The sequence below is a fragment of the Hyaena hyaena genome, unplaced genomic scaffold (genome assembly GCF_003009895.1).
Source record: "Hyaena hyaena isolate Hyena2069 unplaced genomic scaffold, ASM300989v1 scaffold_10, whole genome shotgun sequence".
Lineage (NCBI taxonomy): Eukaryota > Metazoa > Chordata > Mammalia > Carnivora > Hyaenidae > Hyaena > Hyaena hyaena.
In genome coordinates, this window is record NW_024080642.1 from 5,952,415 (window position 1) to 6,021,157 (window position 68,743).

At 46.8% G+C, this 68,743-nt stretch overlaps 6 protein-coding genes, 1 long non-coding RNA gene and 1 other non-coding gene across 11 annotated transcripts in view; 4 read left to right on the forward strand and 4 right to left on the reverse strand.

The window, feature by feature from the left end:
- The window catches only part of NXN (nucleoredoxin), a 166,942-nt gene extending 166,533 nt beyond the window's left edge, over positions 1-409 (forward strand). Inside the window, exon 8 of the mRNA XM_039253288.1 lies at positions 1-409. This exon is cut by the window's left edge and continues 1,238 nt beyond it. The gene's annotated coding sequence lies outside the window, so the exon portion shown is untranslated.
- A 4,623-nt stretch (positions 410-5,032) lies between these two features.
- On the reverse strand, positions 5,033-12,213 carry MRM3 (mitochondrial rRNA methyltransferase 3). 3 transcript variants are annotated; one of them, XM_039254269.1, is made up of 4 exons: positions 11,879-12,213; positions 11,376-11,620; positions 8,628-8,795; positions 5,033-6,314 (listed from the first exon to the last, which is right to left on the reverse strand). In XM_039254269.1, exons 1-4 carry the CDS (start codon positions 12,190-12,192, stop codon positions 5,782-5,784), a joined length of 1,260 nt encoding a protein of 419 aa, XP_039110200.1. In that variant the 5' UTR covers positions 12,193-12,213; the 3' UTR covers positions 5,033-5,781. The 3 variants fall into 3 exon arrangements, with proteins under 3 accessions (XP_039110200.1, XP_039110191.1, XP_039110204.1); XM_039254260.1 differs by having other exon boundaries at positions 11,962-12,048; XM_039254273.1 differs by lacking the exon at positions 11,879-12,213 and having other exon boundaries at positions 11,434-11,519.
- A 47-nt stretch (positions 12,214-12,260) lies between these two features.
- On the forward strand, positions 12,261-33,914 carry GLOD4 (glyoxalase domain containing 4). The gene is made up of 9 exons (XM_039253717.1): positions 12,261-12,411; positions 14,343-14,392; positions 15,116-15,236; positions 19,567-19,711; positions 23,840-23,976; positions 24,750-24,836; positions 25,093-25,206; positions 25,296-25,382; positions 33,652-33,914. Exons 1-9 carry the CDS (start codon positions 12,301-12,303, stop codon positions 33,715-33,717), a joined length of 918 nt encoding a protein of 305 aa, XP_039109648.1. The 5' UTR covers positions 12,261-12,300; the 3' UTR covers positions 33,718-33,914.
- TRNAK-CUU lies at positions 25,568-25,640 on the reverse strand. Its single transcript has one exon. It is a non-coding gene; the product is annotated as a tRNA-Lys (tRNA).
- A 4,209-nt stretch (positions 33,915-38,123) lies between the features above and the next one.
- On the reverse strand, positions 38,124-39,377 carry LOC120245141 (diazepam-binding inhibitor-like 5). Its single transcript, XM_039252061.1, has 2 exons — positions 39,259-39,377; positions 38,124-38,576 (listed from the first exon to the last, which is right to left on the reverse strand). The coding sequence occupies exon 2, from the start codon at positions 38,524-38,526 to the stop codon at positions 38,263-38,265; it is 264 nt and encodes an 87-aa protein (XP_039107992.1). The 5' UTR covers positions 38,527-38,576; positions 39,259-39,377; the 3' UTR covers positions 38,124-38,262.
- A 79-nt stretch (positions 39,378-39,456) lies between these two features.
- On the forward strand, positions 39,457-45,736 carry GEMIN4 (gem nuclear organelle associated protein 4). The gene is made up of 2 exons (XM_039252032.1): positions 39,457-39,541; positions 42,380-45,736. Exons 1-2 carry the CDS (start codon positions 39,532-39,534, stop codon positions 45,544-45,546), a joined length of 3,177 nt encoding a protein of 1,058 aa, XP_039107963.1. The 5' UTR covers positions 39,457-39,531; the 3' UTR covers positions 45,547-45,736.
- Positions 45,737-46,775: 1,039 nt separating this feature from the next.
- TLCD3A (TLC domain containing 3A) lies at positions 46,776-53,989 on the reverse strand. Of its 2 annotated transcripts, XM_039252044.1 has the most exons (5): positions 53,786-53,989; positions 53,312-53,395; positions 50,158-50,362; positions 48,888-48,983; positions 46,776-48,452 (listed from the first exon to the last, which is right to left on the reverse strand). In XM_039252044.1, the coding sequence occupies exons 1-5, from the start codon at positions 53,905-53,907 to the stop codon at positions 48,183-48,185; spliced, it is 777 nt and encodes a 258-aa protein (XP_039107975.1). In that variant the 5' UTR covers positions 53,908-53,989; the 3' UTR covers positions 46,776-48,182. The 2 variants fall into 2 exon arrangements, with proteins under 2 accessions (XP_039107975.1, XP_039107981.1); XM_039252050.1 differs by lacking the exon at positions 50,158-50,362 and having other exon boundaries at positions 48,368-48,452.
- A 136-nt stretch (positions 53,990-54,125) lies between these two features.
- Positions 54,126-58,727, forward strand: LOC120245151. The gene is made up of 2 exons (XR_005531713.1): positions 54,126-54,467; positions 57,978-58,727. It is a non-coding gene; the product is annotated as an uncharacterized LOC120245151 (long non-coding RNA).
- Positions 58,728-68,743: the final 10,016 nt, after the last annotated feature.

Genomic DNA, 68,743 nt, shown 5'->3' on the forward strand with positions numbered 1-68,743 from the left:
GCAGAGGTCAGACACGTCAACTACGAGTAGGCTTTGGATCCACTTTGCTCGGGTCAGGTTGCTCGGATCCCACAAACCGAAAATAACACCTGCTGTGTCCTTGGGACTTGGGATGGAGGGCTTCACCTCGGGATTCACACGATTTGGGCCGATCTCAGCCAGGCCTTAGGGTCTTTCACGTGATCGCAGGCCTTACCCCTGGCTCCGCTCACAGCACTGTCAGCCAAGACCACTGATTTAGAAAACGCAGCCCCCCCCATCAGCTGCTGACACCGTTGCCCCTTGCTGAATTGGACTGTTGATTTGTAGTTCAGAGGTACAAACTTAGCTGTAATTAGACCGTGACTTGATGTCACAGCCTGAAATGCAGTCACCTAGTAAGAAATAAAGCAGGCATCTCTGGACATGATCAATGACTTGGCCTTTCCTGTGGTTAATAACAGAAACCTTTTCACTTGTGGTGCTGGGCCCCAGGGGGTGGGGGGATGGAGGGAGACCTACAAGATCCTCTTGACTTTCATCTGGACGCAGTAGCTACGTATGAGAATTTTCGAGAGCCGAAACTAAGTAACGTGGTCATCTGTGGGACCCTGAGGCCAGGGAGCTCTTTCGGGTCGGTGCCCCCGAGGCAGATCTCTGCTGCAGCTCTGGCTGGCATCTCTCCTGGTTCCACCTGCCTTTGTAGAGGGCGGATTCTCCAATCACAGGCACTCTCGGGGACACGGGTGCTCATCCCCCCCCACCCCGGGCCCCTGCACACACAGGGGAGCAAGTGCCCTGAAGCCTGAGGACGCCGGCTGCGGAAACAAGGACTCCCACACGGCTCTCCCGGTGAAGAACGGGCAACAGTTGGAGACCCTCCACCCTAGCTCTTTCCTGGCCGAGGGGCTTCTCTGCGAACGTTGCCAGTGTCTCCCCCGGGAGTGTGGTGGCGTGGGGACAAGGTGGGGTCGACCTCACTTGGAAGATGGATTTCTGCCTGTGTCCTAGATCATGACAGCCTGGGAGGAAAAGTGGCCTCACGGCAACTACTCTTCTGGCACAGAAGGAACAGAGTCCAGGGAGGGGTCCCTGTAAGTCACCACAGCAGAAACTTCGGTTATCTGGGATTCTTCTGTGGCCTGTAGAAGGCTGACAGAACTACTTGCCACTAAGATCAGCTGATCCTTGGCACCAGAATCCCCCTTTAACAGTGGCTGTGCAGGTTAAGGTCACTGGGAAGGGTTACTGCTGGCTTCAGGTTTACACAGTGGCAGCTTTGAGGAGAAATGCTGGGGGAGGACCACTTCACAGCGCCAGTAAAAACCCATCTCAGGGGCACCTGGGTGGCTCAGTCGGTTAAGCATCCAACTTCGGCTCAGGTCATGATCTCACGGTTCTTGGGTTCGAGCCCCACGTCGGGCTCTGTGCTGACAGCTGGCTCAAGCCTGGAGCCTGTTTCAGATTCTGTGCCTCCCTCTCTCTCTGACCCTCCCCTGCTCACAGTGTCTCTCTCTCTCTCTATCTCAGAAATAAATAAAACGTTTAAAAAAACCCCATCTCAACGCTGTGCAATCTTAAAGGTTCTTGATGCAAAGTGGGTGGCTTCTTAATTCCCACTAAGTAGCTCCAAATTACCTTAATTCTTGTCACTAATTGGAAGCAGGTTAAAACCCCAGCTGTGATATCGTCACCGGCTTCCATCAGCAGCGAGGGAAACCAGGCCCCAGCAGGTTGAGGCAGGAAGGTGGCTGTAAAAACGCCACCCTAGGCTTCCAGGTTCTGTGCTCACCACAATGACTTCCAGATCCGACTCTACCCATGTTCACAACAGATGAGATTTTGTACCTGGCCCCAGAAGTGAAGATCCAGTTAAGAAAAGGGTGTGTGTTTGGAATTGGTATGGACGGTGGGCAGCGGTAAATGCCAGAGGGCAACTGAAGTTCCTTTCCAGAAGCTTTCCCTCCTCCCCCACCGCCCCACCCCGCCCCATCTCCAAGTACATCCTCAAATTCAATGGCTCTCACTTATCCAAGCACAGGGAGCCAGAACTGTTTTGGCATCAGCCAAACTTCAAATGGTAATTTTCAGCCAGACTTTGTTTTTGCCTCTTGCCTAATTAAAGACACTAAAAGGCTGTTCTCTCCGCCTGCTGCCTTGTTCCAGGGTGGCAAACGGAGTTCTGCGATGATCTAGACGTAGAACATGGTCCAAGAATAGATCAGCGGGACCTAAGGGGGGGGGGGGAGGTGTCCGCCTGGGGAGAATACACATGTGTGCACGCGCACGTAGACTAGGAATCGTAGCTCCGGGAGGGACGTGAGCAGGCGGCTGGCCCAGCCCCCTCCAGTCACACGGGCCCAGGCGTGGGCACATCCTGTCCGTAAGTCACTTCCCTGGGCCAGGCGGAGCAGGCCCCAGCTTGCCCGATGGGACAGGGACATGGCCGTGTGGCCGCAGGGGAGCTTCAGCAGTGCCCTCTGGCCTCTCTGGGTGACGCCGTGCGAACAGGACCGACCCAGAAACCCGGAGCTCAGGTCTGTCAAGTTCCCCGAAGCGGCGGTGTTGAACCTACAGCCCTCTCTGTGGACACCAACGGGGGCAAGAGACCCCACGGCCTTCTTCCAAGCAGGCTGCCCGAGGGAAAGTCCTCTGTTGACAAAAGGCTGTGGTCTACTAGCTTCTTTCCTGATTATTCAGTGTTAGTAAATAGTGAAAGTGACGTGGTTTCCAGGAACCAAGGCTGTTTGTAGGAAACTGTTACACTGGGTCCACTTTATGGCTGGGATTTCTCCTTCCGATGGGTGGAATGGGACGTCAGGATGTCCTAGGCAGGCCTCAAAGGGGAAAGCACGAAGAAAAGCCGCTTCCTTTAAGGCATGCTCTGGCTCCGCGGCCCCTGGGCCTTTGGGAATACTTCCCAAGCCAGGAGATGTGTTACTGGGTTTGGGCAGGACTTGGTTCTGAAGGACTGCTGGGTTTCTATTAAATAACGTGCTAACTCAAGAGTCTGTCCCCAAGCCCGTAGGCTACTGTGCAGCCCAAAGGATGCAGGCAGCCTCAAGTGTAGGTGCTCATGCTTCACACAGGTCAGTCACCCAGAGGGGCTGGCCTAGGATACAGGAGAAGGCATGATCTTAGGACCCAGGGCTAACGAACTCTCCTTCAGACATCACGGGATGTGGAAGGAAGTCTCCTTGCCACTGCAGTCAGTCTGCACCAACCCTTCCCATCACAGAGGTAAGAGGGAGGCTGGGAGGCCAGACCCTGTCGCAGCCATGTCTCGTCCCCCACCTTTGTTCCCTTCTTGCATTGTGAAGCAGCAGCAGCTTTGGGGATGGCCCTCAGACTGGGAGGCTTCGGCTGAAGAAGGTGGCTCCCCTACAAAACAGATGCAGTTAAGAGAACCGATGCCATTTGCAGCGTATTCAGACCTTCAGTCACACGTGGGCTCTGAGCGTTGGCCACGGCTTCCAGAGCCACCGAGCAAGGGCCCGGCTTGCGGGCTATCTGGGCTGCACTGACACAGCCAGCTAGTTCAGACTAAGCTGCCCACAGCAATAAATAGCTCATCCATTCATTTGGCTTCTGGCTTGTTGTCCATTCACTGATGAAGAGAGAAAGTCATTGGAGTTTAAAGGTATCTAAGTGAGTGCTTCCTAAAAAAGAATTTTTTTTTGAGTGGCCAGGTGGGAGGAGGGGGAGCATGGCCCAGGGGACACCAGGCCCTGAGGCACAGCTGGTGGTGTTCAGCCCTCGCCCCAGGACCCTTGGTTTGGTGCTGTTTCTGGGGCCTTGGTGTGGCAAAATGGCAAAAGTGTAGTGAAAAGCAGCTCACTTGGGGCACCCGGGTGGCTCAGTCGTTTAAGCCTCCAACTTCAACTCAGGTCATGGTCTCACAGATCGTGGGTTCGAGCCCCACATCGGGCTCTGTGCTGACAGCTCAGAGCCTGGAGCCTGCTTCAGAGTCTGTGTCTCCCTCTCTCTCTGCCCCTCCCCCGGTCACACTCTCTCTCTCTCAAAAATAAAAACATTAAATAAATAAAAGCAGCTCGGCTTGGAAGGGGACATCTGGTGTTTCAAGATCCACGAGGCAAGTGGTAGGAGGTCAGAGGTGAAACTGGTAGAAAGCAGTCCCCCGAGGTCTGCTCACCCTCTGGGCCTTAGTGACCGGATTTTCACGAGCTGGCAGAAGGGAAGAGGACGCTGCAGCTCTCCCTGCTTCAAAGCTCCAAACCAGGGTGAAGCCTCCTAGTGTGAGTTCCAGGCATACAGGGACATCAGCATTTGTCCAGAGCCACTTTCCCAGAGGTCCCATCGGAAGGAAGTTTTCCCCACGGCAACCACGTCCCACTTGTGTCCACTTCCCCAAGTCTTTGGTCCAGTGTCCATCGTGCTTCAGATTCTGCTGAGGAGATGCGAATCTGGACGGGTCTCCGGCTTCAGCACTCCTGAGCACAAATGTCCTGTAGAATGCCCTCTGTGGAGACTCCAGCCTTTTTCAACACCTTAAACCCAGGAAAACCCCCAGCCCCTCCTTTCAGGCCTGGGAGTGGTTTTGAAGCACGGCCACGGGCGCCACCTTGTGGCAGAAACCACCGCTAGCCCTCCGCTCCACACCAAGGCAAGGGGCCGTTCGGCCAGCCATCTGGGTGCTTCTCTTTCAGCCAGTGTAGTGTGCTGTCATGTCAGACCTGCTCCTTCTATATTTCCTATTTTCTGGGGAAATGGCGAAAACCCAAATGTTGGCCTTAAAATTGCAAAAAATTCAAGAAAGCGATTTTCCATTATCATTCAACAAACCAAAGCCTCACTATGGCCCCGGTGGTCCTTTTAAAGAAAGGACAATTTGCCCTCGTCTCATCTAAATTATATCCACAAATGTGCAAAAAAGACTCACAAGTCCTGGTATATAAGCCATTGACTGTAAAGTGAATGGGACGTAAATTTTTCTTCCTTCTTTCACCCGCCATGATAAAGTAGGCTTAGAATTATGTGCTGGGTATACTGTTGTGCGGTGTTTTGTTTTCCCTAACAGTAACAAGGCATAGGGTTTGTCGTTCGGTCACTGATCTTTATTTTGTAACGGCACCCAGCAGGAACAATAACCCAGGGACAAAGCTGCAGGACACTGGCTTCATCCTTCCCATGACCTCGTTTTCTTAGCACTTTTCCAAGGTGTGGAGAGAACAAATGTCAGCAGACTCCAGGGGTACTGAGCGGTCTCCCGGATCGAGCCTGCTGGTGTGACAGGCACCGTGGCCCCCGTGAAGCTGGAGGACCAAGGCTTTGTGGGCTCAGCACCGTCGGAAGGCTGTGGGCTCTTCTGCCTTCTAAAAGCTGACGAGGCACCAAGGGTCTCATGAACAATCCATGGGCCACTCACATCAAACATCTGTGTGAGGCCATGGGCAGGCCCAGACCAGAGCGGGGCACCAGCCTGGGAGAGCACAGCCAGCCAGATTGTTCCTGTAAAAACCCCTCCCATCAAACATACCGAAGCACCCCCACTCTGCCACAAGTGGGGCACGAGTCACGCATGCTCTCTGGGCTCTCTCGAGATGAAGTTTGGTTCGGGAGCTGGAGGAGATCTCAGGAAGAATTCTCACCCTTGTTACTTTCGAGGAGAAGCAGAAATTCATGGAAATCCTTATTTTTCCAATAATCATCTAACAGCATCTTGCCCACATCTTACCTCCTGAATAGGCCCTGGGAAACCCGTTACCGACCCTGCCTATCTCCTAACACTGCAGCGGGAGTTGGGCACCACCTCCGACCGAGGACTGGCTTCCACGCTCCCTCTCAGGGGTGACTCCGGACCCTGCCCACGTGTTCCGCCCTTACCCGCAGCTGCCTTTTGCCTTCGAAAAGCAGGATGCTTGCAGCCATAGCCGAGTTCAGGCTGTCCACACCGGGCACGACAGGGATCAGCAGCCTCTTGCCCCCCGTGCTCTCGGCCAACTGCAGGGACTCCAGGCTCACGCCATGCGTCTCCCCCCCTATCACCACAGCTGCTGGCGCCTCTGTCCAGTCCAAGTCATAACTCTGCACCTCAACTTCAGGGAGCCAGGCTTTACTGGCCCCAGCTTCTAGATCCTCCTCCTCATACTTGTGTAACTTCGAGAGTTGTTGGTCACATACCCAGCCGTGATCAATGGCTTTACTAGACATGTTGGCCTGGGCATAAAGGCCACAGTTGTCAGCCACGTAGACCCGGGTGTCGGTGGGCAGGTGGTCGGGCACTGTCTCCCAGTCCAGATTATTGATGATGGGCACCTGGAAATGGGCACCCATTGCTGCCCGTAGCACTTTGGGCTCCCAGGCATCCACACAGCCTAGAAAATAGAGATAGGATCCATTTAAGATTATAAACCTTCCCAGACAGGAGGTCTCTGCAGCAAATCAGATTAATTCCGGATCAGGAGAGAAAGCAAAAATGTCCTATTGTAGCCTTCTTGACAGCTGGGACCTCCATGTCCCCAGTTACGGCAGCGTCCAGCAAAGGGAATATGAGATGACTGCTGGCTGGCGCTAAGTGAGACTTTCTCCGTCCCTTCAACATTTACCACACGCCTGGGCCAGACATCGTACAGGAGATGCTAACAGCTTTCAAGTCCCCAACATCAAGGCGCTTGTGGTACCGTGGGCGATGGTGTTCGGACACTATCTGAACACATGACTACAATATCAGTAACTGATGTAAAAGAAGTATGAACGGGGTCACAGAAAACCCTTGTACTAAGCAGAGCCAGGAGGGAAAACATCCTAGAGAACATGACACTGAGCTGGAACTTGAAGGATAGGAGGAAGCTGTCAAAGAAAGGCTGGGGCAGAGGACAAAATGATAAAAGGGGGAAGAACGCCATAGTCCAAAACTGTAAGGAAGGTGATCGGGGGATGTGGTGGGGGACGAGATGGGAGGCAGGCAAGGACCAATGTAAAGGAGGGTGGGTATGCCACACTGAGGAGTTGGGGATTTCAGCCACTGGACAATATAATGCTATCAAAGGATTTTAAGTAAAGTCGTGACAGAATCTCGTTTATGCTTTAGAAAGACCCACTTGGTTTCAATGTTGAATCTGCACCAGAGCAGGAAGATCCTAGAGAGGGGAAATTAGATGGGGGGCAATTACAGGGACCCATGGAGAGCCAAGGCGACAGCTTTCTCTTTCACACACACGCACGCACGTACCTTCTGCCACCAGACAGAGGCTAAAAGGCTAAAAGAACTACTTTCTGTGTTTAGACACATACGAAGCCCAGCCACTTGCGCGTGGTCACTCTCAGGGCCAGGAGAGACAGCAGGGCCGGGGCACCACGTGTCTGCCACCACCCCCTAACTTGTTAACACAACTCTCTGCATTATAAGTTACTGTAAAAAGTAACCCAACTTCAGAACAGAGTAAGCAGGCAAGCCAAATTTTCAAAGGAAAATAATACACACAATGTAACACTGCCCACACCTACTGCCAACCACAGACTTTCCCAGTCACTGCAGGGAACTAGAAAGGAGAGTTGGGCTGTTATGTCAAGAGGCTGCAGGCGACGGTGGAAGATAAAAGAGGGGCCGAGACTCGTGAGGGGAGCCATCCAGTGTGAGCCGTCTCCCTGGTGGGGAGTAAGGGACACGAGAGGATGTCCCCTCGCATCCTCACGTCCTCCATACTGGGCACCACCCCAAGTGTTCCCTACTCCTTCCCCTCATCCTATACACCAGCCACCACCATGAATGAGGCAAACGCACCACTTGGAGCATATAGGTACCTCTCCAAAACCACACCAGCTCTCAGAGATCTCAACAATGGGGTGTATAAATGGGGCACCATTTATGATGATGGCACCCCAGCACTTGGCTCTCACAACGGCCTCTCTACATCTACTCCATCTATTCCAACAACATGTGACCGGGACGAAGGGGTGTAAGGAGCATTGAGGCAAGTCTCAGCAGGTGTGGTTATTAGCTTACAGTGAATGAGGGAGCTGGAGTGTTTTCGATGAATGACCCCCCTCCCTCCCACTCTCCCGGCAAGGTGTAACAGGCATTCTAGGTGTGTCCCAGCTGTTAGGCAAGTCTGTTTAGAATCAAGCCTACTCATCCCAAGTTCTGAGGACAGGACAGAGAAATGTCAAGAGGCCAACATGTGAGGGGGTGTCGGACCCATCCCAAGGCTAAGGCTAAGGCCAATGCATCTCAATTTCATAACCACACGCCTTTCACAGGATTCAGAATGTCTAGAGTTAGGAAGGCTTCATATGCCCAACAATTGGAGAACTCAAGATCATTAAATAAAGGACTTTTAGTGTTAAGACTGGCATCTATTTCCTTCCCCGACTGATTTTAAGTTCTTTAGTAACCTAGCCGGTGTCAAACTAATCTTAAAAGAGAACTGACATTTCCTAAAGCACTTAACGTGTGCCAAGCAGAGTGCTAAGTACTTCATGTGCACCATCTCCATTCTCGGAACAAACCTACCAGAGAGATTCTGTTATGCCCACTTTACAGATGAGGAAAATGACACTCAGAATACTGCTCCCAGCCAAACGGCTTATCAGAGGCAGACCCAAGATTCAAATCCACGGATGTCTGCCCACAGAGCCAGCGCACTTACAAATGGCCGACCAATCCACCCAGGAACAAGGGCTCTGACCTTTGGTGAGTAATACTTTGCTGCAGCCTGCGCCAGCAGCAGATCTCAGGATCGTCCCCAGGTTCCCAGGGTCACGGAGATTGTCACAAATCACCAATAAGGGCAGCAAGTGGTGAAGCTGAGTCTCCGGGTAGGTCATCTTAACGTGGTCAGGTTTGGCAAAAATCCCTGAAGTAAACAAAACAGGTGGTTCACTCATCTGATTTGAACATGGGGGATAATTTTGCTTTTCACGTATGTATCAATCTTTCAGTGTTCATTATGCAAGTAGTACATGAATACATTCTGACTGAAAACAATTCATACATCAAGTCCTAGCATGGCACCTCCTCCCCATAACTGTTTTCAATCTTGGAGTTGTATGTATCCCTTCAGAACTAGCTCCATGCATCTACCTACATCTATAAACGTCTACCCACATACCGGTGCTTTTTACATACAGAAGGCATACTCTATGTGCTATCCTGTAATTTACTTATTCAGTTCTGTAACAGGAAATGTCTTAGAGAACTTACCATGTCCATACATTTGGAGCTACCTGATTTTACTGTTGTATGTTACTTTGTAACATGAACATGCCACCCTTGTTTAGTTCTTCCTCAACTGACAACTTGATTGTTTCCCACTTTCCCTATTATAAACAACCTTGCAGTGAACATCCCTGTATACTTCTCTCTGCATATGTCCCAACATTTCCCTATGAAAAACACTTGCAAGTAAAATCAATATATGGTGTGTGTGCACTTTTTCTTTCCTTCTTTCTTTTCTTCCTTTTTCTTTCTTCCTTCCTTCCTTTAATATTTACTGAAGTAATCTCTACCCCGACGTGGGGCTCAGACTCATGGCCCCGAGATCAAGAGTCACATGGTCTCTCGACTAAGCCAGCCAAGTGCCCAAAGCACTCTTAATAGATACCGCTAAACTGTCCTCCCCAAAGGCTATTCCAATTTATTCACACCAAGAATACATACTTATACCTAACCCATCTGTGAAGGGAAGGGAACGGAATTAGGCATCTGTATATGGTAAAAAGATCCTGCACTTAAGAGTCACAACAGCAGGGAACCTTGGAAGTCCTTTAACTTCTTTTTTTTTTTTTCTTTTTGGAAGAGAGAGACAGTGTGCCAGCAGAGAGGGGCAGAGACAGGGATATATAGAATCTGAAGCAGGTTCCAGGCTCTCAGCATAGAGCCCAACATGGGACTCAAACCCATAAACCACAAGATCATGACCTGAGCTTAAAGCTGGATGTCTAACCGACTGAGCCACCCAGGTGCCCTGTTGATCCTTTAATTTCTACCTGAAGGGCTGCAGCGACGAGAACACTGCTAGAGGCCCGACTTGTGTTATTGGATTCAGAGATGTGCCAGGAGCCTGACAGGCAGTCATCTCTTTCTCCTTTTACTCCACTTCTCAAATATGAAATAAAAGGGTAAGCTAAATAATATATATTTTTAAAATCACACAATGATGCAAGCAGTCATAATGATGAGGAGGGCCACGGAAGTCCAGGATGGGCTAGCCGCTATCAACACAAAGTGGTCCAAAGTGGCCAGCATGATAAAAATGAGTGCTACTTGCACTGTAGTGTAGAGAAGGCAATTACAGGTAGAGATAACAAGAGCACAGAAACTTAGGGGAGGACTTTAGCAGTCCAAATCCCCACCCTAGGGGAGCGTTCTGAGTGTAAGGTCACAGGTCGCTAGGACTTGCTGGGTCACAGAACAAGAGATGGTCCCCAAATTTCCTCTCCCAACTAACAGCTGCACTTTACCCGCTACAGGAAAATACATGCACAACTGGTAGGAAACCCTGGCCTAAACCTAAGAATCTTGAAGATAACTTCCCCTACCCTAAATGTCCCTTACTATCCAAGAGAAACTTCTACATTTATTGCCATTCAATTCTCAGATCTAAAATATAATTCCGATGTCAAAAAAATATAAAGAATCTAGACTTCCCGTAATTAGAAAAAAGACTCTCTTTTTCCTTTTTTAAAAAGTTTTTATCTTTAGAAAAAAGACTTTCTAAGTGCTAATAGACACCACAGTCTATTAGAATCTTAAATTAGGAGAGCCTGGGTTGCTCAGTCAGTTAAGTGTCCAACCTCGGCTCAGATCATGATCTCACAGTTCGTGGGTTTGAGCCCCGCGTCGGGCTTTGCGCTGACAGGTCAGAGCCTGGAGCCTGCTTTGGATTCTGCATCTCCCTCTCTCTTTGCCTCTCCCCCAGTCACACTCTGTCTCTCTCCAAAATAAGTAAACATTAAAAAAAACTTTTAAAAAAGACACAGTTTCCCATTGAATGGGCTAAACAGGGTAACAGCTTGACAGCTTGCAGCTTACTGCTCAGACCTGCTTCTAGAATAAGGGGGTCAATGACAGAAAGGTTATCACCATACTGGCAGTGGTCTTGTGCAAATGGAAGGCTAAATCTTTTAGTAAGCATTTTCTTAAATTTTAGTTGGACATTATAGGTTGAAGTGACCTAAAAAAAGAATGTTCGAGGAAGAGTGATTATTCCTAGAGACTATAAAGAACCATAATACAAATGATGACAAAAAAAAAAAAAACTGGCTTCAGCTTCCATTGAAAATACTGAAAGATGCACAGATTTGAAAACTGTATTTTTCTGGATGTCTCAAGAAAAGGTTAGGCAATAACATTTGGAATTTGGTTTAAATAAAATTTGCTGCCCTAAGATAATCCTAGGTCTCTGCTTCTGGTGACACACTGTATAACCACTGACCCATTATTCCTTGTGGTGTTACGAGGTCTGACCATTCCTTGATTTCCTCAAATTTCACCTTAATGAGGCTGACACCCTTCAGCTTATCAATGGGTAGCTCCTTTATGTATTCCAGGCGGCTAAAGAAGAAAACCTTTGGTACAGCACCAGCCTTGAGAGCATCTGCAATCAGCCTGCGCCCTTCCAGCAGGATCTTCCCGTGCTTTTCCCGAAATGGCCTCGACTTAACAATTGTCATTACACTGCTGTGAGAGGAAACAAAAAGACGGGTTAATTACCAACATCTTTGTTACGGAGACACACCTAGTTTTAACAGATAGAAAGAACTTCACAGACATTAACAAAGGAATTCCAAGGAAAACACTTATTCTGCACTCCATGCACTATAAAAACCAATGGGCTGCAAGTGGAAGAACTCCTCCCACAGGAGGAAAGAGGTTAAGGTCCCGTTAGCAGGCGGGAAGAGAAACGCGAATGCATGACAAGTCTCAGGAACACATCACCTCAGCCTTCTGTCCCCGGGTAAGGCCTTATCATAGCGAAGCCCCGAATCTTCCCAGGTGCAAGGCGTCTGGGATGGAGGCACCTGAAGCGACGGCTTCCGTCGCGGCTCGTGGGGACCGGTCTCAGCCGCCGCCCTGCCGGGCTGCTTCCCAGAACCGGGCTTCCGTTCCACCACCTGACCAGATGGAAACACCACCCTCACGGGGCTCCGCCGCAGCGCCCGGACCCAGCGCTGCGCGTGGAAGTCCCAAGTGTGGACCACCGGCAGCAGCGGTCGGGCGGCCCAACCCAAACCTCTCAACCGCGCTGCCATCTTCCCTCGCGCCTTGGGTTGCGTCACGGAAGCGCGCCGGCGCCGACCAGTGACGTCACCGGCCCGTGCGCAGTTGCGCAGCTGCTGGCGGGCTACACTGTACGCGGGATGGGAGTGGAAGCTGTGGGTATGGCTGCTCGTCGAGCTTTGCACTTCGTGTTCAAAGTGGGAAACCGCTTCCAGACCACGCATTTCTTTCGCGATGTCCTGGGGATGAAGGTGCAGACGGGGCCCGGAGGGACTGGCGCACCATGGTGGGGACAGATGGGTGTGTCGTGAATCTCAGCCAGGGCCCGGGTGTCCGACCTTAGCCCTGGACTCCTTTTAGCCTTGTGTTTTCGAGAAGAGTTGCATGTCACTGGTTGGGTTAGACGACCTTTGGAAGGGGCCTTTATTAGTCGCCGACTGTGTGCCCACACACCTTTCTTTCATAGAAGTTCATTTACAGATACTGAGCCTCGGCCCTTGTGGCGCTTCCAGCCCTGGTGGGGGAAAGACCGTAAACAAAAAGTGATATAATACTCTTCCAGTAAACAACAACTGAGTCACTTCCGGTTTGGAGCCTTTTGGTTTAGAGAGTCAGCCTAGACCTTTGCTTCTGTAGGGCTGCTTTGAATGGTCCCTTTTGTATATTCAAAAGCTCCGGCCCTAAGTCAGGACCAGTTATTTCCAACACCCGGAAGCGGCCTCCAGCCCTGAGCAGCTGCGATCTACAGGGATCAGGTGGCAGATGCTGGTGGAAGCTCTTGGGGAGTTTGAGCAAGGGATTTAAAGGTGCACGACTGCAGTTTAATGCAGAGACAGTGCAGAAGTCGTGGAGTGCAAAGGAGTTACCTGAATTCATTTAAAATACATCCTCCGTGTTTCATGGTCCGGTGTTGAGCTTTGGTGACAAAAATGAAAATGACCCTAGTATCTGTCTTCAGCTAGAGCTCCTGGCCTAGGATGAGGGTGGAGGTGAGAGTTGGATTTGTACATGGTATATTGTACATAGTACATTAATGGAAGTCAAAACTTGATAAATGATGGAAAACCACAAAACTCTCCCTTAACATGTCTCTTCCACTAAAGGGTTGTTGTGAAAATTAATACTGTTACGTGTGTAGTATTGGATACATCATATGTGCTAGGTAAGTGTTTGCTGCTACTATTATTACAGAAATACAACAGGGAAGATTTAATCTGGGGCTGGGTCATCAGGAAATAATTCATGCAGACCTGGTATTTGAGGTGATCTCTAAAGATAGCCAGGATTTCTACAAACCAAGATTAGAGAGAGAAGTATACTAGAAAATACTAGTATATGCTGTACTATATAAAGTATATACCATACTAGGAAAAGAGCCAATGCAGACATAAGGTATGTTTGGGAAACACCACTAGTGTTCTGGGCCTTTAGCTTAGATTACTTAGATAGAGTTCAGATGGGATATCAGGGCACATAGGCTGGGACTACTTCTGATTGTCTTGAATACTAAGGGTTTGGAATTTTATGGACAGTAAGTAAGGGGTTGTCTTACATTTTAGAAGAGGGTAAGGATGTGATCAGAGCTGTGCATTAGGCACATAATTTTATGACGGTATTAAGGAAAAAGATCAGTGAGGGTGAATTTTAATAGTCTAGGAGAAAACTGATGGGAACTTGTACTGGAGCGTAGCAGTGGGAACCAAAAAGGAAAGTAGAAGCCAAGACATTGAGAGCCTGCTCTGTGTGGGGTTCTGTGTCAAATAGTCTAGTAAGTTATCTGTTTCCACAATGCATTGGGATACTCGGACCGTCAGCAACATGCTCAGAGTTACATGACTATTGAGTGACAGCCAGGATTCCAAATCAGAATTCTCTAATGCCGAAGGCCATACTTTGGCTTGAGGGGAGAGGGGTGTTGTTATTTTAACTGACAGCACTGCTTCCCAGTGTAAGTAGATTTCACAGCTTTGGTTGTTTGACCCTTGGTGTCAGACTGCTCTTCCTTACCTCTACTGCTTCGAGTCTGGGCAAAAGATAAAGCTCATTATCTTTGTCTTACCAATAAAGCTTATATATTATTATATATAAGTTGTAAATGTCTGTGTTTAACATTTTAGCCTGTGCTATGTATGCTGTGTATAGTACTGGTAACACTGGACAATTTATTCTCTTTCCTTACTAGATTCTGCGGCATGAGGAATTTGAAGAGGGCTGCAAAGCTGCCTGTAATGGGTATGACACCTTGTTTCTAATGTTTATTTATTTTTGAGAGAGACTGAGTACTAGTGGGGGAGGGACAGAGAGAGAGGGAGACACAGAATCCGAAACAGGCTCCAGGCTCTGAGCTGTCAGCACAGAGCACGACGTGGGGCTCAAACCATGAGATCATGACCTGAGCTGAAGTCGGACACTTAACTGACTGAGCCACCCAGGTGCCCTGATACCTTGTTTCTTAAAATCTCATTTGGTCTCTAAGAACTCCTGGAGAAGTTTCTCAAAGTGAATATAAGTCAGGGGAATAAATTCAGGAGACAATAAATTAGGGTGGCAACTTCAAGAACACAAATAAGTGTATGTTCTAAAGGAAGCGAAGTTTTATCGAGGGTCTCTTGAGCTTCATAGCCATAGCAAGCTGGAAAATTCGAAGCCTAATGAGAATCACATGTTTGTTGGTGGATATATAAAAAAATAAAGGTCAGTAAAGCCTCTTTACAGGAGCCTGTCCCCTACTTTAAAGAGAAGTAAATGAATCTTTCCCTCAAATAAGTGCCAGACAGGTGGTCTTTGGAGCTGTCCATAACTGTGTTTAGCACCAGCTAAGAGGTCATCTCACCCTTACGGGGACCGAGAGGACCAGAGGTGACTGCCCTCTGCTCTGTCCCACGAGGTCCTTTGGGGGGGTCTGAGGCAGATTTTGTCTGTGGTCACGGGGTTCACTTACTTTCATTTCTCTAGGCCCTATGATGGGAAATGGAGTAAAACAATGGTGGGATTTGGACCAGAGGATGATCATTTTGTCGCAGAACTGACTTACAATTATGGCATCGGACACTACAAGCTTGGCAACGACTTCATGGTAAATGTCATTTCATTCTAGCAGATATTTGGCAGTGCCTTTTATTGAGATCCCTGATACAGCTTTGGGTATGATGACTGCTGAAATTGATTGCCTTTGGGTGCAGGTCAGTGATTACCTTTATGGGGTTTTTTTTGTTTTGTTTTTTTTTGGGGGGGGTTAGTTTATATTTTTGAAAAGGTAAGCATGCAAACGGGAGGGACAGAGAATGGGGAGAAAGAATTCCAAGAATCCTTAACAATGCAGAGCCTGCTGCAGGGCTTGATTCCACAAAAGGTGAGACCATGACCTGAGCCAGACAAAATCAAGAGTCGGTTGAGCATCCAGCTCTTGATTTCAGCTCAGGTCATGATCCCGGGATCATGGGTTTAAGCTCCTGTGTTGGGCTTTGTGCTGACAGCTCCTAGCCTGGAGCCTGCTTCAGATTCTGTGTCTCCCTCTCTCTCTGCCCCTCCCCTGCTAATGATCTGTCTCTCTCTCTTTCAAAAAAAATAAATAAACAGGGGTGCCTGGGTGGCCCAGTCGGTTAAGCGTCCGACTTCATCTCAGGTCATAATCTTGCGGTTCGTGGGTTCGAGCCCCACGTTGGGCTCTGTGCTGACAGCTAGCTCAGAGCTGGAGCCTGCTTCAGATATTGTATCTCCCTCTCTCTCTCTAACCCTCCCCTGCTCACACTTTTTCTCTCTGTCTCTCTCAGAAATATATAAAAAATAAATAAATAAATAAATAAACAAACGTTAAAAACAAAAAAAAAAAATTAAGACTTAGCGACAGCTTTGACAGAGATAAGACTCCTCTGGGGGAATGATTGAACCTTAAGAGGCAGAAGGGCCAGAGTCATTGGTCTGGTCAGTCCTGATCACCAACCAGAGAACTCTCTTCTAATGAACTTTAGGATTGGGATGCGCTATTACAGCCAGTGCTAGTGAGAGGAAAACATGAGAAGGTTTAAGGAGAAAGAGAAGAAGGCATTGCATGCACTACATTCATTCTTTCATGCAAGAATTCAAGTTACTGTGCTTCTAATAGTTATAGTATCTTTCTCTTATTGAGCAGTTACTACATGATAGAGATAATGTCTCTGAGCCCAAATACACAACCAGATAGCAGGCACTAGTTTTACTCTCTACTAAGCAGACCTATCTCATACAAGATGTTTATTTTGGTCATTTGATCAAATGGTTGGTTAACGCCTGTTAAAATAATAATGATATCAAGGTGGAATTTTTACGAGGATCAAATTATCTATAAAAGTGGTTTGTAAATGAAAAGGACTGTTCAGATTTATCATAGTTAGTATCTTCGTTTTTGTTTTTCTCACTCTGCATGTCTCTCACTAATTTGTTCATTTAATAGATACTTTTTGCCACTTGCTATATGCCGTGTACCTTGTTAGGTCCCGGGGGTGCAGTAGAATGAAGCACGTGTACCGGCCCGAGGAGCTTCCTGCCTGGCGGAGAGGCAAGTTAAGAGACAGAGGAACACAGTATGATAAGTGCCAGGATTGGCATGAGAACAGGTGGATGTGGGAACACCTGGGAAGAATTCCCAACTTATTCCCAGATTGGTGAGAGTGCAGGGAAGTCTCTCCGGAAGTGACACCCGAGCTGCCCTGCTGAGTGGCATCAGGCGGGACAGTGGGAGGAGAGGCCTGCAGGGGGGGCGGAGCGTGGCAGTCAGGGACCCGTGAGTAGCACATCTGGCCAGAGCGAGGGACCCGTGAGTAGCACGGGCACCTGTGAGTAGCACGTCTGGCCGGAGCGAGGTGCATGGACACCAAGGGGGCAGATGTGAGGCTGGAGAAGTAAGCTGGGACCGCGTCCCAGGCAGGTGTTTAGACTTCATTCTAAAAATAGACTGGAGTCTTCTGAAGCGGGGGGTGACACCGCGTCTGTGGTGTACAAGAGCCGGCCTGGCAGGGGCGTGGGGGTTGTGAGGACACGGCGCCGGGGTGGGACGGGAAGCGACGGGCCGCCAGTTCTTTAACACGGTAGTTGCAGCGGATGGAGAGAAGTGGGTGGGCTCGAGAGCCGATTGGGAGGTAGAGTTCGGAGGATTTGGTGATTGAGTGCATATGAACATTTCTTCATGTTTGTTTCTCCTTGTCTCTACTCGCCAAATTTAAATCCGGGAGGGAAGAAAGAGCAAGACTACTTTGGCGCTGCGAACGTGGCCCCGGCTCCACTCAGATGTTGATTGATGGAGCAGCAGGGGCCGGAGATGGTGAGGGTGGGGGAGAGCAGCGGGGCTGGGCCTGGGCCTCCCGGAGACCCTCTGGCAGGCAGGGTTCCCTGATGACAGGGCCCTTCTGTGCGCCTCAGTTCGTGGAGCAGAAAGACAGGTTACACGGAACCCCCATTTCTGTAAAGATCTGCTATAGGTGAAACAGAAAAGGATTGACAATGTGGTTTTTTGAAAAAAGGGCAAAAGCTATGAAGAGACAGCCACAGAAAATAAATTAGAAATGTCTCTTAAACATTGAAAAAAAAAAACAACGTTCAACTGCCAAGCTACCATTGGTCACCTGGCAGCTTGGCAAAAATCAAACAGTGTGACAGCACACCGGGTCAGACAGGGCGTTAGGAGAGCGCCACTCTCTCACAGCACTGATGAGGGCGTGTGACATCACCGCATCCTCGCTTCCGCAGCGTCGAAATGACTAATGCTTTATCCTCTGACCTTGCGGTCTCACACCTAGGAACTTAGTTTACATGTGTGTTAATAAATTTGTGACGTGAACTACGTATTAAATTATTGTGGTATTTATTCCTGCCACAGATATGTGCCTAGTGCCTGCTGTGTCCCAGGCACGGTTCTAGGAACTACGGATAACTGGGGAGCTAAACAGACAAAAACCTATGCCTGGCAGGGGAGTAAAGAAATAAGTCACATAATATGTTGTTTTAAAGGTGATCGTTGTTATTGGAAAAGAATAGAGCAGAGTAAGGGAGGAGGAGGACTATGGGACACATGACTGGTTTTAGTTTTAAGGAAGGTGTCCAGGGCAGGGGTCAGCGAGGAGGTGACATGAGAGGAAAGTCTTGCAGGAGAGAAGAGAGTTGCATGGGTATCATGGGAAAGAGCAATCCAGGTAGAGAACAGCCTGTGCAGAAGCCCTCAGACGGCAGCCGGCATGTTCGAGAAAATGCACGGAGGCCGGTGTGGCTGGAAGAGACAGAGCAAGGGGAAAGTGGGAGGAGCTGGGTCAGAAGTGACTTGGGCTCAGATTGTGTGGGGCCTTTCAGGCCACTAGAAGCCATCCCTAGTGAAATGATGAGCTCTCGGGGGTTGCAAGCAGGGGAAGCGGGGGAGAAACAACATCCAGTTGCTGTCTGAGAGTAGGGTGTGTTTCAGGAAATTTACTCTGGCTGCCGAGCGGATGTTGGATTGACGAGACTCACGGAAAGCGAGGCTGGGTGTTTTTTTGCCTTTTTTTTTTTTTTTTAAATGTTTGTTTGAGAGAGAGCGGGACAAAGAGAGAGAGAGGAAAGAGTGAGAATCCCAAGCCGACTCCACACTATCAGCACAGAGCCTAACGCAGGGCTCAGTTTTACGCTGCGAGACCCCGTGACTTGAGCCGAAATCAAGAACCGGACACTTAACTGACTGAGCCACCCAGGCGCCCCAAGAGAGGCTGTTATTGATAATCCAAGTTAGAAGTGCAGCTGGTCTTATCAGAAGACAGTGTACATTTTTAGGTATTTTGATTAAATTTAAATGATACCTTGATAGTTGGTTTAAACTTTTTTGTTTAGAAAGCAAAAATAAAAACAAAACATCTTAAATAGGTAGCTAGCAAACTAAGGTAAGATCAAGATTTCGAGGCGCCTGGGTGGCTCAGTCGATTAAACGTCCAGCTTCGGCCCAGGTCATGATCTCACGGTTTGTGGGTTCAAGCCCTGCATCGGCTCTGTGCTGTCAGCTCAGAGTCCGCTTCAGATCTCTCCTACCCTCTCTGCCTCTTCCCCACTCACATGCTTTCTCTCTCTCTCTCAAAAATAATAAAAACAAAAAAGATTTCTCTGACTAGATCTTTAAAATTAGAAGAGATTATCTTCGTTAAATAAAAAACAAAAATGAAAGAGACCATCTTTGGTATTAAGTCGATCAAACCTCTCTAGCCTTTGAGTTTCTGTCCTACGATTCACAACATTTGGAATCTTTGTAGGAGAAATATGTCCAAAACCTACTTTAACATCACTAGACGAAACATTTGAATGCCTGTTAAATCATCGGTGGCACGCTGTGAAAGCAGTGGGGTTTTGCCTCATTACCTCGTTCTGGAAAAGACCTGTGGTTACACACTTGATGACACTGGTATTTGTCACAGGGCATCACACTCGCCTCTAGCCAGGCCGTCAGCAGTGCCCGGAGGCTGGGGTGGCCACTCAGCGAAGTTACAGAAGGTGTTTTTGAAACTGAAGCCCCTGGAGGATATAAGTTCTTTTTGCAGAACCGAAGTCCACCTCAGGCAGGTAATTATACCAGGCTTGTAAAAGCCCTCCGTCCGACGGCATCCTTGATGAAAGGAGAGAGGAGGCAGATTTCTCTCTCCTGTGAAGTCTCTGTTGGCATGACATGTCTTTCCCGAGCCAGCATTGTCTGTTTTTTCAGAAATCATGGTTTCATATTAGAATGTCAGTACATAATCCCAGGAGATCTAAACCGGTTTTGGTTCTGTTCTACAGGGAATGTATCCAGTTAGGACACTTTCAGCCGAGAGTAACAAAATCGATCTCAAACGAGCCGGAACACGAAGAAAATGTTCTAGCTCACGGGGCGGGGGTCCACATCTCCTAGAGCTGGTTCCCTCATGGTTGCTGGGTGGCTATGTGGTCCCACATTCTCATCTAGCAGGGGAGGGAGAGACTGACTTCCTGTTGCTTTTTGTTTAAAAAAAATTTTTTTTAATGTTTATTTTTGAGAGAGAGAGAGTGCACATGTGCACAAGAGAGAGGCAGAGAGAGAAGGAGACGGGGATTCGAAGTGGGCTCTCTGCTGGCAGAGGTGGGGGATCAAACTCCCGAACTGTGAGATCATGACCTGAGCCGAAGTCAGACCCTCAACCGACTGAGCCACCCAGGCACCCCTAATGTTTATTTTTGAGAGAGAATGCGAGAGTGCACACGTGCAAGCAGGGACAAGGCAGAGAGAGGGGTAGAGAGGATCTGAGGCTGATTCTGTGCTAACAGCAGCAAGCCCGATGTGGGGCTTCACCTCACAAACCGTGAGATCATGACCTGAACCGAAGTCACACGCTCAACGGACTGAGCCACTCAGGCAACTCAACCTGTTGGTTTTTATTAAAAGCAGAGCCTGGCACCTAGGTGGCTCTCGGTTAAGCGTCCGTTCGTGGGTTCCAGCCCTGTGTCGAGCTCTGTGCTGATAGCTAGCTCAGAGCCAGGAACCCGCTTCAGATTCTGTGTCTCCCTCTCTCTGACCCTCCCCGGCTTGCAGTGCCTCTCTCTCTCTCAGAAATAAATTAAAAAATAAAATAAAATAAAATAAAAAGAAGAAAACATAATAAAAGCAGAGCAAAACTCTCCTAGAGTCTTCCTGCAAAGTTGCTGGTCAGATTTATTCACAGCCCTGCTCCTGAATGAGCCACTGCTAAGGGAAATAGGATCAACCTTAGACGAGTTGGTCTCCAGCTGAGGTCAGTTTCCCAAACTGTCGAGCTGGTACTGAGGGAGTGAGGGTGGAATGGGAGTGAGGAGTCCACCACGGTGACTGCCATGAGGGGAGAAACGTTGCACGGCTGTTTCATTTACTAAAAGCGTGCTCGTCATATATGTGATTCCTACAAATTCTGCCGTCTGCTCTGCTGAAAGAAACAATGGCAGAAAAAAAGATTTTTAAAACCTGGTGAACAGCAAAGGCGGTCCTGCCTGTCCCTTCGGTCCGTGAACACACTCCTCTAAGCGGACCTGAGATGGGGGATGCAGGCCCTTCCGTTCACTAGTCCGCCTCAGTGCCCAGGCGCCCCCATATGGAGTCTGGTGCTGTGTGTCATGCTACTTGCTTTTCCTCTGGAGCTGAGTGAAGGAGAGAATGATCTGTTCCAGGGTGGGAGGTTAGACCGGCACCATAGCACTCCGTGCCAGATGGAGTTTCCGTATACTACTGGGATTTTTATGATTATTTTTGACAGGTGATTGTTGCTTTATATACTTTTTAAAAATCTTATTCTGAGAGAAAGACCATGCATGTGAGCAGGGGTGAGGAGCAGAGAGAGAGGAGAGAGAGAATCCCAAGCAGAATCTGTATTGACAGCACATAGCGCGACCCGGGACTCAATCTCATGACCCATGAGATCATGGCCTGAGCCGAAACCAAGAGTTGGACACTCAACTGACTGACCTACCCAGGTGCCCCTCTGTACTAACTTTAAAGCTTAACTCCTACTATTAATTCCCCTGTGGTGTTTTTCCCCTAATTTTAATAGTATTTCCTTTATTTTATTATTAGTTTTGTCTTTTTAGAGAGCAAGTGGAGGTTCAAGGGGCAGAGGGAGAGAGAGTGAATCTTAATTAAGCAGGCTCCATGACGCTCAGTGTGGAGCCCAAACCAGAGCTCAATCTCACAACTGTGAGATCGTGACCTGAGCCTAAATCAAGGGTTGGACGCTTAAGTGACTGAGCCACCCAGGCGCCCCAGTGATTTTCAATAAATAAAATAATGGAGAGCCCCCCAGTTCTGAGATGTTTTAGTCCTTTGGAACGATAATACTTCGGGACGTTAATTTCTGATTGGCAATAGAGTCACCTCTATCAGTCTAGCTGGTGTCCAGCCCTCCTTTGAGTCACTGGGTCATGTCAGTACTGTTACCATTCCTATTCTGTGTCCCTCGGGGTCCCTGTTGTCTGGAATGTGTTTATTTCTCAGTGAGTGGAGAAAACGAACAGCCGCCAGGCGGAGGCCCCTGTGAGAAACACTTCACTCCTGCTGCTGCTGTTTTAGCAAATGGGGCAGAGGCAGTGAAAACTGAAGAAAAATGTCCTGAATTTCTCATAGTCAGAACAGCTCCTCAGGGATCACTTTACAATATAAAAATTTCCAATAATGTTAAATATTTTAATAAAACTTTTGTTCTTTTTGAAAAAAATAGATTGTTTTCCTAGACAAATAAACAAAGAAGAAAGAAAACAGTACCCACATAGCCAGAGATAATCACTGTTAACATTTTAGAGTGCACCTTTCCAATCAGTGATCAAAAGAAACGTGTATATAAATGTATATATGTGTGTATCTTGGACTTCATTGTAGTGATGCCATTGTGTTTATTACATCTGGGAATTAAACAGTTGCCTGTTGTAGGATGTTTCCGTCCTTAGTGTTTCATTGTTACAGGCAACACTGTAAAGAATGTCTTTGTGTCGAAAGCCCTCCATACATCTACAATTACTTCTTCATTTGATGAATATAGGATTGCTCTTTCAAAAGCAGTTTACATTTTTTTTAGGCTTTAGGTACATTCTGTTAAATTGCTGCCCAGAAATGAGCTAATTAACACTCTGCCAGTACTCTATGATTGTGATTTCCTCCCCCACCCTATCACTGTTAATACTGTGAACTTTTACAATCCTTTGCCAATGGGATAGCAAAATGTTGTGGTTTAATTCCAATTTCTTTGATTATTTGTGAGGTTGGATGCTTTCCCATGTGTTCACCGACCATCCCAGTTCTGTCTGTGGGTTACCAATTTGCGCTTGGTACCCATTTTTCTAGGATATTTGTCTTTTTTCCTACTAATGTTTAGAGGTGACTTAAATATTAAGGACTGGGGTACCTGGGTGGCTCAGTCAGTTGAGTGTCTGAGTCTTGACTTCAGCTCAGGTCATGATCTCACAGTTCATGGATTTGAGCCCCGCGTCAGTCTCTGTGCTGACAGTGCCGAACCTGCTTGGGATTCTCTCTTCCTCTCTATCTGCCCCTGCACTGCTTGTTTGCTGTTCTTTCTCTCTCTTTCTCAAAAATTAATAAACTAAACAAAGAGAAAAAAATATTAAGGACTTTTTGTCATGTATGTTGCAAAAATGTTTCCTACTTTGTCATTTACTCTTTGATTATAATTTTTTTTCTTTTTGGGGGGAGGTGGTTGTTGCCTAGGTTGTTACATTTCATGTAATTAACCTAATTTTTTGTTTCCTGGCTTTTCTACCTTTGGTGTCAGGTTTTAAAAAAATCTTTTGGGGCACCTGGGTGGCTCAGTCGGTAAGCGTTCGACTTCAGCTCAGGTCATGATCTCAAGGTTCTTGGGTTCCAGACCTGTGTCAGGCTCTGTGCTGACAGCTAGCTCAGAGCCTGGAGCCTGTTTCAGATTCTGTATCTCCCTCTCTTTCTCTGACCCTCTCCTGCTCATGCTGTCTCTCTCTCTCAGAAATAAATAAAACATTAAAAAAAAAAAAGTGTACATTTTTCCCCACCAAATGACAAGCCAGTTTTCTTCATGCCATTTATTGAATAATGTGCCCTTTCATACTGACATAAAACCCCATTCTTATCATAAGCTAAATTCTTATATATACACAAGCCTGATTTAGTCTTTCTGTTCTAGTCTATTGCACTGACCTGTTCATTCCTACTGCTTTATTACTCTCCAGACCCTGTATTAAAAGTCACTCTAGCAGTGTCTGATCTTCAGAAATCCTTAAACTACTGGTCTAATCTATTGGGAATGAAAATTTATGAAAAAGATGAAGAGAAGCAAAGGGCATTGCTGGGCTATGCTGATAACCAGGTGAGTGATCTTGGAGAGAAGTAATCTGTTACCTTGTATTTGGCTTATAAATGAGGATACCATGAAGGTTATTGTCAGCGTTTTTTCACAGTGACTCAATATTTACACAGGTCAGCAGAAAGAAGCAAATAAAAATTGCTGCTAACCTCATCATCCAAATATTACCTTTGTTTATTTTGGGGGATATAGCCTTTCAGAAGTGGAATTGCGGAGTCAGAAGTCATTGTTGAATTTCATCTTTTTTTTTTTTTTGATAACCTAACATTTGAACATGATTGAGTCCTTGCACTCTGACCCAGCAAGTCCACTCCCAAGAATTTATTTTACAGACCTGATCGCCATACATGTGCACAAAGACATGTGTACAAGGTTATCTGTCACAGCACTGTTAGTAGCAGCAGGAGATAAGAAATAACCTCAGTGTCCTGTGCATTAGAGGAATAGTTCAGTAATTTATAGGTCACCCATAGAGTGGATTACTGTGCAGCTGTCAGAAAGAATGGGGTGAATCCTTATGTGCTGACATAGTAACATTGGATAAAAACAAGGGACAGAATAATGTGTAAATTATGCTGCCGTTTGTGTAAAAAAAAAAAAAAGATCTGTTTATGCCATATGTCTTCCAGGAAACTATGGACTAGTTGCCTTTGGGGAAAGTTGAAGGGAGCATTCATTTTTACTTTATTCCTTTAGTGCTGTTTAAATTTTTTTTCTTTTCTTTTTTTAGCCATATAACCTGTTCCGAAAAATAGACCTCTCTCATTTCTTTTCAGTGTAAGCTGGAACTACAGGGTATCAAGGGTCCCGTTGATCATGCTTCAGCTTTTGGAAGAATTGCCTTTTCTTGCCCCCAAAAAGAGGTAATGTTTGGTCCTAGATCTTTGGTTTAAGCTCTGTGACTAGCTAGTTGAACCCGCTAAGAACGTCAGGTTTATTCTGATTGTGCTTTGGTATCAAGTTCAACAGTTGTCTCAAGAGCGGCTGAGATAACAGAATGAAACACATGGTGCCTGAGTTCTCTCTGGTGGATCTGATCCTCCCGTAGGGTGGCTTAGGACCACGGCGTGAGAGTGGTACGTAATCCCTTGCTCACTGTGCCTCTTTGTCTTCCTCAAGTTACCAGACTTAGAAGACTTAATGAAAAGGGAGAACCAGAAGATCCTGACTCCCCTGGTGAGTCTGGATACCCCAGGAAAAGCAACAGTGCAAGTGGTCATTCTGGCTGACCCTGTAAGTATTATTCACGGAGGGGATGGGCTGCACCAGGGGTTTCTGCGAGGTGTCTTTCCGCCAAATTTCTTTTCTCTTTATTGGGGTAGGACGGACATGAAATTTGCTTTGTGGGGGATGAAGCATTTCGAGAACTTTCTGAGATGGATCCAGAAGGAAGCAAGTTGTTGGATGATGTGAGTCTCACTTCTGACTTTATATCCCCATAGGCCCACTGGGGATGGTATTGTGGGGACGGGGGAAGCAACAGGCTCCACGCTGTGTCCTTTTTCTGTCGGGGTGACTTTTGAGCCAGGAATATGTGTTTTCATTGCCACCCGTAGGACTCTTGTTGTAAGATTTTATTTTTAAGTAATCACTACACCAAGCGTGGGGCTCAAACCCACATCCCTGAAATCAAGAGTCTCATGCTCTACCGATTGAGCCAGCCAGGCACCCCCAAACTTTTTTTTAAGTGATCTACACCCAATGTGGGGCTTAAACCCACTGCCCCAAGATCAGGAGTCGCATGCTCCACCAGCTGGGCCAGCTAGGCGCCCCTCCCCCCCAACTTAGGACTCTTGGCCCAGTGCGGCATCGGTCCCTTGCCACGTGCTCAGGCTGCTCTGCTGCACGCACCGTGACCCTGCGCGGTGAGGGAGACACCCCGTGCACCCCTCACTCCCTTAGCTCTTTTGGTCCCCTCATCTGCGACCTACAGCGCCACCCCTGTCCTTTCCAGTGAACGGTTCTCCTCCGCACACAAACGAGCTTTCGAGTCTCCCATCTTTTAAAAATCTTTTACCCCCATCCCCTTCTCCATATTTCTTTTAAAAAATCTGCCCCCACGCCGTTTCTACTTCTTACCACATTCACACTTCAGTCTGTCATATACTGGCTACTGTGACTCTGTGAAACGCCAGTGTTGGTGTCACCCATGACCTCCGTCTTGCCAGGTCCTGCAACTACTTTCCTACCTTCCTCAAACTCAGCCTTCCAGCAGCATCCAAAGCAATTGTTCGCCAGCCCCTCATGCAGCTGCTGTGGGATAGGAACTCTGCAAGTGCTCTGTTGATGATTAAAGGAACGAATCGATCTGTCCTGGTTCTGTCACTTACTATCTGTGTGACTGACCTGAAGTGATTCACTTAAGTTCTCTGAACTTCAGTGTTGTTTCCTTTTAAGAAATCTCTGAGTCCAGTGTGGGGCCCGAACCCACAACCCCAAGGTCAAGAGTTGCATGCTCTACCAGCTAAGCCAGCCACGCACACTTAGACTTCAGTTTTCTTACCTAAAATTTTGAGACAATCAGATCAGCTACCTCCGGATTGTCATATGGTTTATAGAAGGTGACAAACTGCTGACATAATAACAGACATTCAATTAATGTCAACGAAAGCAAGAAACAGAAAATGTACGATTTATACATTTTATCATGAAGGAAAATAGAATGTCAGGCAGCCTCTCAGGGAGCACGTTTGTTAGACTCTTTTCCTTCTTGCTTTTTTCATGTCACTGACCAACTTTGTCCTCTTCTGAGCTCTCTTCTGCTTTGGTCTTACAGATCTCGCCACCTTCATATCTGACCGCTTCTCAGACACAGGCACGGCTTTCTGTCTCGTTCCAAAATGACTTGCGTGGGCTCCCACGTTGCTGTCTTTTATTCTCATGTGCCATTCTTCCTCTTCTCTGGGCACTCTGGTTACCTCTGCGCTGAGCTGTAACCGTCATCCGTTCTCTGACCCCTTTTTCTACTTTTATGTATTTTGAGAGACAGAGCAAGGGAGGGACAGAGAGAGGATAGAGAGAGTCCCAAGCAGGCCCCGCACAGTCAGCGCAGAGCTCACTATGGGGCTGAACCCATGACCTGAGCTGAAACCAGGAGTGGATACTTAACAGACTAAGCCACCCAGGTGTCCCCATTCTCTGACTTCTAATTTCTAGTCCCTACTCCTCCCAAAGCTCCAAACGTGTCGGAGGCCGGCTCCGGCAGGTCCAGGGGTCCCTGAAGGATGGACGGTGTCGGCAAGAGAGAGAGTGAGAGAGCCCTGAGATCCTTTCTGATCACCAGGCAGCCATCTCTGTCCTGTCGATTTTGGTGTCTTTATAGGTCAAATGTTAACATGGCATCAGGAAATGGAATTTTTACAATGGATAGCTCTCTGTGATAAGACGTTTTTGGAAAATGAACAGAAACAGGTTTTACAGAAGTCTTCTTGCAGAACTGCCCCAATTATAGTGAGGTTGAGTAACTAAGAAAATAACAAGGTGTTCACATTTTGATAACGCTAAGATTAAGTCATAGGTTTATAGATACTCTTATCCATCCTTATCACAGCTGTCAGGGTAAGGGAAGGTGTTTGTGCAATGTAGGCCTTAGGGAAGGGGCTGCTATACACCATCAGTTAGCAAAGGTGTATGTACTAACTTATCTTCTGCCCTGATCTGTTCCTTCTTTCTAAGTTAGGCTCTTTGTCTCCAGGCAAGACTTGATTTTCCAGTTATATTCTTTACAGCACCGGAGAGCCAACCATACCTTTAAAGAGTTTAGCTCATTTCCAATACATAGAATAGCCTCTTCGAGGGCATTTACCTTTGTGTCTAGTTTTATGATTTCTTGAATAGCTAGGGCATGAGAGACATTTTTGGTTAGTTGATTTACATGTTGAGCTGTATGAACATCTTGGACTAACGCAACGGTAGAAACAGAATTGTACATGTAAAGGTCAATTTTTTATGCGTAAGGGTCATTAGCCTGTTCATAGTTCAAGGGAAAGTATGGAGGGAAACAGGACCTTCTGGAGACACGATGTCTGTTCCCGTAATCAAAAGAAGTTCCCACAATAAGTTCCTTCACAAGTTGCAGTCATCATACCAGGGCCAGAATAAGGGGACAAGTCACTCCCGATATTGATCAACAAGGTACCCTAGGGGTCAGTGCTCAAGCAGAAATAATTGAGTGGGGGTGGGTATCGGTCATCATCTGATTGGCAGGAGACCGTGCAAACTTGCTTTAACCTCACCAGGAGGTTTCTCGGCTAGTGGGCTCAGAATGGCTCCCAATACAAACAGGTATTTTTTGTTGTTGTTACTGAGGTAAAGTACACATGGATTTTTTTTTTTTTTTTTTTTTAAGAGAGCGAGCTTGAGCAGGAGAGAGGGGCAGAGGGAGAGAGAAAGAATCTGAGCTACCCAGGTGCTCCTATATAGAATTTAAATGAACAGAAATGTAATGTTCAATTTGATAATAAGTTTTGACAGCTAAATATTCTCATTCAGCTGCTACTTAAAATATAGAGCATTTTCATCCTTATAGAAAGTCCTCTCATGCCCATTTCCAGCTGGTTCCCACCCCCGCCTCCTAGAGCCAACTACTGTACTGACTTCTGTCACATTATTTTTGTTTGTCCTTAGACTTCATATAAATGGAATCATTCAGTAGATACTCTTTTGTGCCTGGCTTCTGTCACCCAACATAACATTTTTGAGATTCCTCCATGTAACTGTATATATCAGAGTTCTTCTTTTTTTTAAGGTTTATTTATTTATTTGAGAGAGAGAGAGAAAGAACATGAGCAGGGAGGAGGGGGAGAGAGAGAGACAGAAAGACAGAATCCAAAGCAGCCCTATTCGGGGCTCAAACTCAAACTGATGAGATCATGACCTGAGCCAAAGTTGGACGCTTACGTGATTGAGCCACCCAGGTACTCCTGTTCTTTTTTTAATTGTTGAATGGTATTCAATTTTATGAACATAATGATTTGCTTATCCATTCTTCCGGTGGTGGATAGTTGAGTTGTTTCCAGTTTTTTATCTATTTATAGGACTACTATGAACATTTTTTTTTAAGTTTCTTTATTTTTAGAGAGACAGAGACAGAGAGTGAGAGTAGGGGAGGGGCAGAGAGAGGGGGAGAGAATCCCAAGTAGGCTCCATGACATTAGCACGGAGCCCACCGCAGGGCTCAGTCCCACAAGCCGTGAAATCTTGAGCTGAAATCAAGAGCCAGACACTCAACCAGCTGAGCCATCCAGGCGCCCCTGCTGTGAGCACTCTTGTGTGAATCTTATAGACGTGAATCGTTTTTCTTGGATAAATACCTAAGAGTGGAATTGTTTTTGCTTTATAAGAAACTGCCAAATAGTTGTCTAAAGCGATTGAGCCACTCTACACCCCTACCAGCCGTGTGTGTTTCTGCGAGTTCCGGCTTTTCCACATCCTTGTCAGCATTGGTGCTTTTCGAGATTTTGTGTTAGCTCTCCTAGAGCTTGTAAGGTGGTTTCTCAGCGTGCTGGGATTTCCACTTCCCTGCTAACTATTGAGGTTGCGCATCTTTGCAGATGCTTATTGGCTGTTTGCATACCCTCCTTTGTGAATCATATGTTCAAGTCTTTTATCCATTTCTTTTCTTAGTAGATTTTATTATTACTTGGTGACTAAAAATTCCAAAAACACACAGGAGAGTACAGCAGACCCCTATGTGATTGTCACCAGTCAACTCTGCCATATCATTCGTCATTCCTTCCCACCCCACTTGTGTGTGTGTGTGTATGTGTGTGTGTGTGTGTGTCCTGGGGAATTGTAAGGCAAATCTTAGGTGCTGTATTATTTCAACCCTAAATACTTAAGTATTTTAAACATTTTAAGATAATTTAAAGGAAGTAAAAATCAAGGAATTTTCTTATGTACCATATTGATATTACACACACACACACACACACACAAATCAATGGTATATCCTTCATGTCACGTAAAATCCAGTTTTTGTTACAATTTCCCTGATCATTCTGATGAGGGCCTCCATCCCACAACCCTGGGATCACATGACCTGAGCCAAAAATCAAGAGTTGGATGCTCAACCAACTGAGCCACCCAGGAGCCCTCCCTATGTATTTTTTAATTAGCTTTAATGTAATTGCACTATATCAATACAGAACAATGTATATGATCCACTGAGTTTCATGGCAAGAAGACACACCTCTGATCTCTTTTACGTTTTAGCTATTTAGTCTATTCATAATCTCTAACTAGGAGTGTATTTGCACACTGTGTGTCTGCTCACATGATTCTATTCTCCTGGAATGGCCCTTCTGCCATTTGAATTTTTGCTTATTTTTCAAGGCTTGCTCAAATCCATGTTTTAAAAAAATCTCATTGATTGGTTGGAGTTTTGGAAGCGAGTCATTTGTTAAATATCTACCAATGCAAGAACTATTCCCAGTCTATGGCTTGCCGATTTATTTTAACACAGTCTTACAAGAACAAAAAAAATTTTAGTCGTCAAGTATTTGTTGTATTTCCACATTTTTTTCTTGTGGTTGATTTCAAGTTTCATAGTGTTGTGGTCTGAAAATATGCAGGGTATGATCTTGATCTTTTTGTACTTGTTGAGGGCTGATTTGTGTCCCAGCATGCAGGCTATTCTGGAGGACGTTCCACGTGCATTCAAGAAGAATGTGTATTTTGCTGCTTTAGGACGAAATGTTCTGAATGTATTTGTTAAGTCCATCCAGTCCAGTGTGTCATTCAAAGCTATTGTTTCCTTGTTGATTTTCTGTGTCAAGGATGGATCTGTCCATTGCTATAAGCGGGGAAGAGCAGAAAAATTTGAAGTCCAGTTTATCAACTTTTTTTTATGTTTAGTGCTATCTCTGTCCAGACTAGTGTTAACAGCCAATGAAACTTCTTCACCCAAATAAACCATGGGCATTTCAAAAAGTAGAACAATTTAGGGGCACCTGGCTGGCTCAGTTGGAAAGGCATGCAACTCTTGATCTCAGGGCTGTGAGTTGGAGCCCCATATTGGGTGTAGAGGTTACTAAAAAATAAATAAGACTTTTTTTTTTTTTTTTTAAGTAGAGCAATTTAGGGGTTCCTGGGTGGCTCAGTCAGTTAAGCATCTGACTTCAACTCAGGTCATGATCTCATGGTTCATGAGTTCGAGCCCCGCATCAGGCTCCGTGCTGACCACTCAGCCCTTGGAGCCTGCTTTGGATTCTGTATCTCCCTTTCTCTCTGCCTCTCCCCTGCTAATGCTCTGTCTGTCTGTCTCTCTCTCTCTCTCTCTCTCAAAAATATAAACATTAAAAAAATTTTTTTAGGGGCGCCTGGGTGGCTTAGTCGGTTAAGCGTCCGACTTTCGCTTAGGTCATGATCTCGCGGTTCGTGGGTTTGAGCCCCGCATCGGGCTCTGTGCTGACTGCCAGCTCAGAGCCTGGAGCCTATTTCGAAGTCTGTATCTCCCTCTCTCTCTGACTCTCCCCTGCTCACGCTGTCTCTCTCTCTCTCTCCTAAAAATAAATAAAAATATTTAAAAAAAAATTTTTTTTTAAAGGTAGACCAATTTAACATAACATTTTTATCTATTAGGAGGAGGAAGACTGTTACGAACATCCTGGTATAAATCTTATAGACGTGTTTCATTTCTCTTGGGTAAATACCTAGCAGTGGAACTGCTTTTACTTCAGCGTTTAAGAGGCTTTTTATCTTAGAATAGTTCTCGACTTAAGAAGCAATTTTTGAACATTGTTTCTCCTCACCCCTAACTTCATTAGCTATTTAGTCACCAAGAGGTGTGGTTCTACTCTGAAATCTCCTGTTTATCCACTTCCCTTTGCAAAGGGCCCTCATTCTCACCTGTAATAGTGCAGAAGCCGCCTCTCACCTTCCAGCCATCCCTGCTGCCAGCACCAGCTTTCTACCGCGTAGATCCAGTAATTTCAAAAACTGTCTAGTCTTCTCATGGCTCCTGTTGTCTCCAAGTGACATTCCAAAGTCTTTGACAGCGCGTGGAAGCTGTCGGCACTTCCCTACTCTTCCCTGCTCTCCAGTCTTCTGTGCTGCCCCCTCCCTCCCTCCCACCCCAGGCCGAGGAGCGGTGCATATTCCCTGAGATGTGTCTTCTGGCCTCCTCCCGAAGGTTTGTTTCCTTCCTTCCTTCTTCAACTCCTCCCTCAGAACCCACAAGCTGTCTTGGATTCTCCACACCAGAGTTTGTCGTTTCCCCCATTTATTATGTCTCTGACGAGACAGAAACGTCTGCACCTTTGTCAGTTTTCTCTTATTTTGCACATCTTGATTTTCGAAAACCTTTCTGTGTTCATCAAGACAGTCGCAGCACTAAGATACCCTCTAAGTCAGTGCGACCGTGTCTTGTCCCATCTCGGAGTCCCACCGCCCAGGACAGCCACTTTCACCTTTGAGGTTTCTAAAAAAATTTGCGTACTTCTGTTTCTTCATTTTCAGTGGCAGACACCATCTTTGCACTTCCTGCTGAGGTAGACGAGTCTTTTTATACCATTTTTCCAACCACTTAGTTGTTTTCTTTTGGTCTCCTAGCACCTTGTTCGTGCTTCTGTCATAGCAAATGCCCTAGGAGACACCCATGCGTGCGCCCTCATGCAAAAGAGTTGTCTCCATCTGAGCCCTCCGCTATTCTCTGTGCTCCTCAAAGCCTCAGACCAGGTCTCTGCCACCACACCTGAACCCAACATCATACCTAGCTCAGAATGAAAACTAGCATTTTTAAAGGTATTTCTATACTTGATTTTGACTGGATAAATTAATGTGTATCCTTACCAAACACCCATTTAGCATATGCATGTTTGTATTACAGGAAGGGTTTTTTGTGTTTTTTCTTTTTAATTTTTTTAGTTTTTGAGAGACACAGCAAGCAGGGGACGAGGAGACAGAGAGGGAGACACAGAATCTGAAGCAGGCTCCAGGCTCTAGGCTCTGAGCTGTCAGCCCAGAGCCCGACGCGGGGCTCAACCTCATGAACTGTGAGATCATGACCTGAGCTGAAGTTGGACACTTAACAGACTGAGCCACCCACGCACCACTGGACAGGAAGTTTTAACAGACTTAGGTTCTAAGTGTAGACCACTCTGTAAGCCCTTCTCCATGGTCTCAACCTCGTGGAATAGTAAGATAAAAACACTCTAGTGGCACCAAAATATATTCACAAGGCTTTCTTTTTAATTAAGAGGCCCCAAATTAACCAAACAGTATCAACATCAGTGGAATGGTATTGGAGGAGGCATAGTAAAAGCAAACCATTCCAGGCTTAATAGCTAAAACATGAAAATTGCTTTTCATATCGGGTCTCATAACACCGAGTCTCATTAGCACTAACAGATTCTTGAGAACCTACCCAGATGCGAAGAGTGACAGCCCCTTCTGTTCTTCCAAGGACCCTGCAGCCTAGTGTGCTTGCTCCTTGCTCTCTGATGAATCGGCTGGCCAGCCACGCTCCCCCGCTGCACGGTTCACCCTTGACTCTGCCACGTGAGACTCTGTTGCTCGATACTCATCCGCATCCGGTGAAATGAAACATAATACTCTATACCGAACAAACACATTGTGTCTTAATTGTTCATGACTGTGGGCAGTGCAGTGAGAGGTACAAAGTGGACTGTATGTTTTGTTTTATAGACTTAACCATATGTTCCAATTCTCTTTCTATAGGCAATGGCGGCAGATAAAAGTGAGGAATGGTTTGCTAAGCAAAATAAACCAAAGGCTTCCGGTTAACAGAAAACATCTGTGGAACGGGCATTTGTGATTCCTGTCCAGCACCTGCGAGGCCTGGTGTGTCCATGCCTGATAAATGCTCTCACGACTCGGTTGTTTCCCATACAGGGAAGGAGGCTAGAGTGGTAGAGATCTGTGTGTTCTAATCTTTGAAAGCCCCCAAGATATATTGTAGAAATAAAATCTTACTGTAATCAGTCCCATTAGAGGAGAACTCGTGCTGTAAGCTGCACTGGCATTGGAATGGCACATTCTACCTGGAGCTCTAGTAGATCGGTAATTATTTTTCAGCCTGGGCAGCTATGTGGGCCATCACCTTTGGTTGGAAATGGAGGGAATTTTTGATAAGCTTATGGCAGGAATACTTCCAGCCCCATGATTACATGCTCTTCTAACGCCCTCCCCTGGCAGGCCTTGACAGTGAAACATTTTAAAGACATTTGGTTCGGGGCACCTGGGTGGCTTAGTCGGTTAAGCGTCCGACTTTCGCTTAGGTCATGATCTCGCGGTTCGTGGGTTCGGGCCCCGCATTGGGCTCTGTGCTGACTGCCAGCTCAGAGCCTGGAGCCTGTTTCAGTCTGTGACTCCCTCTCTCTCTGACCCTCCCCTGCTCACACTATCTCTCTCTCTCCTAGAAATAAATAAAACATTAAAAAATAAATTAAAAAAAAAAAAAGACATTTGGTTCATTGAATCAACAGATTTGATTACCGCCCACACATTCCTTGCTTTAAAATTTTGAATATCCAGAGAAAACAGATGGAAGAATCTCATGTGTTGTGCTGCTACATGCCTGGCTTTAGTCCACTTTCTTTATATAATTTTCTTAAATCCTCACGAGAATTTTAATTTCTGAAATATGGATTCGAATATTTCTTCAGCCTGAAAAAAAATTTTTTTAACACTTTCTTATGGTTTTCTATTTGGTTCTACAGAACAAATAAATTCTAATCATTGGAAACGGAATTTTACTGGCCATATTTATTATTAAATGGGTTTTGGAACTATACTCCTGAACTCAAGTTTTTACACCAGACTGTAAGACTCATTATTTAAAATAGTTGTGGCCAGGTTCTAATTATAGGGAAGACACTGAGGAGATTGAAAAGACTGACTCAGAGGTCACCAGTTCCAGAATAATATATATGAAATTCCCTCAGTTATTCTTCCTGGCTGGCAGATTTCAGGGTTTCAGGTCATCTTACAGGGTGGGCTTACCTTCACTGACAGAAAGCAGCGCTTTTCCCTCTCCACGGCATTTTTCATTCAACTTAAATTCCCCATCTGAGGGAACCAATCAAGGGTTTCAAAGCAAACCAGGTTATAGATGTTCCTTCCCTAGACAGTTGGTTCACCTATTTCATGTACATGGGGAGATTACTGTGTAGATTTTGAATAACTAGACTACTCTGTGTCTCTTTAGACTAAGATTTGTTCATTCTCAGATTTCTGGTTAGCATAGTAATTCTTGATGTCTATCTCTGGTAATAACTGTTATTGTACCAAAAAACTATGCTTTTCCCAGTGTATCAGGCTACCGACGTAGGCCTTCTGAGTTTGTCATAGTAAAATAAATGGATTTATGTAAGAACTGAATGACTAAACACATACTAGATTTCTTTTTTATCTACTTCAATTTTATTCAATTTTAACATACCAGAATTTTTCCTCTCTTAAATTACCACTATGCATGAGAGAAGTTAATGCTGTTTATCTACCTGGGACATTTTGACTTTACAATATAAGCCCCTTTTATCTCACTGCCAGTCATTTTTCTTTCGCCGAAGTCTTTACTACTGCGTTCATTGTAAAACCATTTAGTGTACAACTTTGGCCTTTTATCAAGGAATCCATAAGTTTTACCTCTGCCCGGTGTAGCTAGTGATTTTAAACCCCAGGTAGGATCACTTTCCCGCTTCTGATGATGGTATGCTCCATGAGAAAACAAAGTTATAAGAAAGATGGCTCTGGGGGCGCCTGGGTGGCTTAGTCGGTTAAGCGTCCGACTTTCGCTTAGGTCATGATCTCGCGGCTCGTGGGTTCGAGCCCCGCATCAGGCTCTGTGCTGACTGCCAGCTCAGAGCCTGGAGCCTGTTTCAGAGTCTGTGTCTCCCTCTCTCTCTGACCCTCCCCTGCTCACGCTGTCTCTCTCTCTCTCTCTCATAGAAATAAATAAAAAAAATATTTTAAAAAAAGTTTAAAAAAAAAATTAAAAAAAAATAAGAAAGATGGCTCTGGGGGCACCTGGGTGGCTCAGTTGGTTGAGTGTCCGACTGTTGGTTTTGGCTCAGGTCATGATCTCATGGTTCATTTGTTTGAACCTCATGTCTGGCTCTGCAGTGGTAGTGCAGAGTCTGCTTGGGATTCTCTCTCCCTCTCTCTCTGCCCCTCCTCTGCTTGTGCTCTCTCTCTCAAAATAAATGAAACTTTAAAAAATTTTTTTCTTAAAAAAAATAAGAAAGATGGTTTTGCCCAAGCTGGTGTTTTAAAACAGATGAAGTTGGAAAGTTCTTGAACTTCTTCACGGTTGTGTTTTCAGAGCAGTCATTTTGTTTTCTTGGCTTTGAGGGATTGTGGACTTCTGTCATATTAAGTTTAAAATTTGTTTTGGGGCGCCTGGTGGCTCAGTCAGTTGAGCATCTGACTTCGGCTCAGGTCATGATCGCACGGTTCATGGGTTCGAGCCCCGCGTCGGGCTCTGTGCTGACAGCTGGCTCAGAGCCTGAAGCCTGTTTTGGACTCTATCTTCCTCTCTCTCTGACCCTCCCCTGCTCGTGCTGTCTCTCTCTCTCAGAAATAAATAAAACATAAAAAAAATTTTTTTTTAAATAAAATTTGTTTTAATGTTCACTGAGATAATATTTATTTTTTAGAGAGAGAGAAAGAGTGAGTTAGGAAAGAGCAGAGAGGGAGACACAGAATCCAAAGCAGGCTCCAGGCTCTGAGCTGTCAGCACAGAACCTGATGCAGTACTTGAACCCACGAGCCCTGAGATCATGACCTGAGCCAAAGTTGAATGGCTGACTGAGCCACCCAGGTGCCCTTCCACTATTATTTTTACTAGTAATTCACATTTAATGTGAATCAGGGTCCGAAATGCATCAAAATGTGCTTATAATATCCTCCAAAGAAGAGAGGATGGTACAACTCCATTGTACAGCGTGGCTCTTGCTCAGTTTATAGTTACAATAGTTCTTTAGTCACAGACACCACTGGTGTTCTGGGGACACTCTCTCCTCAAGTAATATGTCTACTTAGTCTACAGCAACTTACTGCACATACGTGAACAGAAGATCCTGAAACTGTCTGGTGAGATTTGGTTCCCTTTGTCCTCTGATGTTTTTATGATCGTTGCTTCTATTGTTTAAGGGTCCTTCATGAACTGGAGCTGACCTGATGCCCTGGCCTGTGAAATAATTTTTGAGGAAAAGTTTTGGGAAGTTCCATGCCACAGCAGAGCTTTTTCTCTGAAATGTGATACCATTTAGCACTCCATATCCCTCTACACTTTTTGTGCATCAATGTCGCCGCGATCATCAACACTTGCATGGGGCACGGGGTGGGTGGTCCTTCTAAAACAAAGTCGGGGGTGCCTGGGCAGCTTAGTCAGTTGAGTGTCCAATTTCGGCTCAGGTCATGATCTACCCAGTTCTTGAGTTTGAGCCCCCCACCGGGCTGTCAGCCCAGAGCCCGCTTGGGATCCTCTGTCTCCCTCCCTTTGCCCCTCCCCCGCTCATGCTTACACGCACTTTCTCTCAAAAATAAGCAAATAACTACACAAACTCATTTACATGTACATATCTTGTCCTACAGACATCCCCAAGCAGAAACCAGGGTTAACTGCAGACTAACCCCAAGGAAATTTTGGTTGCATTCAGACGCTGGGATTTTGAAACCATCTGCTCCAGTGTCTCGCATCTGCTGTGTTGTCATGCATCAGTTACTTCGCTAAAAGTTTGACTCCCCTCAAAGTATTAACTTCATCAGGTCTATGTTCAGTGGGGCTTTGGGTAGTAGGACTTGACTTCAGCTTTTTCGAAGGCAAAGACCCTTTCCCCTCAGTAGTGTTGGGTTAACAATGAATCTCCCCTGAAGAGATAGGGGCCTCAGCCTCCTTCCTTCTTTCTCCTGAGAGGCCGAGCCTCTGGAGAATGGTCTTATTGACTAACCTCAAATCTTGGGCAATTTTCATAGCATGATTCTTCCCCCAACCCCACTACTCCTGCCAAATATCTACATATACTCTGGGAATAGAAGGCTGGGTGCTCTCCAAATCCTACACAAAGCCAGTTTTGATGGAACTTATCCTAGTGGAGAGCTGGTTTTTATATACTTTGGACACCTCCCCAGGACTCTCCCAGTCACTCTGAGTGTAATCAGCTTTCCGCAAACAGCAGTCACTCTCGTGCAGTTTAAGTGATTTATTGAGGTCTCTTGGCTACAGCTGTTATGGCGTCATGACATTTCAGCCATCAGACTTTTAAGAAGCCCTTTTCCCTATCCGAGGAGCCTTGCTACTTCATTCTGTTTGACACTCTGCCCTCCTTAACCAGTATCCTTTTTCTTCAGTTCTTCCACTTTGGCAACATAGATCCTCATGGCATCAATCTTGGACATCCCTTTGTTGTCATTCCATGCCTCCCACTTGGCCTTGGCTTTCACATCTGTGGCAGGTGGGACAGGGATGTTGCAGTCGCCCTGGGTGGCCTGCTTGTAGAAGCTGTACACCAGCAGTTTCTCCTTATCACTCACAGGTCCCTTCAACTGCTTGATAGCAGCACAGGCCATCTCAAATTCCACTTGGGACATTGGGGGAACGGAGGCCGGGCCGCCGTGTCTTTTCTAGGTGAAAATTGGCACTGAAGGATGGAGGATGGAGAGTTAGAAACACTGGAGGCTAGTGATTAGGTCTCCTAAGAGTGAAAGGGAGCAAAGGAGCCCGGGTAATGTTTCAGAACGTAGGATATCCACGTGTGTGTCTTCTCAGAAGTCAAATGTGTTTTTCTAAAGTACACATTGCAAACTGAGGCCCATTGGATTGGATCTCCCCCACCATTGCTCTGGCTGGCAAAGTGCATTTTCTGGGGAGGGCAACCAGTAGCATTTCAAAGGCGTCTATGATGCTAGGAAATTAAGGATGCTGTGCTGCTATGATGAGGAGGAGCTGCGGGGGGGCGGGGGGGACGGACGGATTGTGCGTCTGGGGGGCAGATGGTCTTGAGTGAGACCCGCAGACCCCCTGGAGGGGGAAACGCCTCTCAGAGTGGCACACCTGTGCTGGTTACTGGGCAGCCGGGGGAGGGCGTTCAGTGTGGGTATTCCTGGGGGTTACTGGATGGGAGCGAAAGCCGACCCCGGGATGGAACTAGTGGGTAGGAGCCCCTGGGACTCAGAAGGCTGGGCTGTGAAGGGGCGGGGCACACGCGCTGCAGAGCGGCGCCGCCAAAGAAGGCTGTACATAGAGCCCAAGGGCCAGTGACGTGGCGGACGTTTGGGGGCGGGGCGGGGCACACTCGGCGGAAACGAAGTGCGAGTACTTGCCTGTTGGCTGGTTGGAGGCCTCGGGCCGGTAGGGGGCGATGTGGGCCGGGCTGCCAGGGCGCCGCGGACCTGTTGGTGAGTACCGCGCGTGCGCGTGGAGCGGCGGGAGGCCTGCGACCGACCGCGCGGAGCCGGGGCTGAGATTGTGGGCGGGGGCTGGGGCGCGCGGCCCATTGTCCCGCCCTCCGGAACTGCCCATTGTGCCGTGGCGCCTGCGCTGCACTCGCAGCCTCGCGGGAGAGGGGCGGCCTCACGGCCGCTCGCGTCGCCGCCATGGACCTAGGTGGGTGTCTCGACTGCCTGTCCTCGGCCTTCCTGGTCTGCGTCCCGAAACAGGCGATCAGGGCGGTGCTGAGTGGGCCCGGGCTAAGGGAGACCTCCGGGTAGGGGAGGGTTTTGGAGGCCGGGGGTCGGGAGGCGGGGCTCTAACGCCAGCCCCGCAGCTCTTTGGCCGGCATCTTGCGCCCTCTGGACGCCTTTCCACGTGAAGGGCCAAGCGGATGTGAAGTTAGATTTTCCTGAAGGTGGACAAGGTTCGTGCACGTGCTTTGGAAAATGCCGGGCTCAGAAGACGCCCCGGGGAATCCCTGATACCCCGACGTGTCATTTATTCAACGGCTGCCGAGTTGTTGAGCAAGCGTCTTACGCTCTTGTGGTTCTCGTCGATAAAACGGGGACGATCCTAATGTATCCACCACACAGTTTGGGGGCGTTTGGATTGAGAACACGTGTATACAGTGTCTGGTACGGTGCCTTGTGCATAGCTAACGTTCGTGCGACCAGGAGCTGTGAGGAGGGCCGCAGCAGCCGAGGTGGCACTTTTGAACTTCTGTGCACTTTGATTCCGAATCCTCACCCGCAGGGTCCGCGGGAAGGGAGCGGGGAGCTCATATAAATCGGTAGCTCCTTGTCCAGCCTCCTACCCTGCTGGACATGCTCTTAAGGAGGTAAGACCAGGAGGCTGTTCTGAGAGAGCTGGGGTGAGGCACCCCAAGATGTGCCGTAGAAACATGGTCCTGTCCCCAGTTAGCTCTTCAGTGGTGGAACGGAGTTTGGAGCCCCGCAGCGCTGGTGATTTCTGTCCCAGCCCCATCACACAGTAGTTGGGACATCCTGAGCAAACTTCTTGAATCTGTGTTCCCATCTCCAAAGCAGGAATGGCCCTCAAAAGGTTGATTTGAAGATGCATAAAGATCTTGCACAGTCCCTGGCACGGAGTAAACACTTAACCATAAGCACCAGTTAACCAGGAGTGATAAAAATACTTAGGATTTGTCCAGCTGGTTACTTACTCCTTCAGGTAGCACAGTGAACATACTTCCTATCTCTGGAAGGTGGGTTTTGGGGGCCAAACATTTCGGCTGAGCTGATTGTGCAATCAAATCAAATTTACAGATTGAAAGGGGACATGTTTTGGAGTCCTAGGAGAGCAACCTGAGCCAAAAAGCGGGAGGGCAGAATCCCCAGTGAGACCCCCTCAGGCAATCTAATCTTCCCTGGGTGTGTGCCTGGGCCACTGGGAGTCAAGGTGAATTGCTTTCACCAGTGGTTGCGCATGGAGTGCTGATGCTTTGCCTTTAGCTGCTCCCTTGAAGGGCAGGACGTTTTGTAATCTCCTGAATCAAGGTTCTCTCTTGCTGGCTCCTGGCCTGTGTAAATGGGAAAGACGGGTCCTTGGAGGCATGAGGGAATGAGGAAGGGGTGGCATCTCCATGCCCTGGGAAAGGGGAGAGAAGTCCGGAATAGTGAGTAGTGTTTGTACTCTGATTTTTTTTCTGGGCCAGAAGTAGCTAACTTGAGGAAGACCTATGTCCTTTCCTGTTCTTGAGCTGGGAAAGGCAAAGAATAGTGACAAGGTGATGGTCCTGCCAACAATGGAAAGATTTGTGGGAATCAACATTTAGTGAGCACTTATTTGGCACTCTTTGTAGCCAGATGCTTACTGTAGCTGTATCTTATTTAACAGTCAGCAGCTCTGGGAGATGGAATTGGGAGCTAACAGCAACTGACTCTGCCAAGGGCTTGACTGATACTATCGCTTGATCCTCAGAGTCCTGATAGGAAGCCTCTATTTTCCCCCCACATATGCCGAAGGGAAGCTCAGAGAAGGAATCTAAGATATCACACTGCTTTTCAATGATTGAGCTAGGATTTAAAGCACTGTCTAATTAAACATCCCCAAATGCCTTCCTTGAGAAGTCTGTTGAACCATGGCTCACTGGAGGAAAGACTTCTTTCTTAATCTAGAATTTCTTTGTGTGTCTGCCTCTCGGTTTCTATCAGAGAACCAGAGCCTTCAGTTGCTTGTTCTGGTTTGACAGAAATAGCTATCGGGTAAACTGTTTCCTTGAATGGCAGAACATTTGAAATTTGTTTGCAAGCAGGCTGTAAGAGAATAGAGGGAAGGCAGGGCTCATCTGATTGCTTCTCTGCCCACACCCCTGCCCTGTGCCCCTCTTAAGGTATATCATTACTTAGAGGCTTGATTGTCATGTTCCACAGTACTCATTTGATGGCCCCTGCAGTTTGGTACTGTTGTGCGCGCGCGCTGTCTCTCTCTCTCTCTCTCTCTCTCTCTCTCTCTCTGCCTTTCCTCTGTACACCCTCCGCCAGCCCTTCCTGTGCTGGAGGGCCTAGCCCTTCCCTTTTCACATGCAGGATCTCATTCACTTTGTTCATTCCATTGATCCCCTCTGGGCAGATACTTCCCTGAGCCACTTTTCAGGATGGACTCTCCTCAGCGTCCACCCCACCTTCCTATTGCTGGAGGATGTATCTACCTTAATATTCTACCTCAAACTCCAAATAACCCAAACTGAACAGTGTTCCCCCCAAAGCTGTTCTGATTCTCCTGTGTTCCTCCTGTGATGCCCATTGTCTTCCCAATCCAGGCTGGAGAGCCTGGGAGTCCTTTTGTATTGCGCAGGCACGTCCTCGTGACCCCAGCTCTGCAGCAGCTCTTAGAACCATCCCTTCTTCCCCGTCTCACTGAACCCTTCTCATGTCTAACCCTGATGATGACAGCCAGCCTATAGTGTCTGATGTCTCTCTGCCTCTAACTTCTAATTATCTTAAATATGTTTTCACCACGCTCTGTCTTATTCGGCTTCTCTCGGTGCAGGACCCTTGAATATCTGCGAAGAAATGACTATTCTGCACGGAGGCTTCTTGCTCGCTGAGCAGCTGTTCCACCCCAAAGCGCTGGCAGAATTGACAAAGTCGGACTGGGAGCACGTTGGGCGGCCCATCGTGGAGGCCCTCAGGGAGATCTCCTCCACCGCAGCGTGCTCCCAGCCCTTTGCCTGGAAGAAGAAGGCTCTGATCATCATCTGGGCCAAGGTGCTTCAGCCCTACCCTGTCACCCCTTCCGACACTGACACTCGGTGGCAGGAAGATGTGTTCTTCTCGGTAGGCAACATGATCCCTACCATCAATCACACGGTGCTTTTTGAGCTGCTCAAGTCTCTGGAAGCTTCTGGACTCTTTATCCAGCTCCTGATGGCCCTGCCCACCACTATCTGCCGTGCAGAACTAGAGCGCTTTTTGGAGCACATGTCTGTTGACACTTCTTCAAAGGATGTGGCCTTTTTCCTCAGTGTCTGGTGGGAAATGATAAAGCACAAAGGCAATCAGCAGGATCCCCTGCTCTCCCAGTTTAGAACGATGGCCCATAAGTACTTGTCCTCTTCAGATGAATTCTCCCATCCTCCAAAGAGGTTTAAGTCAGACCCAGAGGTGTGTCCTACTATGCCCCTGTTGGCCATGCTGCTCACCGGGCTGAAACAAATCCAGAATCGAATCCTGTGCCCCGGGATGAAGTGCTGCGCGCTGGCCAACTTGGCTGACATGCTGACGGTGTTTGCCCTGATGGAGGACGACCCCCAGGAAGTGTCTGCAGCTGTGTACCTGGACAAGCTGGCCGCGGTGATCTCCGTGTGGAATTCCGACACGCAGAACCCATTTCACCAGCAGGCACTGGCAGAGAAGGTAAAGGAGGCAGAACGGGACATCAGCCTGAACTCCCTGGCCAAGCTCCCAAGCGAGACGATTTTCGTCGGGCTGGAGTTCATGTGCAGCCTGCTGCGGGAGTGGGGGGAGGAGCTGCAGACCGTGCTCAACAGCAGCCAGGGGATAAGTTATGACAGCTACCGGCTGTGTGACAGTCTGGCTTCCTTCAGCCAGAACTTGAAGCTCTACCTGGATTCCACCAGCTTGTCCAAGGAGGAGAGGCAGGTGATCTCCGAGCTGGCAGAGTGTGTCGGGGACTTCCTGAAGAAAACAAACAGGGTGCTGAAGAACAAGGGCTTCGAGAAGGACATCACTGCCTCAATTGCCATGGCCATTATCGAGCAAAAGATGGACCGGCACATGGAAATGTGCTACATTTTTGCCTCTGAGAAGAAGTGGGCCTTCTCAGACGAGTGGCTAGCCTGCCTGGTAAATAACCGGGCTCTCTTCCAAGAGCCAGACTTGGTGTTAAAGCTGCTGGAAACGGTGATGGAAGTCACCGTGTCCGACAGAGCCATCCCTGAGTCTCAGATCAAACAAGTGATCAGCTTGGTCCTGGAATGCTATGCAGACCTCTCACTGCCAGATAAAAATAAAGTCCTGTCGGGCACCCTGCTTTCCTGGGGGCGAAAGGGTCTGTCTGAGAAGTTGGCTTCCTTGGACGGGTTTCAGGAAGACCTCAATACAACTTTTAACCAGCTCGCACAGAGTGCCTCTGAACAGGGCTTAGCCAAAGCTGTAGCTTCTGTGGCCCGCCTGATAATTCTGCACCCAGAGATCACGGTGAAGAAGATGTGCAGCATGGCTGTGGTCAATCTGGGCACTCACAAGTTCCTGGCTCAGATTCTCACTGCCTTCCCTGCCCTTAAGTTCATGGAAGAGCAGGGTCCAGATCTCTCCACCAGTTTTGTGGTGTCGTGCCTCAAAGAAACCATCTGGGCAAAGTTCTCTACACCCAAGGAGGAAAAGCAATTTTTGGAGCTCCTGGGCTGCCTGATGACCCCTGTGAAGCCCCAGGGTATCCCTGTTGCTGCTCTTCTTGAGCCAGAGGAAGTGCTAAAGGAGTTCGTCCTGCCTTTCTTGATGCTGGATGTCAAAGAGGTGGACCTGAGCTTGAAGATCTTCATCCAGACTCTCCAAGCAAATGCATCTCTAGAGGAATACTGGCTGCAGACCTGTTCTCCGTTCCCCCTCATCTGCAGCCTGTGCCAGCTCCTGGATTGCTTCGGCAGATACTGGCAGCTCCCCAAGGAGAAGCGGTGCCTCTCTCTGGACGGGAAGGATCTGGTGCTCCATATCCTGGAGATCCTCTGTGAGATCGTATTGGCCAATGCCGAGACCTTCTCCCCAGACACCTGGATCAAGTCCCTGTCTTGGCTCCACCGGAAGCTGGAACAGCTTGACTGGACAGTGCGCCTGAGAATGAAGAACCTCTTTGAGGGCCACTTCAAGTGTGAGGTGCCGGCCACACTCTTTGAGATCTGTAAGCTTTCTGAGGACGAGTGGACCTCCCAGGCCCACCCTGGCTACGGGCCAGGCACAGGGCTTCTTGCCTGGATGGAGTGCTGCTGCCTCTCGAGCAGGATCTCTGAGCAGATGCTGTCCCTCTTGGTGGTAGATGTGGGCAACCCCGAGGAGGTCAGGTTGTTCAGCAAGGGCTTTCTGGTGGCCCTGGTACAAGTCATGCCTTGGTGCAGCCCCCAGGAGTGGCAGTACCTTTACCAGTTGATCAGGAGACTATTGGAGAAACAGCTCCTACATGTCCCTTATAGCCTGGAATATATTCAGTTTGTTCCTCTGCTCAACCTGAAGCCCTTTGCCCAAGAGCTCCAACTGTCTGTGCTCTTCCTGAGAACTTTCCAGTTTCTTTGCAGCCAGAGTTGTCGTAATTGGCTTCCTATGGAAGGCTGGAGCCATGTAGTCAAGCTTCTCTGTAACAGTCTGACCAACCTACTGGATTCCGTTAGGTTGATACAGTCAGTTGGCCCTTGGGCTCAAGGGCAAGAACAGGACCTGACCCAGGAAACCCTGTTTTTTTATACCCAGGTATTCTGTCATGTTCTGCACATCATGGCCATGGTCCACCAAGAGGTGTGTGAACCACTCTACGTTTTGGCCTTGGAAATCCTCACCTGCTACGAAACCCTGAGCAAGGCCAACCCTTCTGTTAGTTCCTTGCTCCAGAAGGTAAATGAGCAGCGTTTCTTAAAGTCCATCGCAGAGAACATTAGCCCTGAGGAGCGGCGCCAAACGCTGCTGCAGAAGATCAGCAACTTCTGACCTTTGTAGATCAGAAAACAGCTGGGCCTCAACATGGGTGGGGTCTCTAGGGGCCGAGCTGAGAAACGCGGACTTTTCGGTAATGGGAAATTGTACACAAGCTAAGGAGGTATATGGCAATAACTGTAAAGAAAATAGTTTCGTAGGTGTTTATTAACATACAAATTATAAAATTCTCTGAGGAGTTTCATCCTGTCTCGAGTCTTTCTCCTCAGTCAGAGGTGCTCTGACATTGGGCTCAGCTAGAGTCTTAAAGTTCAAGGCAAGCTGGGAGGAACATGTTCATAACCGGACCTATCCACCCTAGAATTTGAGTCCAAAGGTGAAATCACCCAAGTGGACAAATTACAAAGTATATGTTCTTTTACACCGAAACCCTCTTCCAGAGTCATTTCATGCTATCTTGGAAAGGGCAACAAGGAGAAGCACTCTTCTCTGCCAGCAATTGGCCATGTGATTTGTGTGCCCCAACAGCCTGCACCACTGTGAAAGGAGAATGTTGGACCAAGAAAATGAAATGTCAGTGGGTAGACCACTAACCCTAAGAAAATGGGGGACTTCAGAATTGCCGTATAGTCTTAACTCCATTCAGTGGATCCAAGAGGGACTGTGTAAAACTAGGTCTGGTAAACACAGCAAAGATGGGTTTAAAGGATGGGTGTAATTATCTTCTGCTGAGGGTAGGTTGTCATGGTTTTGGAGAGGGGGAGCAGGCAGTGGTGTGTGCAGAAGCATAAAAATGGGAATTGACGTGTCTGGGGCATTTCACACAAGTATGAGAACTGGTTGGTGAGGTGTTTAATTGGGGAGGTACGGAAGGGAGGTATTTGCTCCAATTGGGGCATTATTCTGGTTCTCCCCTCCGCCTCAAGTGTTTCAGCTTAGTGGCCTTCATTTGGTTTTCCACCCTCCCAATTCCTCTATTTGGGACTTAAGTAGGAAGGGAGAAAAGCACCAAAAGTTACCTGACCAATGGGCTTGAACTCTAGGACCCTACAGTGTATTCTTGGATCCCCCAGAAAGGTTAGAGTAAGGTATGAGCCAGGCCCTCCTAGACACTGACAGCATGACCACACCCCCAGCACCCCCACTTCTGCCAATTGCATGGGTGGGAACACAGACCAGAAACAACAGCACATAGCAGTGAGTCCAGTCAGGTCACAGGATGGGTCTGGAAAGAAGTCACTATTGATGTATTTCACAAATGAGAAGAAGCTGGGAAATATTAGTGCAATTTAATCACCGCAGGGGTGATTTATAAAGATACGCTGATAATAAAAAAATGGTAAAAAAAAAAATTACAGCATTTTAGGTTTTTTAAAATGGCACCCATTAAAACACTGAAATAGTCAAAATTTGAGACACCGCTACATATTCAGTACTTTAAAAGTTCATGGACAACAGTTAATTAAAAGGCACTTTAAAACATCTAGATTTTTTACTACCACTTGACAAAACACTTCACGGTAGCAGTTTCTAAAAACCATCCTAGTGAATAAAGAACGATTAGTACTGGCACCAGAGGATCCTATCTGCAAATGGCAGGTGAAGGAGTCGGTCCACAGGATGTATTTTGGCCAGGGCTGTCTTGCACTCTTGCTCTCCAGTCCTCTGGCAAAGTGGCGGTACGCTTGTGTAAGATCAGGCTTTGGAACACAAGCTCTGGCTTATCAGGCAGCTTGGACAAGACATCGCGTGGTTTGGAATACAGAAGTCTGTTTCCATGTCATATGTAAGGGACAGTGTCAAAGAGCGGGGTTACCCAGTAAAGAGCTTGATAGGCACCATTTCTCTTTACCCTTATTGTTTTTAACAACGGCATCCTGTGCATGTGGATACGGGGAAAGCTGGGCTCGAGGCGATGTGCTAAAAAAGGAATCATATTTGTGACTTTACAACAGGCTCACATTTGACACTGGTCTTCCCCAGTCAGCCTGCAAAGGCGCTGATCTATTGGCCTCGCTGCCTACTCAAGTGCCGTAGGTTCCCTTCCTTGCCACTTCCCCCGCTGCCAGCGAGACTTACGAATGGAAGTCAGTGGACACAAGAATTCAGTGTTGGCACGTGGATGACAAGATGAGGCACGGGACCAATGGGTTATCTAGTAAATGATAAAAAACTACCTACACACAATGGTTTTCCCAGGCCAGCATCACAAGAACTTATGTCAAGAACCAAGTCATCCCTTGCTTCTGCTGGCCCAGGATGTGTGGATACTGCCCTGAGTGGTCGGGAAGGTGGGTAGCCACCAACGTTAGGGTTAGGCAGGTGCCCAAACACTTAACCACCCTAGTCTACCTGTCTCCATACCCCATGCTTCTGCCTCCCAGAACCTTTGAGGTAAGACCCAAGGAAGGATCCTTGGGCTTGCATTAAAACCATCTTGCCAATGGGAATCTGACAGGAGCCAATAATTGTTACTAGGAAAAAAGTGCTTTTGCAAAAGGGGCAAGTTAGAAGAGGGAGGTAATATGAATATTCTTTAAAAAAAAACAAACAAACTCAAATTCCCCCCCCCTGCTTATCAGTACCCAAAAGGCTGAGGCCACCTAGGGCACAATTTGGTCCATGGAATATTGAGTGGAGGAGGCAGCTAGTGTGAGGAGGCACCCTCACTGCCTGACTTCCAAGAACAGTTAGCGATCCTTTCGGGCTGGGGGAGCATCAAAGAGCCGCACTGCCTTCTTGCACAGCAGAGAGAACCAGTAGATCTGGGGAGCGATGAGGAAGGCATTGGCCACATTGCAGTAGAAAGGGATATTGAATGGCACTTGGAGTAGGCGTAGTCCCTGCTGTTGGCCATATGACCAGTACATAAAGGGGAAAAGAAGGATCCGACAGCAGAGGAAGGTGGTCAGCGTGAGGATTCCGTTCACTTTGTACAGAAGGGTATGCTGCTGCTTTAGCTGCAAGAGAAGAGGGAAGGGGAATGCAGGGTCACCAAAAGGCTGCGCCTTCAGGGAACGACCAGCCCAAGTCCCACCGCGGTAAGGGCCAAACATCTAGTCTTCTGACACTCGTAGAAAAGGTGACTGAATGCTGCTGTATTTATATGTGCCTATAGGCTCGTGCTATTTCCAGCACCGATACTGAATTTCATAAACCGCTCAGCCGACAGGCATACAGCAACAGTGGATTTCAAAAAATCAACCTGTATCACATTTGAATCAGAAGTAGTTTCAACCCCATCGGCTCAGAAAACCAACTAACCTTTAAGTCTGTTCAGTGGTGTGCAGTCCCGCTATTCTAGCGCGAAGGGATTGCTCCACCCCCACCAACCTGCCCAGGAGGACCAGAGTCGGCCTCCTCTGCTCAGCTCCTCCCATTTCACTCATACGTGCCTGAATCAGAACTCTGCCCAGCGACACAAACGGAGTGCTCAGTTCTGCCGTGAAGATGCAGCCAACAAAGAAGTCCCCAAGGTCTCCTCTAAGTGTCTGCGGCGGGGGGTGGGGGGGGAAGGGGAGGGGGGGAAAAAAGGGAAATAAGACATGGAGGTTAAGGAACCGCTGGAAGGAAAATTCTAACTAGGGCTATCGGAAAGGGTAAGCACGAGAGACCACGAAGGGACAGGGAAATGCTAAATGAGCTGGTACAGGCCCAGTGAATGCGCTGCTGCTTCCAGAGCAGTGACACTTTGACGGGCAAATCCCTAGAATCTGGAGGCAACTTCAGATTGGCTGATTGCATCACACACCAAGCTTTTCCTGAATTTCAGTGTCAGCCGGAAGGAGCCCTGTAGTCTACTTTTGGGTATCTATCTTAGTCATGCCCAGGGCACTTAGCCAGTTTAATTCGACAAAGTATGTGCCAGACCCTGTGCTGGATGTTAGGGCCCCAAAGCAATCAGGAGAAGCTTCTTGAAGAATGTAATGTACTCTGCCACTCCCTTTATCTTCTTAAGAAAACCAGGATAGCATAGAACAGCAGCTCTGTCACTTAGTAACACTGGGTACAATAGTGGAGAGCTAGTTTCTTTACCTATGGTACGGGGCCAATAATATCTACTTATTTTCTAGTAACTTCTAATCACGAGTAGAAAGCTACAAGCACCTGGCACCTGGGAGGCACTCAGGAATTACTAATTTCCTTCCAGCATTCCCATCCTCTTCCTTGTTGGGCGGGTTTTTGTGGGGAAATGGACCCGAGGAGAAATCAGCAGGCTCTCTGCTTTGAGAGTGTGCTTTCGTGATCTCAAAATAGTGCATACAGTATTCTCCGGCAGTGTTAGAGCAAATAACCAGTTGACTGAGCTACTCTAGCTTCTTTAAAACAATTTTATGCTGCCCTGCATTGTCTTTTATATTATTCTCATATTGTATAAACTAAAGACAGAACCTTTGACAGGGCCTGGGAGTCACAGAGGGCTGGCGGGTTGCATAAAGGGTAATATGGGTTAGGAGGATCACGGATATTTCAGGTTTTTTTGGTTTTTTTCCCCCTGCAGGGTCTGCCTGGGAGGTTTTACTGCTTTAGCAGCTGGCCCACGAGAGTGGGTGCAGCAGGAAAGGAAAAGGCAAGACATTAGTCAGAGGTGATAGTCAAGCTAGCCAGTGTGACAGGAGAAAACGAGTGAGCGCATCTGCTGGTGGCTGTTCTGGGAGGCCATACCTGTGCCACTGGCACAAGGACAAACAGAATGACTGCATGGTGCGTGATCATGAGGCGGTTTTTACTTAGAAAGCTCTGAAAAGTGGTGAGGGACTGTCTGCGGCTCTGGTCTCCGGTTCGATACCATTCACAGAGGTACATGGCGTAGGAGTCATAGATCATGTACGGAATCAAGAACCAGACATACTCCCGGGCAAGCCAGTGCCTAAAAGAAAGCATATGAATGGTCCATGAAATAATGATGGATTGGATCTCCATTATGAGAGCGCAAAGCCAACCTCTTCTCAAACACATCCCCTTCAGCTTTGTACCTAATCAGCTGTCTTTTACTCCAAATACTTTACAGTGGAGATGCTGATGGTGATAAGGTGAGTGAAAAATCTTCTCTGAGTTACAGGGCAAATTCGTAAGTGCCAGAGGCAGAAAACCTGGATCCACTGGGCACCACAGACCCAGCTGTCACTATGTCTCTGACTTAGCTCCTCATTTCTAATGGGCTTTCTGGCATTTTGTGATATAAGCTGACTTTGATACCGATATCTCTCCAAATGACAGAACAGCCTCACCAAGAAACTGGTTTGAAGATAGGTGTCCCAAATGCCAAATCAAATATTTCCCGTTTGACTCCACTTAGTTGCTTAATAGCTGGGTGTTTCCTCTTGCATCTGCTTGCAACCCCACTTTAGGGAGTTTCTGGGAAGCTACCCTGGCCATTTTCTTTATCATTCTATGGCTAATCCCAATTGCACTCATTAAGAAAAATACATCTGAAAATGAACCCAGAGCCTAAGGACCACCTTACGGAGGTCAGATACCAGACGGGAAGCTGGGACAAAAGACAGTGTTCCCATTCGCTTGTCCAAAGGGGTTGAATCAACATTTGCAGAGTCTAAAAGACTGTGTATCACTGTCCCAGAGCAGATCAGAGGTCTCTAATTCCTACAATTTTGTTCCCAAATGATAAATATTTACAGGAAATGTGAAAAAAATCAACATAGAAACCATACACTATGCTGAGAAGGAATAGCTTCACTCAGCAAATTTTTACTGAGCACCTGTGTGTCAGGTAGAAGAAACAATTTCGTTTTCTGGTTCTCAAACTACCCGAATTCAGAATCACCTGCAGTGCTTGCCGAGGACTCTGTTTTTAAGAAGATCTAAGTGCCTTTAGAACATCCTTAGGTAAAGGTTCTTGACTGGCTCAGTTGGTTAAGCATCTGACACTTGACTTTAGCTCAGGTCACCATCTCACAGTTCATGAGATAGAGCCCCACCTCGGGCCCTGCTGATGGTGGAGGGCCTGCCTGGGATTCTCTCTCTCCCTCTCTGCCCCTACACCACCCACTTGCATGCTCGCTCGCTCTCTCTCTCTCTCTCTCTCTCTCTCCCTCCCTCAAAAAAAAAATAGTAATACTTTAAAAAATCCATATGCATACATGTAAAGCTGGAGGGCACAGAAATGTGTCTATCTCCACTGTGTGATCAAAGAATCTAAGGCATAAAGATACACAAAAGGAGGAAACTGAAAACCAAACCCAGGTGTGCTTCCACTGAACACCTGGGGCTTCTGACGGGGGTGTGGGGGGGTGTGGGGCACCACCTTGGGGCTACCGAACGGACGATTAATGGTGTGCAAGCATCTTCTGAAATGTTTAGTGGTTGCTTGCTGCTTGCTGTCCTGTCAGCTCAGGACAATGCTGCAGTCACATCTGTCAGTTTAATCTTTGCAAAGGAGGCTGGTTTCAAGTTGGATGTGACAAACGGGGGACAGTGAGGGAACTCGTTGCACCATCAGAAAATGGCCAAAGAGTTGATCTGACTAACGTGCTGTGGTCAGTTGAAAGTTCTGGTAACGGAGATACAGATTGGATGAGTTTCACCTTCTATCTATCTATTGTTTGCTCTTAACTCTTTCCTCTTCCTCCAACTCAGTAAGAAACTACTTTGCCCATTGAACTACAAGACAGGCCAGGGCATCAAGGCCCAAAGCGGGAAAGAGGCAACTTGGGTCCAGATTCCTTTGTGTCCCCACATTCCCGGGTGGTTCAGCTTCCACTGCAGGAACCCACACCCTCAGGTTAGCCCCAGACACCTCGAAAATGGCCAAAGAGAATAAAAACGGAACCCAGCCAAGCTAATGCTGTTAGCCTGAGGGATACGCAGTCAAAGCCACTTGACCTATCTTCTGTCCGCACAGTCCATAATTCCTTGCAGATAGCTGGTTTTGTCCGAAAAGAGGCATAGGAAGAAAAGCACAAAAGCCACAGGGCAGCACTAATCCCAAGTAAGACCAGACGCGAAGTTTGCAGGTCACAGTGAGGTGGCCGCCCCGCTCTCGCTCCATCACATTCAGTCTCAGCAGATGAAAAGCAGGGCTCTCAGAAGGCTCAGCGTGAGAAAGGGGCTAGAAGAGGCTCTGAGACTCTCCCTGAATGTTTGATTATCACTCTTGAGGAAAAAAGGAAGAGTGATTTTGGGAAGGCAGGTGGGGAAAAAAAAGGTTTTTTTTTAGAAAAACGGGGGAGGGAGGCACAATCGCTGCGATCTAAACACTGTACAAAGTAAACCACACTGGTCTTTATGATTCTTTTCACTAGATGCACCTTTCCTGACCTGCCTCTGGACTGAGCTGTGATTGGCGTACAAGTCAGTTTTCTGAAACACTAGAAATCTCTTCATTGCCTTTAGTAAATCCAGAGGAACGACAGGAGCCAAACCGTACGAGAGGGTTGGCAGATTCGCTCCTTTCCACGTAAGGGATCTCTGCTACCCACACTGGACATACGTTGGCCAATGAATGCTCCAGAACAGGACCCCAGTGAAATCACTGAAAATAACCAAAAGCCAGACTTCCACTTCCGAGTCATTCACACACTTAACACCTCTCACAAAGAACTGGGTCAATGGCCACCTTCAGTCCTAGACCCTGTCATTCACTGGCGTGTCTTCGGTTTACTTTCTCCTAAGTGGGCAAGGCTGAAAGAGGGACGGAGAGGAGGGGGAACTAATTATGGTGCCCAAGCTTTTCCCATCAATCAGCTCCCTTAAGCGTGTGCTGATAAAGAACTAGCGCCTGAGATCCGCTCGAATAAGGAAACTTCGAAAACTTTCGGCGAAGTCTTTGGGGCTGCTTTCACCTGGCATTGGGCGTTACCTGTCCGTGATCACGTCTTTACAGGAGCGGATGATGACGATTCCCGACCCGGTGGCCAACACAGCCTGCACTGAAGAAACCAGCCTAACGTGCGGCAGAGAAGAAAAACAAAATCCAGTCCGGGGGGTTGCACAAAGCTCACGCCTTCAACCTGCCTCCCCCCGCAGGCGGCCCGGGCGCTGACCGAGTGAGGGAGAGGGTACCGCGGCCGCCGCGCTCCGACCCCGGGGCCGCAGCTTCCCGCCCGGTCCTGCCCCGCGTGGGCGCCCTCCAGCCGGCTCCCTCTCGCTCCCGGGGGCACGCCCGGGGTCTTCGGGAGAGCTGCGGCCAGCGCCCCCGGAGGGGCGAGGCACCGGGGAGGCAGCCCCCTCGCTTCCTGTCGCCCCCCTTTTCCGCCCTCGGCGCGGCGCAGGGGGCGGGCGCCGGCGGGTCGGGGCGCCGGGTGGGGCGCACGGCGCCCGGCCTCGCCCGTACCTGGTGCTGATCATCACGCAGTCGATGTCGGTCCATGCGGGCCGCGCGCGGCGCAGACCCCAGGTGCACAGCGCGAAGAGCCCCGGGAAGAAGAGCGAGCCCCAGGCCAGCGTCAGCAGCATGGGTGCTCGGGGGTCGGTCGCCGCGCTCGGCGCCTCGCGTGGCTCAGGTCGGCTCCGCGCGGCTCGCGACTGGCGCGGCCCGCCCGCCCCCGTTTCCACCCTCCGCCCTCCGCCGCCGCCCCCGCCCGGCCCCGGCCCCGGCCCCGCCGCGACTCCGGCAGCCGCCGGGCGCTGGCCGCGAGCCCGCAGCGCCACTCTCCGCGTGACCAGGCAGGCGGCCGCGATAGGCGCGAGCCGGCGGGCCGGGGCGGGGTCTCCCCGCCGCCGCAGCCCCTGGGCCCCGAGGCTTCCCCGGCGTCCCCCGGCCGGCGCGCTGCGGCCCGGAGGGTCCCGAGGGCGCCGACGCCGCGCCCCGAACCAGCGGTGTGGAGCGTTCGCCGCCGCCTCCCGAGCGGCCGCGGGGCCCCGGCCGTGGCGGGAAGGGCCGAGGCTCTCGGGGCTTCTGTTCCGTCACCGCGGACGCGTCCCCTCCCTCCCAGACCGCCGGCGCGACAGACGAAACGCCTAGCACCCGCCCGCAGCCCTCTGCTCCCCAGCCCCAGGCAGAGGGGAGAAACCAGGTACGAAAATGCCCTTCGGTCGAGACCCCCCCACGCCCAGGGTTGGGGAGCCCTCCGGCCGGGCCGGGCCATCTCTCTTGGGCAGAAGAAAGGAGAGGACCGGTGAGCTGGTGGCCCTCTGTCTGCCTGGCTTATCTCCCAAGCACTTTTGCGTCCAAAGAGGAGTCTTAAGGAAAAGACCTCTCTGCAGGCCAGAGATGGCTCTTCCGCGTCCTGCCAACTGCTCCGTTTCCTCCACAGGGGGGTCGCTCCTAAAACCATTAAACCCCTCTACGGAATCCAGCGGGTCCTCTCTCAATCTACTTAGCGAGGCAGAATAGCGGGTCTGTACACCTTCCGTGGTACTGCGGGGCCGCCTCTTCCCTGTGGGTCAGGATACCCTCCAGTCTCCGGGACTGTTCTGTTGTTGTTGACAATGTTCTCTTATTTGGAAGTTCTCCATCCAGGTGCCCTAAGCTTGAATGGGTTGGAAACGGTTCGTTTTCACTCAGCACCAGCCACATGGGCCAATACACTAACTTCAACATCACTGGCATCTGTCCCTCTTGGGACTTAACCAGTTTTACTTTGCTTTCCTTTCCATCTTCCGCAGCTAATATGTGGAGGGGGGTGAGGGGGGGGAGAATTCATTTATGCCTATTGCAATGGAAAGGTTTTGTGGGTCTCTTTCCACCACTGAATGCTGACAAAAGCCACTTGAAAGGCCTCTGTCTGAAACAGTGGGGGCTCAGCCTCTCTGGGCCACTGTTTCCTCATTTGAGAAATTAAGAGGCTGAACTACAAGCTCTTTAAGGCTCTTCTAGTTCTAAATTCTTATGCTTCTATGACTTTGGTAAGATAACAGATGGTTCCTGTTAGAAGCCAATTAAATGTCTAACATGGCAGTTACTGGTACAGAAGCAGATAATAGAGTTAGCACAGCTTTTTCATCTTATGCACTGTTGAGGGATTCAGCCCAACACTAAGGAAACAGAATACTCAAAGGAAAATATGAAATTTCTTCCACTTAGAGCAACATCGCCAACTCCCAAATTCATCGCTGACATACATGGTGAACTGAAAAAGACACTCCAATTTGGTAGCAAGGTATCTGGCCAATACAAAGCTTTCTGTATTTTCACATTTGCGCGGACAAAGGACAGCTCTCTGTAAACTTTTCACTGTCCCAGGACAAATGCTTGTGCATTCCATTTTCTGTTCCCTACCTATTTACCCCAGTCACCTCTGGGCTCCAGCTTTTCCAGAGAGGGACAAGTGGTTACCAGTCTTCCCTGCCTTCTCTCCTTAAAGGGATCAGCGACATGCACCAAGGAGGCCAAAACTTGGTGGGAACCAATCTATTCCCTATGCAAGAAGTTGTACAGGCTCTATGAAATGAAAACAAAACAACAGATGATTCACATACAGAAAACAGCACATAAAATCAGTTTCCAACACCATGCTCATCGAGTCACCAGAATGTTAAGCTTGAATCACCAGAAAGCCAACAAGCATAAACATGAGACTTGGCTTTTCAAGCCCTGTGGCAAATGATAAAGCCAAATAAAAAGCTCCAAGCCTTTTTCAAATACAAACTTCTACCTACTCTTCAAAAGTTTTGAGTCACGTTTCCTTCACTAGGAAGGTTTCTATCTACCTGTTTCTTCCAGGCATATTTATACATTTCCTTTCCTTTCTTTTTTCTAAAAATATTTTTAAATGTTTTCTTTAGTTTTGAGAGAGACAGGCAGAGTGTGAGTCGAGGAGAGGCAGAGAGAGAGGGAAACACAGAATCTGAAGCACGCTCCAGGCTCTGAGCTGTCAGCACAGAGCCCGATGCAGGGCTTGAACCCACAAACTGTGAGATCATGACCTAAGCTGAAGTCAGACACTTAACTGACTGAGCCATCCAGGCACCCCCAATATAAATTTCCTTTTATATTCCTTTCCTTTAGACCACTTGCATTTGAATAGTAAGCATGTTGTTTTCCATTTGTATGTATGTTTCCCCACCAAACTGTTGTTAGCTCTTTGAAACAGAACTACATCTTTTCATTTTGTTTCCTAAGTTAGGCCTGGCACATTGCCAGTGCTCAAGAAATATTTGATACTTTTTAAAGCTTTTATTGAATACTAACTATGTGTCAGGCACTCTATCAAACATTTTACAAGCATTATCTCATTGGATCCTCACAAAGAATCTATTATCGTGTGTGTGTGTGCAGGTGCGCAATATAAGACCGAGAGCAATGAAAAAACTACCCAAGTTCACATTGCTGGTGACAGAGTTGGGGTTTGAACTCATTACTTTCTGCCTTCAAGGTCAGTGTGCTTAATGACTACACGGCCTTCAAACTTGATAAGCACAGAAAGAGTAGTTGTTTTTCACAATACAGTTTCTGATTAATAACCACTGTTCCTAATTGTTTGCTCAGAATTTTATTTTTATTAATGTTTTTTCATTTATTTCTAGGAGAGAGAGAGACAGAGTGAGCAGGGGAGGGTCAGAGAGAGAGAGAAACAAAAACAGAAACAGGCTTCAGGCTCTGAGCTGGCAGTCAGCACAGAGCCCGACACGGGGCTCGAACCCACGAACCGCGAGATCATGACCTAAGCAAAAGTCGGACGCTTAACCGACTAAGCCACCCAGGCGCCCCATGTTTGCTCACAATTTTAAACATGTGGAGTGTAGTTTCTGGGCTCTGATGCTGCTATTATTAACATCATCTCATATTTACATATACCTTTACAATTTTGCAAATCACTTTCACATATATCATCTCACTTGGTTCTCAGAATAACCCAATGAAAATATTTCATTTTATAGATGAAGCAGCTTCAGTGAAGAATGGTAAGCTGACATGTCACTGTATGAAGTGGCAAAGCTCACGTTAGAACGCAGGGCTCCTGGTTCAAGTTCAGGGTGATTTCACGCTATAGAGTTGGGATTTAAGGAGTTTTTAATTATGCTTCTTAGGTGGGTTTGGAGAGTGAAGTTTGGGTTACTAGAAGCCAAGATAAGACTCATTTACCAAATCAGAATGTCACACCTTGAATAAGAATTTATAAAGCTCCCAGTTTGGGAGGGCTATGGTAGGATTTCTCTGGTTTCCACCCTATCTCTCCCATTCCTTTAAACCCCAACTTGGATACCATTAGAGGGTAGGTTAGCAGAACCCTCTCCCCTTCTGCTCTCTGATTTCTCTAGCCTTAAACTGAAAATACCACATTTACTTGTAAGAGATTCTGAGAATACTCAGGTAAGTGTCCTTAAGATACGTGATGTGCCGGCTGCTACCCTTGACCAAGGACATTTCCTTCCTCTCCAGAAAAATGGACCTAAGGAAAAGCAATTGAGATTCACACATGAAACATCTTCATTTCCAGCTCCAGAACTGAACTGAAAGAGATATTTGGAGGTCTCTATCCACCCATCTATTAAATATATATATATATATATAAAATAACAGAAAATGAAACTTTTCTGAAATTAGCTCTTTTGCTTAGAACTGCACTTATTTTCTCTAACAGTGCCATTGGAAGCAGGGACAAAGAAGGACAAATGGAGAAATAACATGATGGGAAGAACATGGAGAGAAAGGTACAGCACAGGAAGATCTACTGGAAGACCAAGGTCAGCATGGAATAAAAGGGAATTACAGGGAATAAAGAGGCCAAGACACATCCCCTTTGACTGAGGAAAACAGACAGCGATACAGATCCAGAGATCGGAATTCACAAGTGAACAAGAGGAAGAGGCTTTACAACACAGACAGAGCTAAAATGAGGTGTACAAAGAGAAAGAAAGAGACAGCCCTTTATGGAACATCATTCCCTTTTAACCTGGCACCATCAAAAGCCACACTGCATTGACGATGTATGGCACAAACCCTGTTCTTAGGATAGCATGTGGCCTGGAGGAAGTTAACTGCCTTCCTCTTCTTTCTCCTGCACCTGTTTGCACTGCATAAGAATACCTGATCAGTATGGCCCTGCACTGTTGCCCCTTTCAACAGCATTCCTCTGATGGGCAGGCAGGGCCTGTCAGTCTGGAAGGCAGCCATGACACATAGCGCAGGGGTCAGGATTAGAGGACCTGAGTTCCAGTACTGGCTCTGCTACACAGAAGCTGTGTGACATGGGGAGAACTACTTAACCTCTCTGTAAAATATGGGTTCCTTTACCTACCTTCCAGGATGGTTGTGAGAATTAGATGAGAGATTTTAAAAAATACATGTAAACTACATGCCGGGTACAGGCAAGGGATTATTATTATTGTTTTTTTTTTTTTTTTTTACAAATAGTTTATTGTCAAATTAGTTTCCACATAACACTCAGTGCTCATATTGTTATTGTTTAAATAAATTTATTTTGAGGGAGATGGAGACAGTGCAAGTGATTGGGGGGGTGCAGTGAGAAAGGGAGAATCCCAAGCAGGCTGCCAGCGTAGAGCCTGACGGGGGGCTCAAACCCACAAAGCCAGGAGATCATGACCTGAGCCAAAACCAAGAGGCAGATGCTCAACCGACCAAGTCACCCAGGCCCCCCCAAGGCACTATTATTCTTTATCTTGGTATCCCTGTAGCACAGTTTTTTGATATTGAACTTCTCAGTGAACATCTATGGGGTTGAAGAAGATCTAGGCCTGGCCTTAGCCAGCTTCTCAGCGGCAGCTTTCTCTGTTTCATCCTGCACTGTTTGCAAAAGCAAACTGAGTCTGCGAGGCATAGTCACACCCCAAGCACATGGCTTCTACAAACAGTGGCCACTGGCTGCATAGCACAGGGAAGTCTTTGCTCTTGTACACAGTGATAATGATCTCGGTCAATAAAACCATAATTTACACAAAGAACTGATTATGTAGTACTTGCCTTTGTGTGCTGCTTTGTATTTTTAAGGCACTTTCACCTATTTCTTTTGCTATAAATGCAAAACTTTCCTTGTTTGCAGATCAGCACACATAACTAAAAGTAGTGTGAATTCTAAACTCAAGGTTAAAAAAACACAAAACAATTGAAGGGCATTGAACAATTAGGGAAACTACCTTTGCAATGAGTTAGAACCAGCAAATTGCTGTGAACAAATTCAGCTGCCTTCCTAAATTATCAGAGCAATAATTTTAGTGTCTTCATGTCTCATAAATAATCCCATGACAGGTTTATTTTGCTTACCCTACTTAACTCTGCTGGTATTTTTAGTTTTCTGATTAAAAAATATGTTAGAAAGTAGGGGCACCTAGTTGGTCCGAGGGTTGCTGGGTTATCATTAAGCTGATTAAGAAAGTAGGGGTGCCTGGGTGGCTCAGTTGGTTAAGCGTCTGACTTCAGCTCAGGTCATGATCTCACAGTCTGTGGGTTTGAGCCCCACATTGGGCTCTGTACTGACAGCTCAGAGCCTGGAACCTGCTTTGGATTCTGTGTCTCCCTCTCTCTCTGCCCCTCCCTTGCTCACACTGTGTCTCTGTCTCTCTCAAAAAAAAAAATAAAGACATAAAAAATAAAAAAAAAGAAAGTAAAACATGCTCCAACAGTTAAGCATCTGACTGGCTCAGATCATGATCTCACCATTCGTGAGTTTGAGCCCTGTGTCAGGCTCTGTGCTGACAGCTCAGGGCCTGGAGACTGCTTGGGATTCTGTATCTACCTTTCTCTCTACTCCCCCCACTCATGCTCTGTCTCTCTCCGTCTCTTAAAAATAAATAAACGTTAAAAAAATTAAAAAAAAAAAAGAAAACATGCCTACTATGGAAAATAATCACAATAAAGCCATCACTGAGAGAGATTACTCTCAGATAATAACATCTTGGTAGAATTCATCTCAGTTCTCTTTTTTTTTTTTTAAATGGTTTTTTTTTTTTTTTTTTTTTTTTTTTTTCTAGGAGAGAGAGAGAGACAGCATGAGCAGGGGAGGGTCAGAGAGAGAGGGAGTCACAGACTGAAACAGGCTCCAGGCTCTGAGCTGGCAGTCAGCACAGAGTCCGATGCGGGGCTCGAACCCACGAAGCGCGAGATCATGACCTAAGCGAAAGTCGGACGCTTAACCGACTAAGCCACCCAGGCGCCCCCATCTCAGTTCTCTTTATATGCATTTATTATATATGTGATTGAGATCATGCTTTAAATTAATCTTGAATATTGATATTTCACTTAGAAGTATTTCACAAGCCTCATTTTTCAGAAGTCAGAAGTCATTTGATATTTAATTATTACAGATGATCTTTCAAAGTGGGTTATCACTTGTTTAGGAAGGAATTCTTAACTGGGAGCCAGTGGGTTTGTCCACAGGCACACAGTTTGGCACACAGACAGACAAGGTCTTTATGTGTTCTGGTAACTTTGACCTTAAAAATAGAGCCCAGGGCACCTGGGTGGCTCAGTCGGTTGAGCGTCTGACTTTGGCTCAGGTTGTGATCTTACGGTTTATGAGTTTGAGCCCCGCATTGGGCTCTCTGCTGTCAGCACAGGGTCTGCTTCAGATCCTGTCTCCCTCTCTCTCTCTGTTCCTCCCCTGCGCATGTGTTCTCTCTCTCCCTCTCCCTCCCTCTCTCCCTCTCTCTCTCAAAACAAAAAAAAAGGTAAGAGTCCTATCCTTATTAGCATTCAGTTTCTGTCCTTAAAGTGGGCCTCATAAGAAACTCAAGCTGCTATTTAAGTATCTAGTTTTTTCTTTTTATTGGCTGAGCTCTATTAACCTATTTAGTGAACTATAATTATGTAGGGCCTTGGAACTTGTTTAGGCAGTAAAGGAAGAGCCATTCTTTGTGAAGCTAAGTTTGTAGTGTCTTTTACCATACACAGGCAATTCTCACCCCAAGAGTTAATTAATCTCAAGAAGACTGGATGGAAATCTAAATGGCCAAAATAAAAACGATGCAGAGAAAGCTAATTAGCTACCAGGACTTAAGAGCCTTATTTGGGAAGGAAACTTCATTATATATAGCAACAAGAACCTCAGCCCCAAGCATACTAGTGCATGCTTATGGGGAGCGGAGAGTCACCACTTATCTGGGGCCGACCTGACAGATTATTAATTGTGAGTCTGAAGACTGAGGTAACTGTTGACTTATGAGCCATACTGAAATACAGCTGCCCAGCAGGCAGAGCAAACTCCCATGCTGTCAGGTAACTGATGGAGCTGCCCAGCAGGGGTGTTAGAGGATTTGGAAGATTTTAAATACCACCGCAATATAAAGGCCAGGAAGCGCTTGCTAGTCAAGATTCTGCCACTGTCCTTCTTTTTCGTGTTCTAAGTCCATTGTTTCCGTATGCGGCATCTGGGGCTTGATGAGTTTATCTTTACGTATTTTCTTCTATTTCAGTTTTAAGTACCGTGTTCACTCAATCTGCTGCTTTTTAAGACTCTACTGTTGGGGTCCTGGCCAATAAACAGCGCACATGTGAGTCTTCTAAAAAGATTTTAATCTTAAAAAGGAAGAGAATATAATAATTTATCAGGAAAAACTAAGATCAGCTAAAATATAGAATAAAATCATTGAGGTAAGGTGGCTGGATACAAGATCAATACCCAAATTGGGGCGCCTGGGTGGCTTAGTCGGTTAAGCGTCCGACTTTCGCTTAGGCCATGATCTCGCGGTTCGTGGGTTCGAGCCCCACATAGGACTCTGTGCTGACTGCCAGCTCAGAGCCTGGAGCCTGTTTCAGTCTGTGACTCCCTCTCTCTCTGACCCTCCCCTGCTCACGCTGTCTCTCTCTCTCTCCTAGAAATAAATTAAAAAAAAAAAAAGATCAATACCCAAATTAAATGGCTTTTCTATAAGCCAGCAAATAAATATCAGTTAGAAAATATAATAGAAAAGGAGGATCATTTACAATGTTTATTTTAATTCCAGTAGAGTTAACATACAGTAGTATATTAGTTTCAGGTGTAATATATTTTTAAATATATGTTTAATATATTTTTAATTTATAATTTTATAACTTATAAAATCTGTTACAAGTTTTAGACCTAACAAGAAATATGCAAGACCTGTATGAAGAAAGCTACAAACCCTTACTGTAAGACACAAAAGCCTTAAAAAATGGAGAGCAACAGGGCGCCTGGGTGGCTTAGTCGGTTAAGCGTCCGACTTTCGCTTAGGTCATGATCTCGCGCTTCGTGGGTTCGAGCCCCACGTCGGGATCTGTACTGACTGCCAGCTCGGAGCCTGGAGCCTATTTCAGAGTCTGTGTCTCCCTCTCTCTCTGACCCTCCCCTGCTCATGCTGTCTCTCTCCCTCTCCTAGAAATAAATAAAACATTAAAAAAAATTTTTAAAAAAATGGAGAGCATGATCCTAAAGGGAAGATTCAATATTGTAAACCTATCAATTTTCCTCAAATTGATCTAGAAATTCAATACAATTCCAATGGAAATCCTAATATGTTTTTAATAGATTCAGTAAGTTCTTTCTAAAGCTTTTGTGAATTAGAGAAAATGTGCAAGAATGGCAAAGAAATATTTGCACAAAGAACACTGGGGGGAGGGAGGAATTTACAATGTATCAAAACACCTCAAATTATCATAACTGAGATGGTGTAGAAGAAACAAATAGATCAATGGAATAAAACACAGTCCTGAACCAGACCTACTAAATTTAATCTGTGGCAAACACATCATACTTGTGAGGAAAGGAAAGACTAAGAAAACCACAGAATCCATTAGTTTTCCTTTGGAAAAAATAAAATTAGATGAATACTGTCCCTCCACAATACATGTCATCCCAGAACCTCAGAATACGACCAAGGAAATGGTGTCTTTGCTGATTGAATTATGGTAAGGATTGAGGTGAGACCACACTAGATCAGGGTAGGCCCTAAATCCAATGACCGTATCCTTATAAGAGAAAAGGACACAGTCACAGAAAGGAAGGTGATGTGAAGATGGAGTGAGAGTTTGGAATGACGAGTCTAGAAGCCAAGGAATTCCAAGGGCTGTGGGCAGCCACCGGAAATGAGAGGAGGGGCTTGGGATCATTTCTCCCTCAAAGGATCAACCCTACCAACACCTTGATTTTAGACTTCTGCCCTTCAGAACTGTAAGAAAATTAATTTCCGTTGTCATAATGTACTCAGCCTTTGGTAATTTGTTACAGCAGTCCTAGAAAATGAATACACACGAAACACCATGTATGCACAAACAACATAAACTGAAGTACACAGAAGAAATACAAAAAGGCCAATAAATGCCCTGTAAGTAAATATTTAAAAGACTGATAACATCCAGTGTACATCAAGATACAAGGACATAGGCACTTTTCTCAATGCTGGTGGAAGTATAAATATGTATTACAAGGATATAGTAGTTTTTGTAACAGCAAAAGGAGAGAGACCAAAATACAGAGAAAGGTTTCCAGAAAATACGGTTAAAGGGAAGAAAACAAATCACTGAACAGTAAGTAGAGTGAGATATAATTTGTAATTTTTAAAAAACTATAAATGTGACTAGTACATATCCTGCTATATAATCATGCAAAGAAAGGTTTGGAAGGAAAAAACACCAAACTGCAAACAGTTTGCTAACCTCTGGAGAGAGAAGTGTATGTACATGTATTGGTGTCCTGAGTATGTATATGGAGTGAGGTGAATTAAGAGTGACTTTTGCCTTTTCCTGTGTTGTATGAGTTTTTCCAATAAAAATGGTTCATTAGCTAGTACATAAATATCAAATAAAAGCACCTAGAAAGTAATGGCTCTAATTGTCAGACGTGCTTGGCTTTCTGCGGAACATCATTCAGTACGTGCATGTGAGTCTAGCAGGGAGCACTTAGCTGCCGACCTCGGCTCCTCACCCTATTGTCCCACTGACCTCACGGACTATGGTCAAGACTAAAGAAATCACATATATCAAGACCTTTAAGCTGTGTATAAAGTACTATGCAAATGCACTGTATTGTGTTAGTCTACCATTCACTATCATTTAGTGTAGTGGATTATTATATCTGCACATAAAGTGCTAAACTCTAAACCCACAGAGAACCATGTTTAGGCAGGGGCAGTAAAGGCAAAGCAAAAGCAACTGGGAACAAGCAAAGTGAAGATTTTCACAGGCAGTTGTAACTATGTGACTGACACTATGGACAGAAAGCCAAGTGTGGATATAAAAGATTTGGAGTCTGGGGCACCTGGGGGATTGAGTCAGTTCAGCGTCCGACTTCAGCTCAGGTCATGATCTCACAGTCTGTGGGTTTGAGCCCCGCATCAGGCTCTGTGCTGATAGCTGAGAGCCTGGAGCCTGCTTCTAATTCTGTGTCTCCCTCTCTCTCTGCCCCTCCCCATTCATGCTGTCTCCTCAAAAATAAGAAGAAACATTTAAAAAAAAAATCTGGAGACTAATGATAGCTGTGGGAGCGGTCTCTCATAGCAGTGATTCTCAACAGGAGACTGAGGTCGAGAAAGCCACCAGAATTTTGAACGATATTATATAAAACTTTTAACTGGTTTTCTGATGTGGATCTAAAGTATAGCGGGGCAAAATATTCTTGGCTGGTGGAGAAAGGAGAGCACCTGTGTATCAGTGATTGTGACATTGGAAAATATTATGTGTGGAAAGGTTGTTCACAAGATTTTTATGTTTAGCAGAGGGAGGCAGGGCTTAAAAAAAAGAGGTTAAAAAAAGTTTAAGATATATTCATGCAAAATGTGCAAATGTGTATTTTTCTGGGGGAAAGGATCTATTTAGTGTTCTTCATGTCCTTCAAGGGATCCAGACCCAAGAAATATTTTGAGTGTAGGCTGGTGTAGACCAGGAGAAGAGAAGTGGTTGAAGATCAAGCTCAGGGGATGCAACAGAAGAAGGGGAGCCAAAGAAACAAGAAAACAGGGCTGGAGGTGACAGTGGCATTGTACGATGCTTAAGGATGTAATGATTGTACTCATCAGTTAACATCAACTGTATAAAACCAAATGTTTTTATTTTGGTTGCAAAGAGTAAGACTTCCACCAAAGGTGTGTCATTGTGGCCTATGTAGTTACAACCTTGTCAAGTAGGTGAAGGAATTACTGAACGTGAACCCAGCGTAGCCACTGCGGAAGCTCTAAAGGCATCTGGGAACAAGCCTGCGTGCATGACTGAATGCCTGAGCTATGGTCGTGGGAACAGGGGAGCCGCGGAAGCTAGCCAGCGATTAGGATCTGTTTGGCAAGAACGGGCATGCACAGACAACGAGCGTACCCATCAAAACAAAACTGGGTGCCCAGGCTACGGGGACACGCAGGACGTCTGACTGCCGATCAAGACCGAAAGCTGGTGGTTCGGGATACTCAAAAAATTGAGGAATGAAGGACAGCAAAAGACCATGTCAGTGTGAAAAGCCGTGTACTAAAAACGGCCCAGAAAGGAGTGCCAAGCAAACATTGTTTGAACCAGCTTTCTTGAAGAAATCAAATTCTATTCCTCCAGTTACAAGTCGGCGTGGGAACCCTGCCACCCATAGTGGCGATGGGATCCGTGTGTAATTGTGTTTGCGAGTCCTAGGAAGCATTTTAGAAAACTGTAGGAATATCTTTGGTTGCCACAATGTTGGAATGGGGCTATGCTACTGGCCTTTAGTGGGTAAGGATCAGGTAATTCAGACATTTTGCAATTTTTTTTTACAAGAAATTTCACAAAAAGCTCAGCTGGTTAGAGGAAGGTCATTATGGAGGGGAAGCTTAAAAGGAAGAAAGATAGTGTCTTGATCTTATAAAATACTCCGCACGACGTCTACTTAATGTAGTACAGCCACTTCAAAAACAATGAACCAGCTGTATACATGCCAGGATACTGGAGACTCCTTTTAGCAGAGTTAGAAAGAAATGCTAAATTGACAGGCACATGAAATTGAGAGCCGTCACTGGATATCATTAACAAAGGCTATTTTAAAACTACTTAATACTTCCATCCTAATGAAAAACATTATGAAAATTCATCTGGGGGTTCCTGGTTTTTCCCATCTTATTTTGATGCTGTCCTGAGATGCATCCCCGAATCCCCTGCGGCCTACTATACTTTTACCACCACCCCTGGTTTTCCATGGCCTATTAAAGGATAGGGTCTCCAAAGTATGCAAGTGGGTTTTAAGTATTAGAGACTGAATTTATGCATCAGGTGAAATTTCAAGTGAGAAAATATGTTTTCTATAATACTCTGTCATCAGCTATACCCCATCCCACTGCATAACAGGAAAAAAATTTGTGAGAATATCACATGCTCCTTATTCTCACATCCAAATTTCTCACATATGTAAACTTCCATATTTCATTTATCTTAAAACTCTATAATCTGTCTTTACAGACTTCCTCCTTCCATTTCCCTCTTTTGCTTATCATAAATAAGTCTAGCCTATTATTACTTATCTTAATGACTTTTTTTTTTTTTTCCCCTAGGAGAGACAGACAGACAGCGTGAGCAGGGGAGGGTCAGAGAGAGAGGGAGTCACAGACTCTGAAACAGGCTCCAGGCTCTGAGCTGGCAGTCAGCACAGAGCCCGACGCGGGGCTCGAACCCACGAACCGCGAGATCATGACCTAAGCAAAAGTCGGACGCTTAACCGACTAAGCCACCCAGGCGCCCCTCTTAATGACTTTTTAAAAAATCTAGGGTCCCCCTTTTATCTTCCTACACTTTTGTACTGGGCAGTTCTCTTAAACCCAAGCCTATGTTCATTACTACTATCTTATCTGCCAAGAGAGAGAAGGGAAATAATTAAGTTGGGAGCTTCAGAGTAGGGAAGCAGGGAGAAGGCAGTTGACTTGATAGTGCATAAAAGGACAAGCAGTGGAAACTAGACAGCATGGGTCTGGACTGGAGCCCGTCATCCGTGTTTCATGACCTGCCACAATTATGCCCGCTTCTGGGAAACAGAGACCAGAGTCAGAGGACAAGGGCTGATGACAGGCATGCTGAACTCGGTCATGTCACTTCTCTGCTCACAATCCCAACAAGGCTTCTCATTCCTTAACATGGCCTTCAGGAGCCTACATCATCTGGCACCACGTATTTCTTTAGCCTCTCTTTGTACCATTCTCCCCTTTGGCTTTCGAAGTCCCACCCCCCTGGCCAATTTCTTCCATCCTCAAGGCTTTTGCACACACCATTCCTTTCATCTGGCACCTCCAATTTCTCTCATCACCCACTCTTTGCTTCGGCTTAAAAATCACTTCCTCAGAGATGCCTTTCCTCACCCCCAAATCCAATCAGAATACTCTATCAAAATAGTCTTTGAACATACGTTTTGTCTTTCATTATGCTTATTAGCAGGAATACTTTTTCCAGACATGGAAATAGCTCTGTGGAGGCAGGCACACCCATTCACTTATTTAATACATTTATTGACTTTATTGAATGAGTGAATGAATGTTTGGAAGAGTTAGCTATGGGACCTTGGACAAGTTATTTATTTAGTATTTGTTTATTTTTGAGAGAGAGAGAGAGACAGAGCATGAGTGGGGGAGGGGCAAAGAGACAGGGAGACAGAATTCAAGGCAGGCTCCAGGATTTGAGCCTCAGCACAGAGCGCAATGCGGGTCTTGAACTCATACACCATGAGATCATGACCTGAGCTGAAGTCGGACGCTTAACCGACTGAGCCTCCCAGGCACCCCACAAGTTATCTATTTTAACTATATCTCCATTTTCTCATCTGCTAAATGGAGCAATGATACTAACTTCCAATCTCAGAATCTCCATGTGGATGAAAAGAGAGAACACATGCCTAGCATGGTGCCTTGCATGTAATAGGGGTTAGGAAATGTTAGCTCTTATCATCATTAAAAACAAGCTCTATGAGCAACCAGAACTCTCATACCTCACTGGTAGGGATGCAAAAATTAAACAGCTTTGTTGGAAACACGGTTTACCAGTTTCTTAATAAAGTTTAACACCGACTTTCCATACAACCCACAATCCCACTTGTAGGCATTTATGCAAGTAAAATGAAAACTTGTTCACACAAAACCTGCGCAGGAGTGTTTATAGCAGCTTTATTCATCATTGCAGACAGCTGGAAACAACTCAAATGGCCTTCAACCAAAGAATGGAAAAACAAATTGTCGTAGAGGCACATAGCAGACACTCAGCAAGGAAAGGTGAACTACTGGTACATGCAACAACATGGATGAAATGCAACAGCATCATGCTGGGTGAAAGAAGCCAGACTCCAAAGGCGACATGTGGTATGATTACATTCACATGTATTCTGAAAAAGCCACATCGCAGGGACAGAGATCACGTCAGTGGGCCCCAGGCAATGGGGTGGAGCATGTGGGAATCTGGAGAAATGATAGAACTGTTCTAGGTCTTGATTGGGATGGTAGTTACATG

Bases quoted from the DNA above. Each gene is read 5' to 3' on its own strand.
- GLOD4 (XM_039253717.1), top strand. From the start codon at position 12,301: ATGGGAGTGGAAGCTGTGGGTATGGCTGCTCGTCGAGCTTTGCACTTC. The intron at 12,412-14,342 runs GTGCAGACGGGG...TTTCCTTACTAG, and splicing joins GCGATGTCCTGGGGATGAAG to ATTCTGCGGCATGAGGAATT. The intron at 24,837-25,092 runs GTAATGTTTGGT...GTCTTCCTCAAG, and splicing joins TTTCTTGCCCCCAAAAAGAG to TTACCAGACTTAGAAGACTT.
- TLCD3A (XM_039252044.1), bottom strand. From the start codon at position 53,907: ATGCTGCTGACGCTGGCCTGGGGCTCGCTCTTCTTCCCGGGGCTCTTC. The intron at 50,363-53,311 runs GTAACGCCCAAT...GCTTTCTTTTAG, and splicing joins AAAGACGTGATCACGGACAG to GCACTGGCTTGCCCGGGAGT. The intron at 48,453-48,887 runs GCACGTATGAGT...CTTCTCTTGCAG, and splicing joins TGGGCAGAGTTCTGATTCAG to CTAAAGCAGCAGCATACCCT.
- MRM3 (XM_039254269.1), bottom strand. From the start codon at position 12,192: ATGGCAGCGCGGTTGAGAGGTTTGGGTTGGGCCGCCCGACCGCTGCTG. The intron at 11,621-11,878 runs GTGATGTGTTCC...TTCCTCTCACAG, and splicing joins CCCGGGGACAGAAGGCTGAG to CAGTGTAATGACAATTGTTA. The intron at 6,315-8,627 runs GTCAGAGCCCTT...TCTATTTTCTAG, and splicing joins CAAAGTATTACTCACCAAAG to GCTGTGTGGATGCCTGGGAG.
- LOC120245141 (XM_039252061.1), bottom strand. From the start codon at position 38,526: ATGTCCCAAGTGGAATTTGAGATGGCCTGTGCTGCTATCAAGCAGTTG.